At 45.7% G+C, this 72,089-nt stretch overlaps 1 protein-coding gene across 1 annotated transcript; it reads left to right on the top strand.

Annotated features, from left to right (window-relative positions):
• The first annotated feature begins 17,943 nt into the window (after positions 1–17,943).
• Positions 17,944–68,423, top strand: DIPK2B (divergent protein kinase domain 2B). Its single transcript, XM_029930351.1, has 5 exons — positions 17,944–18,270; positions 26,260–26,524; positions 62,294–62,467; positions 65,120–65,408; positions 66,780–68,423. Exons 1-5 carry the CDS (start codon positions 18,038–18,040, stop codon positions 67,118–67,120), a joined length of 1,302 nt encoding a protein of 433 aa, XP_029786211.1. The 5' UTR covers positions 17,944–18,037; the 3' UTR covers positions 67,121–68,423.
• The last annotated feature ends 3,666 nt before the right edge of the window (positions 68,424–72,089 follow it).

Genomic DNA, 72,089 nt, shown 5'->3' with positions numbered 1-72,089 from the left:
TATGGACAATGTGAGAAGGCTTCCCCAGCTTGATGGGCATATCCAGGTTTGGCCTCCTGCCTCACCTGTGGGAACGAGGTAGGTACAAACTGATCTCTTGGCTTCAGAAGAGGAGGCAAGGTTTGAGTAACATCTACTAGGAACTAACACACTAGAAAGAAAGTAGCGGTCTTTTGCAGGATGGAAGAAAAAAAATCCAGAAGAGAAGCCAGAATAAGAAAGCAGCAAGAATCGAAAACCAGCATCATGAGGGTGATGGTGACTGGAGAAAAATAACAGAGTTAGGAAGGATGAGAAATGGTACCAAGAAGCCAGGCAGTCTGTCCTAGGGTGAGTCTTGGACATCTGAAGTCACTGACACTTCATGACAACATACAGGTCTTCACCGGTATCAGTAGGTCACACACCAGCCCCTGCTGGGTAGAACGGACAGGGCACAAGCTAGTCCCACATGGCCAGTGCTGAAGTATACCATCTGCCATGTGCGTGTTTCCAAAACATATGGAAAACCTGAGACCCCCCCACACCATTTATGTGCTTTGGGGGATACAGGTTATACTCACTGAAACCATCGGTACAAACTCAAACCACATCTTAAGAGGTCATGTGGTAGAGTAGATGCTGCACTGTTTATGCTTCAAAAGAGCAGAGTTCAAGGTCTGGTAGTACCAAATGTGTAGCTGGCTGCCCATTAAACATTTCTAAACACCAGTTTCTTCCATCTTCAAAATTATTATTATTATTAATTTTGCAACCTACTTCACAAGTTTGTTACTCAAGAATGTAGTGGGATAATAAATGTGAAAGTGATTTACAAAACTACAGAAGTCTCCACAATCCAAAGTATTATTGGTGATCTTGAAGTCTTGGTCATGAAAATTAAAAAGTGGAGAACTTGGGATTATAAATATGCTCAGGGGCAATTTTTCAACCATGCACATCTAAAGAAGAGCTACAAGAGAACAGATCTAGCCCTTGGGGCAGACAATGCTGACAGAGAGAAAGCTGAACTCTGTTGGGTTGCCATCTTTTATATCAAGGGCAATAATTTCCAAATATTAAAGAGTAGGGCTAGCATTATTGAGAGAGAGCCAAAGACCAAGCCACCTAAAGGAATCAGGAGACCTTTTCCTTGGGACTTCATGCTAAGCAAATTGTTTCTGACCCCCTGCCTCCAAAACTTAGACGTTTGATCCCAGGACCAATGTCAGGAAAGCATAGAACAATCATGCTTGTGTCAGTGGGGTCCTCCAGGAGGCAGACTCAGAGGCTCAGTTACGGGTGCAAGAGATTTATTGTTAGGAGATGCTTGGGAAAGGTAAGGGGAGAGGAAGCAGTTTGTGACAGGGAGAGCTTCAAACCATGATGCAGATCTGACAAACCTTAGTCAACCCAACAGGGTGCGCTAGAGCCAAGATTCCCCATTAAAGGTATTCCTCGATGAGCAGAGATGACCAGACCTTTCTGCCTCTGCCGCTGGTTCCAGTTGTTGTCTGGGGCTGCCCCGAAAGAGCATGGCTTCAGCTCAAAAGCCAAGACGGATCCTGAGACACAAACGTTTGGAACCCATCGGCTAACTGCCATCCTCATAGTCGATCTGCACTTTCTTTCACAAAGGGAGATGGAGCAGCGTCTTGAACAAAGGAGCTGCCAGGAGACTGAAGATATTCAGACATACTCTGGATTTTTCAAGGTGGTCTCTGGAAAGCTTAGACCGGACTACTGATCGAGGCAATGAATATCATCACGGGCCCAGTAGGGGTTTGCCAAGAAAATGCCATGAGAGCTCACCTCACTTCTTATTTTTAGCATGACTAGTCTGGCATGCCAGGAGAATGTTGATGATATAGTATAATTGGATTTCAGTAAGATGTTTATCCAAAATTTAATAGCCTTACCTTTGAGATAGAAGCATGGGTAATAGTTTTAGTTGGGCAAGTTCTGATGTGCTACAGAGATCAATTAATAGGACCTATGTTTGCAGCTAATATTTTTTTCAATTTATTTAAATCTTTATTTATTTTTGAGAGTGAGACAGAGAGAGGCAGAGTGTGAGCAGGGGAGAGGTAGACACAGAATCTGAAACAGGCTCCAAGTTCCAAGCTGTCAGCACAGAGCCCCATGCAGGGCTGGAACCCATGAACTGTGAGATTATGACCTGAGCCGAAGTTGGATGTCTAACTGACTGAGCCACCTAGGTGCCCCATCAACAGCTAATATTTTAAATTCAAGGGTCCAAACTAGGATTTTTGTCTTCTTCCACACTAACACCTCTTCCTCATTTCCAGTTTCTGTCAATAGTATTCTATTTTCTTACACATCCAGATTTGAAAGCTCTGAATTAATATAGATACTTACTGCTCCCTTATTCTTTTCACTGACTCAGTTTCCAAGTCAGGCAGACTATGCTTCTTATTACCTCTTACATTCATCCCTTTGTTTTCATTCTTACTGCTGCATCCCTGGCCCTGGGCACAATGTCTTCCGACCTCATGTTGTGTCCTGCAATCCATTCCTCACCATCCACATTGACCTTCCCTGCTGCCCCAAGCCATTGGCTTGCTAGCCAAGGCCCCATCATCTATGCCCTTCCCTTCTATGCCCTTTCCCTCCATTTGCCCATGTGTCCCACCCTTAAAATCACACAAATCAAAGTGCTGCCCTGACTGTGCCTCTTCCTGGTTGTCAGCTGCCTTGCAGATTTCTTCAAAGCTGAGCTACACATTTTTAAAATCTTCCAATGTTTCTGAAATTAGGAAGCACCTTATATTCAAAGACAGAAGAAACTCTCAGCCTCAGAGCAGAAGAAGAGGTTAAGAAAGGCCGGCTGAGAGTTTTGCAAAGTGTAGAAGGGATTCGTTCATCTAATTGTCACTGCAGTTGTACATTAATGTAGTATCCCTAATTTTTGCTCAAAATGAGGCAGCATATGCTCGGAACTCCTCTGGGTGCTTGAGGCAAAACAGATAAAAATCTCTACCACTGGTGGAACATACATCAAGAAGAACTGCGGCCAGATTCTGAAAAATCTGTCTCTGAGTCTGGTTGACTTTTAAGAGAAGCTCTTTAACTTCTAGTGATGAATAATTCAACTAGGGTGGGGTTGGGGGGATGAAACTATGATTTCAACCAAATAGTACATGCAGACAAAACCTGTTATACTTCATGTGACAGAAAAAAAAAACTTGGAGACAGTGACCTGTGCTTTGTTACCCCTGTATTTTCCTTTTTCTGCCCTTTGCCTCCCAATTCAAGAAGAGAGTTAGACTCACTCTTATTTCCTCAGGGAGGGGATGTGGTAGGTTAGAAAATAAATATGGCCCATGGGGTGCCTGGGTGGCTCAGTCAGTTTAGCATCTAACTTCGGCTCAGGTCATGATCTCGTAGTTTGTGGGTTTGACCCTGCGTTGGGCTCTGTGTTGACAGCTCAGAGCCTGGAGCCTATTTTGGATTCTGTGTCTCCCTCTCTCTCTGACCCTCCCCCTGCTTGTGCTGTCTCTCTCTGTCTCAAAAATAAATAAACATTAAAAAAAATAAATATGGCCCATAAGGGATGAGTCACTAAATTCTACTCCTGAAACCATTTTTAAAAATTATGAAGATTAAAAAAAGAAAAGAAAAGAAGTATGGCCTTAGAGAGAGGGGAATCTAAACCCACCTCATTGGTAGCAGCAGGAACACAAGAGAAAGGAAGCAGCAAAACCCCCAAAAAGGAGAAGGCACTTGAGGTACCTCTAAAGATACATGATGAGCAAGTTTACAGGCTGATGCATGTGTCCCGAGGGGAGCTTGAAAGCATCAAGAAGCATCTGGAACAGGACATGACAGGCCACATGGAAAGGAAACAATGGCACCAAACATCCCCATCCAATGGCTGCATGTTAAGTAAATCTCCCAGAATGAGATTCCAGAAGAGAAAAAGAAGAACTCAAGAAATAACCATGCTAAGATTTCTGACCAATCCAGGATGGAAGGCTCAAAATAGAAATTAAGTCATAAAATGGAAAGTTACAGGTCTTCCACATTTAATGCACAGACTCGAAGCCTTACCTACTACACTTGCCATGCCATGAAATTAAAGGGCCCAAAGAGACCGAGAACCTTGAGAACATTATGAAAAGCCACACATCACTTGGAATGCTGGAGAAGAACACTCAGGAAAATCTTCAGACTCCGAATGTGAGAAACATTCAAACTGGGTAATGATTCTAAAAAGGAAAGTAGCATATATTATTACAGGGATAATTTAGATCACTCTTTAATGGAGGCTTGATGCAGTGTTTCTTCTAATTTTTTTTCCTTTAAAAGCTGCTATTTAAATTGATGGTGGCTCTTACAATTCCTGGCATTTTGGAAATGAGAAAAAAAAACTGTTTTTCATCACTTTTAGGATTTTCAGCTGTCAAAATCTTATCCATCAGCAACCAACGTGTCAAAAATAAGGGCTTCGTGAAATAACTTGTGCTACATTTATATAATGGAATGCAGTACTTATAAATGGTCTCATAGAAGAATATTTAATGACATGAGAAAAAGTTAAAGTTAAGTTTTATAAAAAGCCTCTGTGTGTGTGTGTGTGTGTGTGTGTGTGTGTGTTTGTGTGTGTGTGGTATAACTTGTAGGTCTGCCGTAAGGTGTCTCTCAAGCCCTCCAACCCCAAAGGTTGTACTCTATTTTTTACTTTTTTTTAATGTTTTATTTATTTTTGATACAGAGAGAGACAGAGCATGAGAGAAGGAGGGGCAGAGAGAGAAGGAGACACAGAACTGGAAGCAGGCTCCAGGCTCTGAGCTAGCTGTCAGCACAGAGCCTGACGTGGGGCTCGAACCCATGAATGTGAGATCTGACCTGAGCCGAAGCCAGAGGCTTAACTGACTGAGCCACCCAGGTGCCCCTCAAAGGTTGTACTCTAATCTCGTAGCTAAATGGCACACCTGTCCAAGTTTTCCCAATATTAAGGAGTTTCTTAAGACACCATGGCTAAACCTAGGACAGTCCTGGGCATACTGAGACAATAACCCTATTCAGAGCAATTTCCAATGTCTCAGGAGCTGAGTCAAGTCTTCCCTGCCACAACCCATTGATGTACTGGCCATGAACAATTTCCCTGGGCTCTTAACTCTCCCACTGTAGACCCAACCTGCAGGACCTAAAGTAGGGCTTTGAGGTCATAGTAAGCACCACAAATATTTTGCTAAATCACACTGAACCTGGAACACCATTCCCAACACTTTGCCCGGGGGTCTGTTGTTAGCCCTGTACCTCTTTCAGCATTTCTGTACTTTTTATCAACACAGTGGATAAAGACGTGTTTGCAACTGTTGCAGAAGACAGAAATTGGTATTAACAAACTCTCAAATCCAAAATATCTCTAAGACTGAAACTAAAGCAAGCCCAAGATACAGTGAGTGACATCAGCATCATGACTGAATAAGAAGTTTTTCGTTCATGTCCCCCTCCCCAATGAAAATTTGATATCCACTCAAAGACAAAAGTGCCTTTGTGGGAGTGATGGATTCTAGCACCGTATACAAACAGACTCAGGAAAAGTATTACCGACTCACAGAATCGGCAAGAGGCATATAGACCTTAATCCTGGCTGCAGATCCTGCAGTGACCTACAGAATGACTCCAGCCCATCCTGGTCATGTCCCAAGATCCCCTAGAAAACGCTGTCTTAGACAATCACCCACAGATGACAAAGCCTTTGTGGAACTCCATGTTTCGAGCTGACAAGTTCCAGCATATTGTAGGAGGGAAAAAAAGCTAGGATGCACTGAAGAGAGTAAGAGGAACAGTTTGACTTTACCTGCATCACCCCTTTTCCGAGGCAACACAACAAGGGCCAAGAAGGATCTCAGCCTGTGATGTTTCCCTCCTGGGAAAGAAAGAACATGTCAGCGAGCATCCAGATTGCCCAGTTGTGTGAGACACTGACAAAAAGGCAGAGTGCCAAATAGTGAGCTGCATTACTGAAGGGTGGGAAGATATTGGGAGAGCAAATCATACTACTCTTGGAAAGTATTAAGGGACGTAGATCGAGGGATGCATGATGGCCGCCATCAAGAAGCCTGCCTAGGAGCCTCCAGGAACACCACAACCTTGAATCTTTCCATCTGGTCATGACACTACCAGCACTCCTTGCACCTCAGCCACATGCACCTCCACCCTGTGGCTGGCTGCCTGTGCATGCACCTGCTGGGGGCAAGAGCAAGCTTTGGCAGGTGACTAGGGAGCACATGCAGAAAATGGACCCAAATCTGTGGGTCAGGAAGAAACCAAAACCTGAGCTTTAGTGTTACCTTTGGAGGGGGGGGAGGGAGGTGGTGGAAAGTAAGGCTGTGGGCACTCTCTCTGGGGCTTTGCAAGATGAAGAGAAGGCATACAAGCTTAAGAATTCTGCCACAAGAGGGAGTAAAGAGTGGGGAGAAGGTGTACCATACAAGCTTCAGAATCTCTAGCAGAGCTGACAGAGGATATTTCTCTCCCAGGAGCAGGTAGTCAAGACTGAAGTAGGTGACTGCTACTTCAAATGTGAAGGCAGGGGTGCAAAACTTAAAGAACATGAAAAGTCAAGGTAACACACACCAACAAAGGTCACAGAATCTTCCAGGAACTCATCCCAAAGGCATGGAGATCTGCAATGTTCCTGAGAGAGATTTCAAAATAGCTGTGTTAAGGAATCTCACTAAGGTACAAGAAAACACAGAATAACAATTCAAAGAAATAGGAGAAACAATACATGAACAAAATGAGAAGCTTAACAAAGTGATAGAAATCATTTTTTTAATGCTAGAGCTGAAAAATATAATGAATGGAATGGAGGGAGGGAAATGCACTAGAGAGCATCAACAACAGAATGAATCAAGCACAAGAAAAATATCTTTGAGTTAGAAGATAGGAACCTTGAAATTATCCAGTCAGAGAAGAACAAAGAAAAAACAATGAAAAAGAGGATCTATGGGATACCATCAAAAGAACCAGTGGCAAATGATTGCAGTTCCAGAGAAGAAAAGAGGGAAAGGGGGCAGAAAGATTATTTAAAGAAATAATGGCCAAGAACTTCCAGAATCTGGGGAAGTTAATGAAGCTCATGTATCACCAAACAAACTCAAAGAGATCCTCTCCAAGACATATTATAATAAAATTTTCAAAAATCAAAAGAAAATTCCTTAAACCAGAAAGAGAAAATAAGCTTGTAACTTAAAAGAAAACTCCCAAAAGGCTTTTGCAGCTAAGAAAAAAATACAAACACTGGTAAAGATAAGTGTACAAATTCCGAATACTCTAGTGCTATAATATGGTGGTGTATTAACCACTTAACGTTAGTATAAATATTGAAGGATAGAGTACTAAAAATAACTGTAACTAAGGCAAGGTGGGGGCCCTCCAGGACCTCAAGGCTATGAGGGGTGTCATGGCGACCATAACTGAGGCCTCCTGGCCAGTGGCAGTTTACAGAAAGTTGCTGGCCTCAAGATGATGGCCTGCTGGGTAAGCATGGGCCCTGTTCAGTAGGCTGGGAAGGCTTGATGCCTAAGGACAGGAGTGAGTTATGCACCTGAGTGTTACATGGGTTGACATCCAGGCTCCTCTGGATTAGTCCTGAGTCTGGGCCATGTAGCAATAGGCCAGTCCAAAATTTTAAATAAATAAATACTGGATATGCCACCTAAAAAGAGATAAGTTGCTCCATCAAAAACATAAAGGGAGGGAGTAAAAAGGCAGAGCTTTTTAATGTGATCAAAGTTAAATTGTTATTGGCATAAAATAGTCTGTTATATCAATAAGATGTTTTATGCGAACCTCATGTTAACCACTATGCAAAACCTGCAGTTGGTTCACAAATGATAAAGAGAAGGAATCAAGGCATAACACTATGGAAAATCACAAATTCACAAGGGCTGGCACCAAGAAAGGAACAAGAAAACTGCAAAATATCCAAAAAACCATGAATAAAATGGCATTAATAACTCATACTCTATAAATAATTACTCCAAATATAAAGGGATTCAATTCTCCAATCAAAAGAAATAGAATGGCTGGGTGGAGGGATGGGAGGGACAAGAATCATGTATATGATGCCAACAAGAGACTTCAGCTTTAGGGACACACATAGGTTAAAGTGAAGGGCTGGAAAAATAAATTCCATGCATGGGGAAAATAGACAGCAGGGTAGCTATACCTACATCAGACACAAAAAGACATTAAGTTAAAAATGGTAACAAGACTAAAGGTCACTATTTAATGATAGAGAGATCAATCCATCAAGAATATGTAACAATCATAAATATATATGCACTCAACATCAGAGCACCTAAATATATTAAGCAAATACTAACAGATTTGAAGGGAGAGATAGGCAACCATACAATAACTGTGGGGGGCTCCAGTGCCCCATTTTCAGCAATGGCTAGACTATACAGACAGAAAATCAACAGGAAAATGTTGGGCTTGAACCATACATCACACTAAATGGACCTAACAGACATTTATAGAATATTCCATTCAAAGGCAGCAGAATACACATTCTTTTCAATTGCACATGGAACATTCCCTGAGATAAATCACATAATAAGACACAAAACAAGTCTTGACAAATTTAAGAAGATTGAACTCCTACCAAGTCTCTTCTTTAACCACATGGTGTAAAACTAAAAAACAACAACAACAAGAAAGCTGTAGAAACTAAACACACTCCTGAAAAATTAGTGGGTCAAAGAAGAAACCAAAAGGGGAATAAAAGAAATGTTTCAAAAGGAATAATAATGGAAACAAAACACACCAAATCCTATGGGAGACTGCAAAAGCAGTTAGGAGGAGGAATTTTACAGCAAGAAAGGCATATATTAAGAAAACAGAAAGATCTCAAATTAGCAGCCAAACTTTGCCTCTCAAGGAACTAGAGGAATGAAGAACAAACTATGCCCAAATTTAGCAGAAGGAAGGAAACAACAAAGATCAGAGCCAAAATAAATGAAATTGACACTAGAAAAAATAATATACAAGATCAGTGAAACTAAGAGCTGTGTTTTTGAAAATATGAAATGTACAAACCTTTTGCTAGATTAAATTAAAAAGAGAGAAGACTCAAATACATAAAATCAGAAACAAAAAAGATATTTCACTGATACCACAGATATACAAGGTATCATTAGTTCCTACTTTGAACAATTATACACCAACCTTGAAGAATTTGGACAACCTAGAAGAAATGGATAAATTTCTAGAAACAAATAACCTACCAAGACTCAATCATGAAGAAACAGAAAATATGAACAGACCAATAACAAGTAAGGATATTGAATCAGTAATCAAAAACCTCCCAACACAGGAAAACTCAGGACCAGATGGCTTTGCTGATAAATTCTGCCAAACATTTCAAGAAGCATTAATACCAATCCTTATCAGACTCTTTCAAAAAAATTGAAGAGAAAGAAACACTCCCAAACTCATTTCATGAGCCCATCATTACCCTGATACTAAAGCCAGATAAGGACACTACAAGAAAACAGGCCAATATCCCTGGTGAATACAGATGGAAAAACTCTCAGCAAAATATATTAGCAAACCAAATTTAACAACACATTGAAAGGGTCATATACCATGATCAAGTGGGATGCAAACATGGTTCAACATGCTGCAACATTAATAGATGGAAGATAAAAATCATAATCATCTCCATAGATGCAGAAGAAACATATGACCAAATGTAGCACCTTTTCATGCTAAAAATGCTCAACAAATTGGATATAGAAGGAGCATACTTCAGTATAATAAAGACCATATATACTAGGCTAACCACTAACATCATACTCAACACATGGGAAGGGGAAAGGGGGGGGGAGTAGGGGAGAGGGAGGGAGGCAAATAATGAGAGACTCTTGAATACTGAGAACAAACTGAGGGCTGAAGAGGGAGGGGGAAAGGGGAAGGGGGATGATGGTCATGGAGAGAAGCACTTGGGAAGAGCACTGGGTGTTATATGGAAACCATCTTGGTAATAAACTATTTAAAAATAAATAAATAAAAATAAAAATAATACATAAATTTTTTTAAAAAGCTAAGATCAAGAATAACACATGTGGGGGTCACCTGGGTGGCTCAGCCAAAGTTAAGCATCCGACTCTTTGTTTTGGCTCAGGCCATGAGGAAGATGGAAATCCTGCCAGTAATGATGACATGGATGAACCTTGAGTGCATTACACTAAACATTTTTTTTTAAAAAAAGAATAACACAGTGATGTCCACTCTTGCCAGTCCTATTCAGCATAGTACAGGAAAGGCCGAGCAATCAGGCAAGAAAAACAAATAAAAGGAATCTTAAGTGGGAAAAAAATTAAAATTACCTTTGTTTGCAGATGATACAATCGTATATATAGAATATTCACTATCACCAAGATATGGAAACAAACTATGTGGCCATCAACAGATGAATGTTAAGGGCCCTGGGTGGCCCAAGTTGGTCAAGCATCCGACTCTTGATTTCGGCTCAGGTCATGATCTCACAGTTGCGTGAGTTAGAGCCTTGCGTCAGGCTCCATGCTGACAGCACAGAACCTGCTTGGGATTCTCTCTTCCCTCTCTCTCTGAACCTCCCCCACTCACACGCTCTTTGTCTCACTCAAAACAAGTAAACTTTAAAATAAATAAATTAATTAAATTAAATTAAATAAATAAATAAGCATACACAATGTTTGATGTCAATTATATCTCAATAAAGCTGGGGAGAAAAAACTCAAGATGCAACAAGCAAGGAAAAATATCAACAGCCCAAGTTACCGAGTTGAAGCTTTTCTTTTTTTGAGAGAGACAGGGCACAAGTGAACAAGCGTCAGAAGGAGAGAGGGAGAGGGGGAGAGAGAGGGAGAATCCCACAAGGGGCAGAAAGAGGGAGAGAAAGAAGTGGGGCTCACCCGAAGCGGGGCTCGTGCTCACCCATATGGGACTCGAACTCATGAACCTTGAGATCATGACCCGAGCCGAAGTCAGAGGCTTAACCGACTAAGCCACCCAGGCACCCAAAGCATTTTTTTTTTAATTGATATGCTAGCATTGACTAAGGGCACGTGATAAGGCAGTTCTTATGAAAAATAACTGAACTGAGTATTTTAGTTTGCCGAAAGTTTATATGAGACACGAGGCTTAAATACAGCTGCCAAAAAAAGAAAACAGAGTCATTGATGTGGCAATAGATGTATCATGCCCAGAATGAATGAAATCCAGACGACGTCTACCCCTTAGGGTGGAGATCACTTCAGTACATCATTGGTTCTCAGCATGCATCAGAATCACCCAGAAGACTTGTTAAAGCCCAGATTGCCGGGACCCACCACAGAGTTTCTGCTCAGGAGGCCTGGGAAGAGACCCAAGAATTTGCATTTCTAGCAAGTTCCCAGATAAAGTTTCTCTTATGGCCAAGCTTTAAGAACCTCTGAGTTAGAACGCTGTCAGAGGGTACACCATACAATGGCAAATTGCTCAGGAGGCAGTACAATACGAGAAAATGTTCAAAGAAGTGGATATATTCAGGCTGATGAGAATTACATGGTGACTCGTTACCCATATTTGAAGGCTTATGTGGCGGAACAAAAGGACTTGTCGGTTGCAGTTCTAGAAACAAACCTAAAGCAAAAACTAACAGGAAACTACAAAGAGGAGAGTTTGAGCTCAGCGCAAAGATGTATTTTCAAAAATAAAATTGGTTCTTTTTTTAAAAGTCGGGTTATAGATTTGTATGCATGGATGAATGTCTTTTTATGAATATATCTATCCTTTTTTAAAACCTGGATTATTCGTATACATCAAAAGTTTAGCGGTGCTCATGTTTTGGTGGGGGGTAAAACAGATATTTTTCCTTTTGGTTCTTTGTATGATCTAATTTTACCACAATGAATATGGATTATTTATGCAAGAAAATGCTAAAAGCTAAAAAAAAAAAAAAACCGTGAAATGTGTTGCCTTCCAGGATAGATAGGTGACTCTCTCTTACCTAAAGTGATCAAGCAGAAGCTAGCGAAAAATCTTAGTAAATTACTTAGAGAAACGGTTCTCAAATTTAAAATACATCACGGTCTCCTGGGGAGCTTGTTAAAATACAGTCTTAGGCCCCACTCTCAGAGTTTCTGATTCAGTGGGTCTGGGTTCGAGCCAGAGAATTTGCATTTCTAACAGGTTTTTAGTCCTGTTGTTGCTGCTGGTCTGGAGGCCACAATTTGAGTAGCTCGGGTGTGGTAGGCATCCTTCTAAACCGACTCCCAATGACTCCCATCTCCTGGAATCCATGCCCTTATATAATCCTCTCCTTTGACATTTTTTTTAATGTTTATATAATTTTGAGAGAAAGAGAGACAGAGCATGAGAGGAGAAGGGGCAGAGAGAGAGAAAGAGACGCAGAGTCTGAAGCAGGCTGCAGGCTCTGAGCTGCCAGCACAGAGCTCGATGCGGGGCTCGAACCCACGGACTGTGAGATCATGACCTGAGCCAAAGTCGGTCTCTGAGCCGACTGAGCCACTCAGGCGCCCCATATAATCCTCTCCTTTGAAGGTAAACCATAACATACTCTTAAAAACAGAGAATACACTGAGGGTTGCTAGAGGGAAGGTGGAGGGGGATAGATTAAATGAGTGATGGGCACTAAGGAGGGCACTTGTCGGGGTGAGCACTGGGTGTCATGTGTAAGAGGAGAATCACTGGGTTTGACTCCTGAAGCCAAGACTACATTGTATATGTAAACTTGAATATAAATTTTAAAAAATTCCTTTTATGAATGGGCTGGACCTAATGGCTTGCTTGTAACCGATACAAATGTAAGAGCAGTGATAGAACGTCACCACTGAGAGTAGGCTATGAAAGACTGTGAGGGACTTCTGCTTTCAGAAAGATGTATAGAAATACATTTCCCTATCACTCCTACTAAATACAACTAAAAACCCTGGACATCACATGTAAATCAAACGTAAGAAGACACTGAAAAGTGGGAAGAAGACTCATGAGCTAAGAAAGTTGAGACTTAAAGAATGACATGGTCGGGGCACCTGGGTGGCTCAGTTGGTTGAGTTTCCGGCTTCTGCTCAGGTCATGATCTCATGGTTCGTGGGTTTGAGCCCCATGTCAGGCTCTGTGCTGACAGCTCAGAGCCTGGAGACTGCTTCGGATTCTGTGTCTCCCTCTCTCTGTGCCCTGCCCCTGCTCACGCTGTCTCTCTCTGTCTCTCAAAACTAGATAAGAAACATTAAAAAATATTTTAATAAAAAAAAAGAATGACATAGTCGTGAGCTCCCTGTGTTTTCCTATGGCCTCGTGTATTCAGGACTGGAAAGGCCGACTGACAGAGATTTTTTTTTTAAAGCCCCAACCAAAACCACATTTCTCTAGCCAAAGGACTAGGGAAAGGCAGCCTTGAAAGACAGAAACAACTGTGGCCTAATCCCGACCAACTGGGGAACCCAGACTTCCACCCTCACCAGTCTATAATGAGGTACCGCAAACAGCCTCCCCCCTTCACGGGGGTGATGTCAGAGAAGGCCAAGTGGGAAGCCAAGACTTTTGTGCCCACCAGGCAGTAACAAGGCATACGCACTCTCTCCCAGCCATCAGTCCAGACCGTGTGGGGAATCCAGACGTCAGTCCCCACCCAGTGGTAATGAAGCACCCAGTTTGTCTCTCTCACAGGGCTGTATCACAGGGCCTCGAAGAGAGTGAGGACTTTTACCACTGTCCAGTGACAGCAAGGCCATCAGCCCCTTGCAGTATCAGTGGAGGCCACAATGGGAAGTAATAATGGGTCATCTGTGAGTTTCCAGTCAGGGTAAATAAAAATCAGCAGAGGCCTAGTGGGGATCAGGATCTCCTACAGCTCCTCAGTTGTCAATAATGACTGAATGGGATCCTGAACTTGGCTGAATGGAACCCTGAACTTCCCTCTGGAAGTAATGAGATGGCTGTCTCCCCGCTAGTCCCTTTCCTGTGCTGTGTCAGAAAATGAGCAGGGCGCCTAGGTGATTGGTTAAGCGTCCCACTTCAGCTCAGGTCATGATCTCATGGTTCATGGGTTCGAGCTCCATGTCTAGCTCTGTGCTGGCAGCTCAGCCTGCTTCTGATTCTGTGTCTCCCTCTCTCTCTGCCCCGCCCCTACTCACGCTGTGTTTCTCTCTGTCTCAATAATAAATAAACATTAAAAAAATAAAGAAAGTGAGCTAAAACAGGAGTTAAATAAGATCTTGGATCTCAGAGTATCAAAAATATCCAGATTTCAACTTAAAATCGCTCATCGGGGCGCCTGGATGGCTCAGTCGGTTAAGCATCCAACCTTGGCTCAGGTCATGATCTCATGGTTTGTGAGTTCAAGCCCCACGTCAGGCTCTGTGTTGACAGCTCAGAGCCTGGAGCCTGCTTCAGATTCTGTGTCTCCCTCTCTCTCTGACCCTCCTCCGCTCTTGCTCTGTCTCTCTCAAAAACAAATAAACATTTTTAAATGTTTTTAAAAAAAAGAAAATTGCTCATGATATGAAAAACTAGGAAAAATTCAACTTGAATGAAAAGACAATCAATAGATACTAACACCAATATGACAAAGATGTTGAAATTGTCTAACAAAGATTTCGTTTTTTTTCATCTTTTTTAATGTTTTATTATTTATTTTTTGAGAGAGAGAGACAGCGCAAGCAGGGGAGGGTCAGAGAGAGAGAGACACACAGAATCTGCAGTAGGCTCCAGGCTCTGAGCTGTCAGCACAGAGCCTGACGCGGGGCTCGAACCCACGAACCGTGAGATCATGACCTGAGCTGAAGCAGTATGCTCAACCTACTGAGCCACCCAGGCGCCCCTCTAACAAATATTTTAAAGCAGCCATCATAAAAATCTGTCAATGGTCAATTACTAAAACATCTGATACAAATTAAAAAAATAGGAAGCCTGGGGTGCCTGGGTGGCTCAGTCAGTTAAGTGTCTGACTCTTGGTTTCAGCTCAGGTCATGATCTCACAGTTTGTGAGTTCGAGCCCCACATCAGGTTCCATGCTGACAGCACAAAGCATGCTTGAGATTCTTTCTCTCCCCCTCTCTCTGCCTCTTTCTTGTTTTCATGCTCGCTCTCTCTCTCAAAATAGATAAACTTTAAAAAAAATAGGAAGACTGAATAAAGAAATAGAAAGTCCCAGAAAAGAAATAAGATACAAAGAACAAAACAGAAATTTTAGAAATGAAAAATACACTAGCTTAAGACTTAATGGAAAGACTTGATGGAACAGAGGGAACAAAGAAAATAATTGGTAAACTTGAAGATACGTCAATAAAAATTATCCAGTCTGACAACAGAGAAAATATACTGGGAAAAAATAACCATGGCTTTTGTGACCTATGGAAATACAATTAAAGATCTAGCAAACATGTCATCAGGGTGTTGATACAAAAAGAGAAAGAGGGAGGGGTTGAAAAAGTATTTGAATAAATAATGGCTGAAAAGTTTTCAAATTTCACAAAAGACATAAACCTACACATTCAGGAAGTTGTGTGAATTGCGAACAGAATAAACCCACAGAAATCCACTCTAATAGATGAAAGCTCTGAAAACCAAACTCAAGGAAACAATATTGAAAGTAGCCAGAGACTAATCAATAGGCAAAGAACAATTTGAGTGAAAGTGCATTCCTCACCTGAAACCATATGAGCCAAAAAAATGAAACATTTTTAAAATGCTAAGAGAAAAGAATTGTCAGCACAGAATTCTATATCCACAGAAAATATCCTTCAAGAACAAAGGGCAAAGAAAACATTTTCAGATGAAGGAAAACTAAGAAAATTTGTCACTAACAGACTTACCCTAAATTAATAACTAAAGGAAATTTTCTAAGCAGAAAGGATATGGCAAAAGAAGAAATCTTGTATCATCAAGAAGGAAGAAAAAACAATGAATTGGGGCACCTGGGTGGCTCAGTCAGTGTCTGACTTTGGCTCAGATTACGATCTCATGGTTCTTGGGTTTGAGCCCCGTATCGAGCTCTGTGCTGACAGCTCAGAGCCTGGAGCCTGCTTCGGGTTCTGTGTCTCCTTCTCTTTCTGCCCCTCCCCTGTACACTCTCTCTTTCTCTCAAAAATAAACTGACTGAGCCACCCAGGTGCCCCTTGTATTTGTTCTTGATTCTGGAGTCGTGAGAATTCTTTATATAGTCTAGATACTAGTTCGTGTCAGGGGCGCCTGGGTGGCTCAGTCAGTTGAGAGTCCAACTTTGGCTCAGTTTATGATCTCACAGTTCGTGGATTCAGGCCCCGCGTCGGTCTCTGTGCTGACAGCTCAGAGCCTGGAGCCTGCTTCGGGTTCTGTGTCTCCCTCTCTCTCTCCCCTTCCACCTCTCGTGTGTGCTTACTCTCTCTCTCTCTTTCAAAATAAATAAACATTTAAAATAAATACGTAAATTTTTTTAAAATGTTGACTCTGCAAAAGACCCCGTTAAGAAGATGAAAGACAAGTTGCCACTTGGGAGGAAATATTTGCAAGCCACATATCCAACACGAACTAGCATCTAGACTATATAAAGAATTCTCACGACTCCAGAATCAAGAACAAACACAAGGGGCACCTGGGTGGCTCAGTCAGTTAAGCGTCTGACTCCTGCTCTCGGCTCGGGTCAAGATCTCTCGGCTGGTGATTTCAAGCCCCACCTCCGTCTCCCAGAGCCTGCTTGGGATTCTTTCTCTTCCTCTCTCTGCCCCTCCTCTGCTCATGCTCTCTGAATAAATGCATGCATGAATGAATGAATAAACTTGAAGTTTGTACCTCTTAAAACACACACACACACACACACACACACACACACACACACACACACACATACACACAACCAGACATTTCACTGAGGAGGAGAGACAATTCGATAAGAAGTGCATGTTTAAGCATCAAAGAACTGCCGTTAGCCTGCTCTTCCCACCAAGCTTTAGCAAAATTCCCCAATTCTCCTGAGACCATCCTTGGCCCTCTCTTATCTGCCTTCCTTCCCCCCTCCTTTCCCAAGCCTGCCCTCCCTGATTTGGTCCTCATACGCTCTCTCTATCCCTAAATTAACAGTCCCTTCCACTCCATGTGGTGGACTTTTTCTTGCTGTCAATCACAGGGAGGGCAGGAAGTGGCCGGCCATGGAGAAGTGAGGCGGGATGGTGAAGGGAAGAGAGACCTGGCCAGCAGTGGGAGAGAGGGGCAGACACAGCAGCGTGCGGGCAGAAGATTCTATGGTGCTCCCGCGTCACATCGGAAGCCACCAGGTTCTTTCCCCTCCCTTCTTATAAGAGGCCCGGGAGAGAAGCTGAAACGTGGGCTCCCTTGAGTTTTTCTATTCCCTGAGCAGCCAAAAGTTCTTGCCATTTGAATCAGTGTCAAATGTGCCACAGAACGGCCAGAAAAACTGACCTCAAGTTATTTCATAGCCCAATAGAGTCAATGTGGGGCCGGCCTGGCTAGTCAAGGGGCAGGTTAATGTATCCGCCGCACAGGGGGGAAATTGGGTTGGGTTGTGTGCGTGTGTGTGTGTGTGTGTGTGATCCATAAGGACAGATGTAATTTGTGCGTGTGTCTCTGTGTGTGATCCGTAGGGACAGATGTACTCAGAACTGAAACAGTGGAGGGCGGAGGCCTTCAGGATCCTTTGAAAACTCCCAGGTGGAACCCAGGTCGGACATACATCCTGCATGGACCTTTCCTGCCCAGGCAGGATATCCTGTGTTTGTCGAAAGGACTGCACAGGGAAGCCCTGACCATTGTCCTTCCCAAAATCTGCCAGTCAGCCCTTCCCCAGCCCGCAGCAGCCGCCCCAGACAAAGGAAGAGTAACTCTGGAAACGGTGTTATCAGCATCCTCCATGGATTTCCTCACCTCCTCCCCAGCACCGTTAGCCCCAAGCTTTTTAGCATTCTCCAACAGAGAAACCGAGGAGGTCGGGATGGGGTCAGAGCCCTGAAGCCAGCCCCCTGTCTTTTGCCAAGACCTACCCCTAGGCAGCCCCAAGTGGGCAGCTGAAGGCTGTGGCTGGAATCCCAAGACTGAGATGGGGCCCCGGCTGGGGCCTAAGGCTGCCAGCGTCTGCCAGGGCCCGTGGCTCCTGCTCCTGTGGGTCTCAGCCCTGAGCTGTTGCGTTTCCTCGCTGGCTTCTCCCTCTCCTTCTCTGGTGCCCAGAATCAGAACCAGCTACAATATTGGAAGGACTTTCCTCGGTCTTGATAAATGCAATGCCTGCATCGGGACATCGATTTGCAAGAAGTTCTTTAAAGAAGAAATAAGGTCAGAATCTCCATTGGCTAACTTGGAGGGGCAGAATTCTGTTCCCTTCATGTGATAGTGTCCAGGAATTTGTTGGAAAAGAGTCAGGGTGTAATTCATGGGTGGGAGCTGAAGCACAGGCATTGAATCACAGTGGTGATCGGTTGAAGTTGGGGTGCAGAGGGGGAGAAGGTATGAAGCTGAATTCTAACCCTAAATGCTAAATCCCAAGTTTTCTTTTGAAGTGGGAGCTTAAAGTGTTCCTTCCTATGAATGGAGTAGCCTGGGATTATTAAGTTTATCAAGTTCATTTGTCATAAAAAGAGGGAAATAAAATTGCTAGAAGGCCTACTATGTGACAGACATTTTTTTGTTTGTTTATTTATTTTGAGAGAGAGCTGGGACATGTGTGAATGGGGAAGGGAAAGAAAGAATGGGAGAGAAAGAATCCCAAGCACTGTCAGTACAGAGCCCGACTCGAAGCTCAATCCCAGGAACCCTGATATCCCGACCTGAGCTGAAATCAAGAGTAGGACACTTAACCGACCAAGCCACCTAGGTGCCACCAAGTTATTTTTATTTACTCCTCATCACCATCCTGGAAGTTAATGTTTTGCACTCATTATTCAGAGTGAACTAAGACACAGCAAGATTAAGTGACTTGCCCAAGGTCACCACCTAGTAAGTGGCAGATCTGGGATTCAGATCAGGGCAGTTTGCCCTAAAGTTTCTGAACCAATTTTCTGATCCAGAGGAAAACCCGAGTTTAATAAATGGTGACGCACACGGGTCTCACCAAAGGACGGTATCACACTCTGGAATTCAAGCAGAGGGAGGTATGTTTACACATAGCGGTAATAGGACCTGGTCTGATGCAAGCCAGAAATGAAATATAGAGGACCTCCCAGAGCTCCAAGGAGGGGATATTAATTCCAAATGGGCCCTGGGGAAGGGCTTCTCCAGGGGAAGGTATTCTGAGCAAGGCCTTTAAAGGATGAACTGAAATTCAGGAGAGGGGTTTGAGGTAGAAGGACCAGCTGAGGCAGTGGCCCAGAGTGCGGGAAGAGGTGAGAAGCACTTAGTGGCTGGAACATGGGGCGTATGTGGTGAGCTGTGGCAGAAGGAGATTGGAAGAGTCGGATGGGGCAGGGACCTTGAATGCCATGCCAAGGAATTGGGACCTTCGCCTGTGGGCCAGTGTATCCCTGCCTCTTTGATACTAAAGACCCTTCAGAGAGGCCCTTTCTTCTCAGCCCTCCCTCAGGGACCTATCTTAGGCATGTAAGATTTGGTGACCAAGCAAAAGGCATTCATTCACAATAATTTGATTTGCAAGCTGTATTCACCAAAGACATATTAGATTATTCAACTAAGTTACTGAACAGATGTAACCAATAGAAAATATCAAACAAAAATGAGGTTCTTTTGTGAGATGACAGATACTTTACTGATGTGGACTTTTCCCATTAAGCCCTTTTTTAAGGCATTTCAATTGGTGCAAAGTTGAAAGACCTTCCCAACTGGAGGATCTCTTGCAGACAATGGTGAAGGAGTTTGGCGGGGAGGGACAAGATGCATCTTGTGTTAGGGAAGAATCTTATGGAAAGCAGTGTGCAGGGTGGACTGGTTGATGCTGGCCAGAACAGCCAGACCGAGTTTTCCTAGTCTAAGAGAAAGGTCAATGGGAACAAAGCAGGGCAGGAAGGATGCCAGTCAGTTCAGCTGGAGAGTCATTTTGTTGACCAACTCAACGCGACAGAAAGTAAAGCTGGAAATGTTGAAAGTGAACTCAAGATTTCACGCCTAAGAGGGGCCCATGGGTAGCTCAGTAAGTTGAGTACCCAACTTCAGCTGAAGTCACGATCTCATGGTTTGTGGGTTCGTGCTCCGCGTCAGGCTCACTGCTGTCAGTGCAGAACCCATTTGGGATCCTCTGTCACCCTCTGTTTCTACCCTTCCCCCACTCATGCTCTCTCTCACTCTCTCAAAAATAAATTAAACATTAAAAAAACAGATTTCCCCCCTAAGAGATGGTATGGAGAGGACCAAGAGCAAAGGTGAAGTGCGGCCGATTCCCTGGGGAAAGGAGGTAGGGAGAATATGGACGTATTTTCCGAGAGAAGGGAGGGAAATTACGGGATTCAACTGAAAAAGACTCCCAGGTCCACATCCTCCCCTAGCTAGGTACGTAAACAAGAGTATATGAATCTTACAGTTGACTCTTCACCAAGTGGCAGTAAATGAAGTTTTTCTCACTGGGCAGGTATTAGCCAAATTCAGGAAGCATTTCCCCAAATAGGTTTGTGTTCCATTCAAGTTCAGGATATTACTTCAGCTCCCTCGGAATTTATTTTCCACACGCACCTGAATGGGATATACACAGATACACACAGGAAAGCATGGGGGGGCAGGCAGGTTGGGGTTGAGGTCTCTCTGCGTTGAGAAGGCACATTTCTCAAGCACAAAGGAGCAGAGAAAGGCAGTGAGTGGGTCTTGTTTATATTCTTTACAATTTAAGCAACTATTTCCTTATTTTAAAAGTCATGCTTGTTTATTTTAGAATTTTCAGGAAATACCGGTAGAAGAAAGCACAAAATAAAAATCACGTATCCTTCCTCCATCAAGAGATCAGCCCTTAGTTAGCATCCTGGTGTATATCCTTGCCGCCTTTTTTTTTTAAGTATGGATTTAACATTCTTTCAACAACATTGTGACCATACTGTGTATACTCTTCTGCAAACTTTTATTTAATAATGTGTCCAGAACACCTTTGCACATTATTAACTCTTCATCTTTGAAATGACCATAGAAACATTTTTCTAGGTAGGTCTCCTTTGGCAAGGAAAACAGAAGTAAAATTAAACTATTGGGATGGCACCAAAATAAAAAGCCTTTGCACAGCCAAGGAAACCAACAACAAAACAAAACAATTCACTAAATGGGAGATGATATTTGCAAATAATGTACCCACAATTAGATTTTTAATGGCTTTGCGGTATTCCATTGCATCGATCAACCATAATTTATTTAACCAATCCACTACTGTGAGACAACTATATTTTTTTTCTTTTCAGTCTTATAAAATGTTATGTTGAACATCCCTGTTGCTAGATTTTTGTACATATCAGGGCTAAATTCCCATGACACATTCCCAAGAGTGGAATTTCTGGGTCAAAAAATATAGCACATTTTTAAGAGATTTTATATATATACATAAATGGAGACTTCTGACCCTAGAGATTATTTATTGCACACTCACAAATATTTAATATTACTGCTACATTTAATTTGTATTTCTTCTGAGTCAAGCTTTTTTTGGGAAGCTTACTGGCCATTTCTATTTCTCATTTGGTAAATTGTCTATAAGTTCACAACTTTGTCTCTCTGTCTAAAGGGTGTGTTTGTTCATCTTGTTCATCTTCAAATATTTTCCCAGTTTTAAAAATTATTATGATGATGAGGCACCTGGGTGGCTCATTCAATAAAGCATCTGACTTTGGCTCAGGTCATGATCTTGTAGTTAGTGAGTTTGAGCCCCATGTCAGACTCTGTGCTGACAGCTCCGAGCCTGGAGCCTGCTTCACATTCTGTGTCTCCCTCTTTCTCTGCCTTTCCCCTGCTCATGCTTTATCTCTCTCAAAAATAAATAAAAATTAAATTTAATTAATTAAATAAAAATAAAATTTTTAATAATAAAAATAATAAAAATTATTATGATGAAACCTTAGGAAAAAGCCCATCCCCAAACAAGCAGATGTTTGGCTGAAATGCTATAACCAGGCAAGAATTAATAATCCAGGCCGGGTCCTCAGTAAGAATTGGATAATGCTTGTTTGTTCAGCAGCAGAGAGTGAGCCTGGGAAGCTGAAGACACATAACTCGTAGATGATGGTCAAGTTCCCTTATCTTCTCTTTGGCAAGAATGATAACAATAAATAAATCGGATGCTTCCCATACTCAGCCATTAACCTTTGAACATCGCAGTGTTTTCAGTACCAGTTTTCCCATGCATTCCATGTGGATTTTCAAATCCTCAATGAAAAAGTTAAGGGAAGCCAGGAAAAAGAAAAAAAGAGTAAACTTGATTGACCTATTCTTTCTCCTGAACACATACCTATCTGTGAAATCTAAGTGATCACACTTAGGCAAGATGTACCAGGACCTGACTGATCAGTACTCGTGTAAGTGCAGGTAATGGGTTGGGGGCAGGGAGGGGGAGAGAAGTAGAGGTGGGGTACTTAGGAGCAGTATTTCTGTTCAGAATAGTTCCTATGGATTCCTGGGCTCCTACCAAGACAGATGATTTACCTCGCCTTCCTTACTGTACTCACTTGGCCTTCCATCCCTACCCCCCGACTCTCAAAGTCTTAAGGGATGTTTAAATACTTCTGAATAGTGATGGGCTCACAGTAAAACAAGTAAATCATTAGGCTTACCTTTGCCTTCTCTTCTCCCTTGCCCTCATCTGTCTCTTTCACCTCGGAAGATGATCATAATTACTGTTTAAACTCCTTTCCTCGAATCAATTCAGAGGTCTTGGGAGCTGCAGGGCCCCAGAGATTATGACAAAAGCATCCGTCGGCACATTCAATAATCCAAACATGCACCCATCCATCCATTTACACATTCATTCAGGCATCCTTACATGCATTCTCCCTCCCAACTGCCGCTCTGCAACTGACCAGCCAGCCCTCCATGTATCCCTCCACTCACTTATTCATCTATACCTCCAAATACCCATCCATCCATCCCTCCATCCAACTAAAATGCACTGAGCACTAACTTGACACCAAGCACTTGGCTAGGCACTGAGCAACCAAGCTGAAGGAAGCCCAATTCTAGTCCTGAAGGGGTTTACTTTCTATTGCATAGACAGTAATTATTCTGGGAAAGTGGAAGAACGTATCTCAGGCAAAGGGATCAGCACATGACAAGGTGAGTGGAGGCTCAGAGGCCCAAAATGATGTGGCTTAGCCAATGATGATCAGTGGTTTGGTGAGAATGAAAAACGGTTGTAAAGAGGGCAACAGGAGATGGACCCAGAAAAAACACCATGAACTGCACTAAGGAGGGTGAGCTGCGTCCTTTGAGATTTGGGAAGACGCCGGATGCTTTGAGTGCTCTGTGCTGACAAATGGAGAAGAGGAAAGAGAGGGAAGAAATATTTAGGAAGGCAGGTCTACAGACTTAGTGTTTGACTAGATGTAGGCATGAGGGTCATGCACCAGACTGTCCTGCCCCCCATACCTCCACCCTGTTCTCCATGTGGATGGGCTTGCGCAGATTGGACCACACGACTTTTCTGCTTGTTTCCAGCTCTGGAAACTATGATGCATCTTGTTTATCTTCCAAACTAATGAGGCGCTTGGCCAGCCTCTTTTCAAGCATGCCCATGAGCTCAGTTCAAAAGGAAGATTATAAAGCTGCCTTGGGGGGCGCCTGGGTGGCTCAGTCAGTTGAGCACCTGACTCTTGATTTTGGCTCAAGTCATGATGCCAGGGTTGTGGGATTGAACGCTGTGTTGGGCTCCATGCTGAGCATAGAGCTTGCTTAGGATTCTCTCCCCCCACCCCTCCCCCACTCACACATGCACTCTCTCTCTCTCTTAAAAAAAAAAAAAAAGAAGCATGCTGCCTCTGTTTTGCAGTTTTCCAAAATCCAGGATTTTAATATTTTAGTGAATCAAAGAGCCTATTTTCTCACTGACACTCTTCTGCTCTGTAAAGTAGGTATTCAAAGTTGTAAGAATATACATGTTTTCCCTTCAATGCCTCAAATTTACTAGCACTTTGAATGGAGGAGAAGTGGCCTGTAAACCTGTTTATTTGTTATCAGTTGGTTCTCATGAGATGCCTTGAGGGCCACCGCTGAATGTGCACCTCGCCTCCATTACAGGTCACCTGTCCTTAACGACCCTACTAGCTACAACCCCTAATAATGTCACCAATCTGTTCCCAAAAGCTACTTCGTAAAAACAATGGCAGAGGACTAAGCAATGGCAAAGCAGTTGAGATCACAAGCTCTGGAAGCTTGAACGCCGCTCCCTCCGATCTCCAGTTGTAGGGCTTCGGGCAAATCTCTTAAGGTCTCTGTGCCTCAGTTTCCTCCTCTGTGTGCCTAATAATAGTACCCAGCTCATAGGTTTGCTGTTCGGTTTAACTGAATTAACACACACAAAGCGTTTAGCCCAGCAACTGGCATGCTTGTTTCGTGCATGTGTGTTGTTATCATCACGCTCTCAGAGAGCCACCTACTGTAAATCCTTAGTCACAGGCTTTTCAGGGGGTCGAACCCTCATGAGCAAGGGCAGCTCCAGGAAACAAGTGGATGGGCCTGCCTGGGTGCCCTCTGCCCTTCCTTATCCGCTCACAGGGGAGAATCATTTCCAGTGGCTTCCCTGAAAATGCCAGTGAAATTGACTCATTGCTAGTTTACAAGGTTTCATCTTTTTTTCTTAATATGCTTTTGTTTCTTTTAAGTTTATTTATTTTTTTCAAGAAACAGAGACAGCACAAGTTTATTTATTTTTTTCAAGAAACAGAGACAGCACAAGCGGGAAAGGGGCAGAGAGAGAAGGGGAGAGAGAGAGAGAATGAGAAAGAAAGAGATAGAGAGTCCCAGGCAGGCTCTGTGCTGTCAGCACAGAGCCCAACGTGCAGCTCAAACCCATGAAACTGTGAGATCATGACCCAAGCAGAAACCAAGAGTCAGACACTTAACCGACTGAGCCACCCAGGTCCTCCTCATCCTTTAAAATAGATTTGTGGCGATGTTCTTGAACAGAATTCTTTGGGGCCACTTGGGCTGCAGTTTGAATGGGACTAGTGTGTTGCCAAAGGTGCTAATTGACAGTTTCTGCTAGAGTACCTTCTTTGAGAAGCTTGCAGTCCCTTACGGGGAAGCTGTGTCACCTTAGTGAGAAAACAGAAGAGTATAGTCTTTGGGGCCAATCGGAATGTGAATTCTTCCAAAAGACAGGACCATGAGGTTGTGCAATAATGCCTGACAGTAAGAAGTTAAAAATTCTTTCTTAAAGTAAATATAGAGCATATCTTATAAGCCGAATTTTATTAATCATGAAAGTAAATGTTACCTTGGTAATTTTTCATACATAAATCGGAAGAATATTTAACATTCCTCCCTAATGGAAATGTTGGCACACAGCTAGAAGAATGACTGGAGAAAAGGGTCAAGGTCGTAGGCCAGGGCCTCTCCCCTGGGGAGGATTAAGGACCGGCCAGGTCACTGTGCGGAATTTTACAGTTCCTGGATCCCAGATGGCTTTGGGCTTGGTGACCAGTTAGCAGTCACTGCTCCCTGTGACCTGGTTGGTACGGATGACTTAAATCTTTGGACTGAGAGCAAAACTAATGGGCCCCCTTGGGAAGGGATATGGAGAGGCAGTGCTCTTCCAGGTGAAAGCCCAAAAGCCTCTTTACAAACGATAGTACCAAGACCTAGCCATTGGTAGGAGGGTGGGCTGTTTCTAGAACCAGCGTAAGGAAGGGAAAAGATCGTGAAGTTTACTGCCAGAAGGCCTTGGGTTCGCACCTCTGCTTGGCAATGTATTGCCTGACCTTGGGCAAGGTACTTAAGCTCTATAAGCCTCAGTTTTCCCCATCTGTAAAGTGGGGGTGGGGTATCAGGAGAATCCCATGGTACCAGCATGCGTAAGGCCGCTGTCGACCTGGAGAAGAAGTTCAGAAAGCCATGGCTAGTCCTTCTGGGGCAGCTGCACGCAGAGGAGAAAGTTTGTGTCTGGCATGCCTCTCCCTCACCTCTTCTGACATCACATATTTACTTCCTGAGTTTGAAGAAAGAAAAGCAGTCTTCTCACAGAAGGAGTTTGGAGCGCCCCAGGCAAAGGAGGAGCAATGGAGCAGACTGGGTGTCTGTCTCCCCATCTCCCTGTCCCCAGGCTCTGCTGGCTCTGGCAGTACGGCTAGTCCCTCCCCACCCCTGCATCAGCCCTCGGGCTCCCGACAGATCCTAAAAGGGCTCTTCTTCCAGGTTTGACAGCTGGCTGGCCTCCCACCTCGGACCGCCTCCAGACCACCTACCTTCTTACCCTGCAAATTACTCAGATGATTCCAAAACCTGGCGCCCTGTGGAGGTGTCGAGGCTGGTCAGCAAACAGCAAAGTGACATCTCGGACAGGAGAATCTGTGCCTCTGCAGCAGCCCCAAAGACCTGCAGCATCGAGCGCATCCTGCGGAAAACAGGGAGGTTCCAGAAATGGCTGCAGGCCAAGCGCCTCACGCCGGACCTGGTGCAGGTGAGTGTGCTGGTCATGGGCCAGGAGACAAGGGGGTGAGATGGAGGGAGGTGCCTATTTATTCCGACCTCACATCTCAGGGTAAGGGAAAGGAGTCATGACCTATCGGAAGGGGGACCAAACAACGCCACAAGCAGCGGCCTGTGAGAAGACAGTGACCAAACAGGTTCGGTGATAGGGACCTTTGTCATTGTCATCCTCCATTCTCGCTGATGCGACCCTCAGCAACTATTTGGCAAACAGTTTCTGGCTGCTACCTCAGGTCTGAAGATCTTACGGGATGACCCTCACCAACCCCCCCTACAACCTTCTCCGGGGACCTTTGCCAACCCCCAGACAGTGCCCTCTCTCGGAAATTCTCATATACAACCTGTTTCACCATCCAGAGAGCCCACTTTGGAAATCAGTCTCCTTGGTTCCTCAAAAAACTAAAAATAGAACTACCCTACGACCCAGAAATTGCACTACTAGGTATTTGTCCAAAGGATACAAAGATGCTGATGTGAAGCGGCACATGCATCCCAATGTTTATAGCAGTGTTATCAATAAAAGCCAAATTAGGGAAAGACCCCAAATGCCCATCAACTGATGAATGGGAAAAGAAGATGTGGTGTATATATACAGTGGAATATTACTCAGCCATTAAAAAAAACAATGAAATCTTGCCATTTGCAACAATGTGGTTGGAACTGGAGGGTATTATGCTAAGCAAAATAAATCAGTCAGAAAAAGACAAATATATGATTTCACTCATATGTGGGATTTAAGATACAAAACAGATGGACATAGGGGAAGGGAAGCAAAAGTAAGATAAAAACAGAGAGGGAGTCAAACCATAAGAGACTCTTTTTTTCTTAAGTTTATTTATTTCAGGCTCCTGAGTGGCTCAGTTGGTTAAGCGTCCAACCTCAGCTCAGGGTGTGATCTCTTGCAGTTGCTGAGTTTGAGCTCCACTTGAGGCTCAGTGCTCACAGCTCAGAGCCTGGAGTCTGCTTCGGATTCTGTGTCTCCCTCTCTCTCTACCCCTCCACTGTTCACACTCTGTCTCTCTCTGTCAAAAATAAATAAACATTAGGGGCGCCTGGGTGCCTCAGTCAGTTAAGCATCCAACTTTGACTCAGGTCACGATCTCATGGTTCATGAGGTTTAGCCCCATGTCGGGCTCCATGCTGACAGCTAGCTCAGAGCCTGGAGCCTGTCATCAGATTCTGTATCTCCCTCTCTCTCTGACTCTCTCCTGCTTGTGCTGTCTCTCTCTGTCTCTCAAAAATAAATAAGAAACATTAAAAAATGTTTTTTAAAAATAAGTAAATAAATAAACATTAAAAATTGTGTTTATTTATTTTAAGAGAAAGCCAGAGACAATGCAACTTTGGGAGGGGCAGAGAGAGAGAGGGAGAGAGAGAATCCCAAGCAGACTCCACACTGTAAGTGCAGAGCCTGATGTGGGGCTTGAACTCACAAAACCATGAGACCATGACCTGAGCCAAAACCAAGAGTAAGACGCTTAACTGAGCCACCAGGCGCCCCACCTGCAGAGACTCTTACGTAGAGAGAACAAACTGAGGCTTGCTGGGGGGGGGGAGGGGGAAGGGCTAAATGGGCGATGAGCATGAAGGAGGGCACTTGTTGGAATGAGCACTGGGTGTCATACAGAAGCGGTAAATCACTAAATTCTACTCCTGAAATCATTATTACACTATATGTTAACTAACTTGGATTACAATAAAATTTAAAAATTAAAAAAATAAAGAAAATCAGATTCCTCATCAATTTCCCACCATAAAGAAGAACCAAATCTGAGTCAGGACAGAAGCGGGCTCTGGTAATCCAGCTCCCTCTTCCCATATGAGAGCTCCTGCTTACTCGCATGTGTAGGCTGCCTTGGGAATGTCAGCACGTTCCCTGTGCCGTCATATCTAACATTGCTCCCCTTCTGCAGTATCTTCCCCCTATTATGCTTCTTCATCCAGAGCAGCACAACCATGTCCCTCCATACACACCCCACTGGGACTCTTAGGGCCAAAGACCACACCTCAGATGATTGAGGAGGGACTCCCCTTCAGCGAGGATGGGGAAGAAGAGGTTTGCCCCAATCTCCCTGTTGTGATAAGGCTGGAGGACTTGAACTGGCCCCTTCGGGGGGAATCCCAAGGCTGCTTCTTGGACTCCCCAGGCTACCAAACCCCATCATGTTGGCACCTGAGGTGACCAGAGGCACTTCTGAGCATTCAGATCTTCCCTTGGCCTCTTCAAGATGAAGGACACCGAGCTAAGAAGAACCAAAGGTCCCTGGACATCTCACCCATGTGACAAGACCATCTGGCTTTGCTTTTAAGTTGTGTGGAAACTGCTTCAGAATCAGGAGGAATCGAGCTGATAACATGGCTGTCATTTGATGCAGAGCTTTCCAATGTGTGCGCTGCACTCTATGAATGTCACGGGCTTGGAGTGAGGAGAGAGTGAGCCAGAGGAAGTCAAGCTGTTCCCAGGCCAGGGAGGGGGTAGCAGGATCCAACATATGGGTCTTGGAGTTGGTGCGGAGACAGGAAGTGGAGGCTGAGGTAGGAAGAACCCCACAGGAGCTGCTCACCACGAAGCAGAACCTGATGACAAGAGACAGATAACAAAGCCCACAAGAGAACCAATATAAGACCTTTCCTGCTTTGCCTCAAATATGTGCAAAGGAGCAAGTAGAAGTCCCCAGGAAGAACAAAACAAGAGATGCAAGGAATTGTCTTAGAGCCCCTTGAAAATCCCATCACCTCTTCCTGCCCTCCTCACTGTCAGATCCCATGCTGAAAGACCCAGTTCCCCCAAGACCCTGGTTCCAGAATCCCTCCACTTGGGACCTGGACCACACACCCGAGGGCATCCCAGTGTTCAGGATACACTTGAGATCCCAACAGGAAGGAGCCAGAGTGACCTTAGGCTTTGAACTAAGGAAAGCTTCCTCTTTTTCTCAGCCTCTAGAGATTTCCATAATAACAACACAGTGTGGATTATCCCAGGGGGCCTGGCAAAAGATCTCTGGGGCCTGGACACTAGGCTTGAGGCCTGGCTTTGCCACTAAAAGCTAGGACAAATGAGAAGGAACAGAGAGCCACAGACAGCAAAAAGCTTTCACTTCTGGTGCCTTTGTTTCAACACTGCGCTGTATCCTGGGGACACAGGGATGAATATGACACCCCAGGAGCATGTGGCCCACTAGTGAGGCCAGATAAGAATACAAACAACCACCGCAAAGCAATGTATGTTGTGTTCTGATGACACTGTAAGAGAACAAAGGACAAACTATTGACTTGGGTGCTTCACTCACTAACCAGTTGAACTCTCATTTAAGCCATGGATTTCCCCTCCTCTACCCCAATACCCCTCCTCCAAAAATGGGTCATGTTGGGGGGTCCTTCTGGATGATCTCTAAGACCCTCCCAGCTCTGACATTCTTTGACTCGATATGACTCTCCTTCACTTACATAACAAATCCTGATTGAATGACTACTTATCACCAGGCACTGTGCTGGGTGCCTTGATTTCCTATTTCTCAAAGGACAGCAAATAGTGCCTGCTCTGCCTGATTCATTCATCCTGATGAGCTCATGGATATGAAGATGCTTTAGAAAAAGTTCCATCAGCATAGTCATGAGTGGAATCTCAGTCAGTTGAGCATCTGACTCTTGATTTTTTTCTCAGGTCATGATCCCAGGGCTGTAGGATTGATCCCTGCATTGGGCTCTGTGCTGAGCATGTAGCCTGCTTAAGATTTTCTCTCTCTCTCTCTCTCTCTCTCTCTCTCTCTCTCTCTCTCTCTCTCTCTCTCTCTCTCTCTCTCTCTCTCTCTCTCTCTCTCTCTCTATCTCTCTATCTCTCTCTCTCTCTCCCCCCGCCCCCACCTCCGTCCCTCTTCCCTGATCAGGCACACTCTCTCAAATTAAAAAAAATTTAATTAAAAAAAGAGGATCGCTCTCTTCGGTTTGTTGTGCTGAATCTGGCTACACCAAATTTGCCTCTTGCATTAACACACAGCCAAACAAGCTTCTCTCCTTTCTGCCCAAAACACATTCGTGACAACACCCTGTTAGGATACAGCCGAAGCCAAAACCATTTTTACTTCCCTGCTAACCCACCTTTTCATCCCCACCAGAGATCTTTCCTTTTGTTGTAAAAACAAGCAAACAAAACACAAAAAACAAAAACACAGAAAAATATCAGCAGCCATTTTATAAATTCTGTACAAACCCCCTTTTGCTTCCATCCACCAAAGCGCAGGGTTAATGGCAACCCATCTGACACCATCTCCTTCCTCTCCTGTTCTCCTTTCCAGAGATGCTTTGCCCTCAGGATTCTGCAGAATGCCCAGGGTGCTCTGCACCCTTTCCTTCCCAGACCTCCCTGATCTGGGCGGCACCGAAATTCCTGCGTGTTTCTTCTTAACAAAACTCACCTACCAGACAGTTTCAGATGGATCCATCATCACCAAAGATGGGGGGAGAAACTCATCTCTCATCCCGAGAGTTGAAAATGAGTGTTCAAACAAAAACTTGTATGTGAACCTTCATAGCATCATTCTCAGCAGTAGCCAAGAGGTGGAAGCAATCCACACATCTATCAAGTGTGGGGTGAATAAACAAAATACATTAGATCCATACAATGCAATATCATTTGACCATAAAAAAGGAGGAAGTACAGACACCTGCTACAATACAGATGACCCTTAAAAACATTACACTAAGTGAAAGAAACCAGATGCAAAAGGACAAATATTGGAGGATCCCATTTATAGGAAAGGTCGGGATAGGCAAATCCATGGAGATGGGAAGCAGATTAGCGATGGCCAGGAGCAGAGGATGAGAATTAGGAGTGAATGCTTATGGGGTACACGGTTTCTTTTGGGGATGATGGAAAAATTCTGGAGTCAGAGAGTGACAATATGCATACGGCCTTGTGAGTATACTAAAAGCCACTGAATTATACACCTTGAAATGGTTAGAATGAGAATTGTACATTGCATGTAATGTGAATTGCATCTCAACTAAAAACAAAGCAAAACAACAACAAAAACAACAAAAAAAGGAAGATGCAGCCCCAAAGAAACTTCACCAATCCTGTGACTTCATTCCCTTGGAGCCTTGAGAGGTGATGGGCAGCTAATCCAATAATTTAATTCAAGCCATGATGTTGAGAGCTAATAGCATCTCACTGTTAGCCCTCCAAGAAACTGTTTTTGTGTTAAACCAATAGGCTAATATTCCCTCTCGTCCACCCATCACATCTTCCTGATGTATCCGTGAATTCTTCCCCCTGCAAAATCCAGACGTGCCCCAGAGTCCTTCTCAACGATGTTCTGAGCAAGCAGCCAGTTTTCTTTTTTTTTTAATTTTTTTAATTAAAAAAATTTTTTTTGAGAAACAGAGCGCAAGTGGGGGAGGGGCAGAGAGAGAGGGAGACACAAAATCCAAAGCAGCACAGAGCCTGATGTGGGGCTTGAACTCACAAAGCATGAGATAATGACCTGAGCTGAAGTCAGACGCCCAACCAACTGAGCCACCCAGACGCTCCCTGTTTCTCTTTTTATAGTGTTTTCTTTATTGATTATGAGAGAGAGAGTGTGTATGTGTGTGAGCAGGGAGGGAGGCGAGCAGAGAGAGAAAAATGGAGAGAATCCCAAGTAGGTTCAATGCTGTCAACACAGAGTCCAACTCAGGGCTTGAACTCACAAACCGTGAGATCATGACCTGAGCCAAAATCATGAGTCGGATGCTTAATTGACTAAGCCACCCAGGCGCCCCCAAGCAGCCTGTTTCCGAGTGATCATTCATCCCAGATTTGGCTGAACAGCTCTGCTGGCTCCAGGGATTCTCTTGACCGTGACATGAGTAGATTTCCCCTGATTTTCTCAAAAGCCACTTTCCAACAAGGATCTAGGCCAGGGCCCTCCAGACTGTGTATGAGTGTGTGTGTGTGTGTGTGTGTGTGTGTGTGTGTGCGCGCACGCTGGTGTGTGTTTGGGGAAAGAAAAACAGGCCACGAGGAACTCACAGGTTGGCTCAAAGAACCAGCGAGGGAGAGAAGGCAAACAATCAAAGAACTAAAAGAAAACTGAAGGCAAGGGGGATGTGACGGGGGCGGGGCCTGCAGACCCTGGATTGTAGTTCTGCTTATGAATAAATAAAGTCAACTGGGATGAAAAGCCCCACTAGTCACCATCAGAGGCTGAGCCAGGGACCCCATGACTCCCCTGTGCAGGGCCAAATGCTGCTTTGGATTAAGGACACTCTCTTGAGCCTCAGGCACTAGGCTGCAGCAAAAGGGGCTTGCCAAGGAGACAGCGCAGGACCAGAAATCAGCCAGAGGGTGAAACAATGCAGTGTGTGTGTGTGTGTGTGTGTGTGTGTGTGTGTGTGTGTGTGACTAATGCTAATAAAACCATGACTTTTCTCCTCTAAAAACTGCATTGTTCTGATGGGAACGTCCCACAGCCTAAATTACTAGCCCACAGATAGAAGCACAGCCAAGAACACCACCCAGTTTATCGTGATGTGCTTGTTCGAGAAACAACAAAGAAGGCTTCCTCCTGTATTAAGCCAAAGTGCAAAGAGGCAGCCACCCTCAGCGGTGCGTGGCTCATCGGAGGAAAACACATATCCCCCATCGTGTCCCCCTCCCTTCCCCTGAACTCTGGCACTTCTGACAGGGTTCTAAACACAGACCCTGTTTTTCCGTCTTGTGGAGCCCAATTCATGGCCGTGGAAGCTTTTCTCCCGCTAGATGGCAGTAACGAGCGTTCAGGCAGCTTTGTTTAAACCCAGATGGCCTGCAATTTTACTTCCACGGTCTCAGGTTTTTTTTAATAGCTAGAATAAGGGAAATAAGGAAAGTAAGCAGAAACGCATGTTAACCATCTAATCAGAACATGGTCTTAGAGGTAAAGATTAAAATAAAATTCATTTCTGCTTAAACTTAATTCAGAAACACTTAAGGGGCCATTGTAAGACCTCGCCTATGCCCTGAGAGAGGATACAAAGGTGTCTGGACAAGGTTCCTGCACTCTGGGGAGGGACAGGTCCCATCTGACTCATTGTGATACAAAACAGGTTATGGTAAAGTGTTTGAATGAAGATGAAAATTTTATACTGAATGCACAGCTAGTTCCCAGACTATAAATATTTTAATCTGTCACAGGCCACCAGGTTAAGGACCTTTCCAAAAAGTTACCTTTATTTTTTAAGTTTGTTTATTTTGAGAGAGAGAGAGAGAGCAGAGGAAGGGCAGAGAGGGAAGGAAAGACCAAGTTCCTCAATGATAGTGTGGAGCCCAATGCAGGGCTTGAACTCTCCAACCATGAGATCATGACCTGAAGCAAAATCAAGAGTCAGACGTTTGACTGACTGAGCCACCCCAGTGCCCCAACCTTTGTTGTTGTTGTTTTTAAAATGACTTAATTGATGCTGGAGAAACACAGCTGATTGATGGCCACACCCTTTCATACTGATCTAGCATGGGCGTCAAAGATGAAGTGAGTATTAATGGAAAAGGAAATTTAAGCTACTAAAAGTGACTTGCCAGTCCCACGTAGGTCAATATTCCCAGAACATCAGCACGTACCCTCTGGCTGAACCGCCTCTGGGAAGCAAGGCCCCTTCAGAGGCACATGAGAGCCTGCTCGCCAGGATCCTTGGGAAATCATCCCAACACGCTTTGTTAGTTGCCCATGGGAGTATTGGGAAGCAACTGGGGAGAGATGATGGCATGGGGATGAGCCCCACCCGGCCCACTTTCTCCTTCCAGTCACAGAATTGTTGACAGCTGAAACAACTAAGACATTGAATCATGGGAGTCGTTGAGGGTCACAACCACTGAGACTTCATCACCTTGGCATCTGTGGCAAATGGGTTGTCTGGAATGGGTTAGAGACTAACTACTGACTTCCAGGCCTACATTGTATGGAACGCTCGCAGAAAAGGGGCTAACAGACCACTCCACCTGTCCGCTAAAGTGACTCCTAAATTAATCCTGATGGACCCTGTGAGTGAAAAGAAGACAGTGAAAGGTGTTCCCCACTTTGACACAAACAAGTTGGGAAATTAAAAAGAGGTGAGGGAAGACTCGGGGAAGGGAGCCGTGAGATGAGTCAGCAGGGGCTCCTTCCCGATGGGCTCAAATGCAGACTAGAGGGAGCCCCCAGCCAAAGCCCAACGAAGTGGGGCCAGTCGTCAAGATGCACCGGCCAAAGTAAGCTGTGCTTTCCAAGCGGGCTCTCAGCTTTCTCTGAACTTGGATGTTAGGCCAAACAAACCCGTCCTTAACTAAATCAAGCCATCTTTTGTTTTTGCTATGCTTTCTTCCTTTGCTATCTCAATATCTCTATTTATTTATTTTAAAATGTTTATTGATTTTGAGAGAGAGAGAAAGAGAGAGCATGATCAAGGAGAGGCAAAGAGAGAGAGAAAGAATCCCAATCAGGCTCCACGGTCAGCGCTGAGCCCAGTTCAGGGCTTGAATTCACAACACTGGGATCATGACCAAGAGTCGGACGCTCAACTGACTGACCCACCCAGGCGCCCCTCCGTAGCCCTATTTTTATATGTGCTGCAACAAATGCTTTTGCTTGGCTTAGAGGCCTGAGAATTGGCTTGTCTCTACATATGTCCACATAATATGAAGTAAACAGAGGTTAAACTATATACTATATAATAGATACCTATAAAGATACTTGAAAAAAATCAATGCTGAAACAAATTGATATATTGATGGTGGTCTAAAAACTGTTTATTGGGGCACCTGGGTGGCTCAGCCAGATAAGCATCCGGCTTTGGCTCAAGTCATGATCTCACAGTTCGTGGGTCTGAGCCCTGCATCAGGCTCTGTGCTGACAGCTCGGAGCCTGGAGCCTGTCTTTGGATTCTGAATCTCCCTATCTCTCTGACCCTCCCCTACACGCTGTCTCTCTCTCTCAAAAATAAATAAAACATTACAAAATATATAAAAAACAAGAGAAAATGTTTTTTTAAAAAAAATAAAAAATAAAACCTGTTTATTATTAGGCCACAAAACCTCTCAATAAATTTCAGAAACTAGAAATGTTACAGACCATTTTGTCTGATTAAAAGCCAATAACAGCACATTAACAATAACAAAAAAAAAAAAAAGGAGAAAAAAGAACCCTGCCAAACTTGGAATTTCAAAACATTACCTTTTGAGCCACAAATAACTGAAATTGTCATTATATCAAGAAAATAACAATGATAAAAACTTTATATACCCCCAATCTGTGATTTAACCTTTCCCAAATCCCTGCTCAGAGGAAAATTGGAAACCAATCAATTGTTGTGTTAGGCAACTGTCGATACAAGTTTGGTCATTAATGCAGAGGAGTAACGATACAAAAAGATATAACAATGAGGAGTTACATGTCAATTTTTGTCCTGACTCAGAGCCACTTAAAACAATAAAAAATTTTCCAGTTTTTTTAGCCCTTCTCTCTCAGGATTACTGAGAATTCTATGGAAGACTTGATTTGTAAGCCTTTTTGGTGGATTAAGTACGAAATTAAGTATAGATCTTTACCCATTGACCCATACATTTGTCATAGACTCGTGGTGTTGAAAGAAACTTGAAATCTTACCAAGTGAAACTCTCGAAACCTTTGCATCTTTGATGTTGCCAAACAAAACGAGAAACTCACTATTTCAGAAACAGCCTATTCCTTAGGGGCGCCTGGGTAGCTTAATCGGTTAGGCATCTCACTCCTGACCTCAGCTCAAGTCATGAACTCGTGGTTCATGGGGTCAAGCCCTGAGTTGGGCTTTGCCCTGACATCACAGAGCCTGCTTGGGATTCTCTTTCTCCTCTCTTTCTGCCCCTCCCCCACCTTACATGCATTCTCTCTCTCTCTCTCCCTCTCTCTCTCTCTCTCAAAATAAATAAATAAATAAATAAATAAATAAAAAGAAACAGTCTATTCTTTCTTTGAACAGAACAAATAATTAGAAAGTTCATCTCAAATCTGTCTTCTTGTGACTTTCACTCATTTAAATTATTAATTTATTTTTATTCCCCTAAATTCTGGCTTCCCAGTCTAGATAATCCCCAATTCCTTTTCCTATGTAGGTCATTTCCCTCAAATGGATGCATATTAAACATTGCTACAGCTAGATTTTAGTTTTGAAGAACAGCACCTTTTAGTTATCCTGTTATACATGATCTTCCTAGATTAAATCCATTATTCTAAGAGCCTGTCAACTTGATTCTGTTACTTATCATAGTCACTATCACCCCAACTACATATCATCATCTTATGTTGATGAATATAGTTTGTATCTAGATCCTAGTCATAAATAAAAATGTTAAACAGCAGGGAGAAAGAGAAAGTCTTCTTTTTTGATGGGGACTAATCCGTTAATTCTCATTACTGCTGAATGCCTCACTAAAGTCAATATATTCTAAGTCTATTGCATTTCTCGGATTAAAAATCAAATAATCAGGTCAAGGAAAAAAATTGAAGTTGCTCTAGAATGATTTGATTAAATGAATCTTATATTATAAGATATAGCTATTTTCAGAGTTTTGAAATCAAAGGAGAAATTATATACTTAAATGCAAAAATCTTAAGCATACACCTAGATAAAGTTTTGCATGTATTCACTCATGTAACCACATCCCACATCAGGCTGAACATTTCCAACCTCTCAGAAGGCTTTTTCATGTTTCCTCCCTAAAAAGACCCTCCCCTCCCCCCCCGGGTGACCGACGGTATGGTTTTCTTGAGGCTATCCTGGATTTAGCACTGAAAGACCCACATCCCAGGAGACTTCTCAATCCCAAGCAAACCAGAACCAGTGATCACCCTACCCCCTCCAACAGTAACTACTATTCTGACCTAACTCACGATGAATTAGTTTTGCCTGGTTTTGAACTTCATTGAAATGAAATCACACAGTACGTACTTGGCATGGTGTCATGCTATTTATCCATGCTGTTGCACAAATCAGTAGGGGGGGGCATTGCAGTATAATATTCCGCTGCGTGATGATGTCACTATTTATTCCTTCTACTGTTGGCGAACACTAGGGTTGTATTTCGCTTGGGCGATTGTGAATTATAGCTGCTGCAGACGTCCTTGCATGTATCAATTGGTGAAGATAAGTATGCTTATGGAAGTAAAACTGCTGGATGGTAGCATGTACGCATGGACTCATTTAGTAGATTTTCCAAAGTGGTTGTACTGATTTCTTCCTATAAGCAGTGGAAGAGAGAGTTCCATTGTTCCACATCTCCATCAACACTTCATATTGTTAGTTTTCCATTCTCGTCATCTTCGTGGGTATCTGGCAGTATCTCGTTGTGTGGTTTGAATTTGTATTTTCCTCTTAATTAATAATAGAGAGACCCTTTTTGTATATTTATTGGCTGCCTTGATTTCATCTTTTGTAAAATGCTGGGTTAAGTTGCCCATTTTTTATTGGGCCATCTGCCTTTCATACTGATTCGTAAAAGTGACATTTATATTCTAAGACACGAATTCTTTGTTGGGTATCTGTATTACAAATATCTTCTCCTAGTCCATGGCTTGCCTTTTTTTTTCACTCTCTCCATGGTATCTTTTGATGAATTGAAATTCTTAATTTCAATGTAGTCCAATGTATTCACTGTTTATTTTAAAGTTAATGGTTTTATCACCCTGATTACCCAACGGTCATAAAAGTATTCTCCTATGTACTTCTTGAAACTTCTGTGAGTTATCTCTCATATACAGCTCACTAATCATCTGTCCTGCTGTGCCCAGTTTGGCATTAAATCCACTCAATAAGTTCTTAATTTCACATATTGCACTTTGTATCTCTAAATGTCATTTTTTTACAAATCCCAGTTATCTGTTGAAATTTTCTCCTTTCTATTATTTTTATCTGTCTTTTCCTCCATTTTCCTAAAATCTTAATCACAGTTACTTCGAATTCCATACTTGCCAACTCTGGATTATCTCTGATACTACTTCCATTTCTGTTGGTGGTTTTCTTTTTTCTTGTCAGTTTTTCTTGCTTCTTCACATTTTGTTTGGTAATTTTTTATTATATGCTGGATTTTAAGGACAATACTTTGGAGAGGTTCTGGATTACATCACCTTCCACTAAAGATTGTTGACTTTCATTCTAGGAGCCAAATACATTGCTAGCACATTATCCAAATAAATCCATGTTTTCTCAATCCCTGAACTATTGACATATTGGGCCAGATTATTCTTTTTTTAATTTTTTAATGTTTATTTTTGAGAGAGAGAGGGAGAGACAGAGCATGAGTGGGGGAGGGGCAGAGAGAGAGGAAGACACAGGGTCCAAAGCAGGCTCCAGCTCTGAGCTGTCTGCACAGAGCCTGACATGGGTCTCGAACTCATGAGCGCTGAGATCATGACCTGAGCCGAAGTCGGACGCTCATCCAACTGAGCCACCCAGGTGCCCCTGGGCCAGATTATTCTTCGTTGGAAAGATGAAGGGGGAGCTGTCCCTGTGCACTGTAAGGTGTTTAGCAGCATCCTTGGGCCCCCCGACTAGATGGCAGTAGCATCACAATCCCCAGTTGTGCTAACTCAAAGTGTTTCTAGATGTTGCAAACATCTCGTAGGGACCAAAGTTGCCCCCTAGTTGAGAACCACTGTCTTAATCCTGTTAAGGTTGGGCATTAGACTTGATCCATGCAGCTCTTCTTCAGTTTTGCTCTTGCTCGGACCATGGACATGGTAGGACATGATCCTTACTGCTGGACTGTGGACTTCCTGAGGTCTAATTCAAAGCCCAGGGCACCAAGATGTCTAGCCCAAAGTCCAGCCTGCATTTTACTGGCAGTATGCAGCCTCTGAAATCTCCGTTTAGTGATAACAGACTTCTACTGTGGCTCTCCGCTAAGCCTGGAGTCCCACCCAGTCCTACGCAACGTGAGAGTTGGTCAAAGACCTGACAGGCACTTTTACATATATGGGGGGGGGGAACTCCTTTGTGGCTTTCTCCTTTATAGGACCCTGTTCCCCCAAATCCCAGCTACTCTGGCAGCCCCAAACTCTTCCCTTTACCCAGCAAGACCCTGCGCTGCAGCTTGGAAAATGCCCTCAGGGAAAGAACATGGTGTGAATATGGGACTTGGCTCATATTCTTTTTCTCAAGAACCGTTGCCCTATGTTGGTCGTGGTCCAATGCCCACAGACTGTTGTGCTACATATTTCGTCCAGGTTTTAGAGCTATTTGCAGCTGAAGGGTAAGTCTGATACCAGTTAGTCTGCCACGGCCGGAACTCGGAATCTCAGCATGATCTACTTTCCAGGAGAGGGGGAAAAAAAACTGGTGCTATTGCATTCAGATTATCCAAATCCTAAATATAGCTATTAAAGCTGTCTTGCTTTTGAAAATCTCACCTTATTCTAAAATGCTTTGGCATTTAGGATCCTATTTCAAGGCTGAAGGCAGTGCAGGGGGTTACCTGTGGCTTTCTGCCCAGCAAAAATAAAATGAAACAAGCCTAGCATGGGAGCCAGAGTAGAATCTGACTTAATAACACACTTACAGACCAGAAAGGCACTTTCTGTAGAGTACATGGCATTGATTTTCTGTCTTTCAGGTTTTGCCTCTCCAACCAGACAGGGTGCTGCTTGTGGCCAGGGACTGCATATTTTTGTTGTTGCTGCTTAATATTTTTTAATGTTTATTTATTTTTGAGAGAGAGAAAGACAGGGACAGAGCGCAAGCAGGGAAAGGGCAGAGAGAGAGGAAGGCACAGAACCCAAAGCAGGCTCCAGGCTTTGAGCTGTCAGCACAGAGCCCAATGTGGGACTGGAACTTGCGAACCATGAGATCATGACCTGAGCTGACGTTGGATGCTTAACCGACTGAGCCACCCAGGCGCCCCCAGGGACGGCATCTTATTCGTGAATGTCTTTCTTTACACATGACTGACATGCAGCACACACTTCAGGAGCGTCTGGGAGAGGAAGGAGTGATAGAGCGAAGGAATGAATGGGACCTCGCTCACCATTCACTATTCGTGGCCTCAGGGCGACTCTCAGTCCAAACCGGTGCCTACTGCCTGGTCAGCTCTAGAGGCCTTTGGATTTCAGAGTCTCTGAAAATCCCAGCGTGCCCCAAGAGAACATCTATACTGGCTTGACCCAGGTGTTAACACGTCCAAAATTATCATGGTCCCTACTCTTTGGAATGTGCCTTCAATGTACCAGAAATGTCCACCAGATTCAAGTGAGAAGGGATGGTGACCTAGTTCTCCATTAACATTCTCCAGGGCTTGATCTCTCCACTGTTGTCTTGGAGAAGAGACAATGAAGGCATTTTGACCCAGGGCAGGGGAGGAAGAAGTAGAGGGGGAGCCTCTTGGTTGGGAGAACACGGGGTGGTTCCTCCAGGGGGTCGCCTGATAAGGTGGATGTGGCACTTCTGAGGACTGTAATTCAAAGGGAAGGTGAGACACCAGAAGGAAAGGTGAAGTGGAAAGACTAATCAACCTTCCATCACTATTTATCCTAGGGTCAGCACTGCCCCTGTTCCAAGAGCTTCTACAGCTCTTGGGGGCCGGAGTGACCATGCACCTACAGCCCCCAAAATGGCACTGGGTGTGGTGGAGACTTTCTGCACACCATCATTTATTCAAATTCAGCAGGTGGCCATTCACATGTGGCATTTTCCAATTCTGGAGACAAGACAGTGGACCGCAAATAGGTTTTTCATAGGGTGGGCAGTTTCTAAGACATAGATGACTTTTTTAAAACTACAATTTATTGTCAAATTGGTTTCCATACAACACCCAGTGCCCATCCCAACAACTGCCCTCCATGTCCATCACCCCCCTTCCTGTCTCCCCCTCCCTCATCAGCCCTCAGTTTGTTCTCAGTATTCAAGAGTCTTTCATGGTTTGCCTCCCTCCCTCTCCCTAACTATTTTTTTTCCACTTCCCCTCCCCCATGGCCCTCTGTTAAGTTTCTCCTGTTCCAGTTATGAGTGAAAATATATGGTATCTGTCTTTTTCCGCCTGACTTATTTTGCTTACCACGATACCCTCGAGGTCCATCCACATTGCACAAATGGCCACATTTCATTTGTTCTCATTGCCATGTAGTATTTCATTATATAGATAACCCACATCTTCTTGATCCATTCATCAGGTGATGGACATTTAGGCTCTTTCCATTATTTGGCTATTGTTGTTAGTGCTGCTGTGAACATTGGGGTACATGTGCCCCTATGCATCAGTACTTCTGTATCCCTTGGGTAGATCCCCAGCAGTGCTATTGCTGGGTCATAGGGGAGTTCTACTGATAGTTTTTTGAGGAACCTCCACACTGTTTTCCGGAGCGGCTGCACCAGTTTACACTCCCACCAACAGTGTAGGAGGGTGCCCGTTTCTCCACATCCTCAACAGCATCTATAGTCTCTTGATTTGTTCATTTTAGCCACTGTGACCAGCATGAGGTGGTATCTCAGTGTGGTTTTGATTTGTATTTCCCTGAGGATGAGTGATGCTGAGCATCATTTCATGTTTCTTTTGGCCACATAAATGACTTTTTTGTATTAACCAACAACGCTAACTACCTACTAGCAATTTGAGGTTGGCATCTTCTTTTAGTCCTAAAATTATAGTCCTCTCCCAGGGTTCTGGTCTAAGAAACTCTATCTGTGAAGCTACCTGATTTTTATATGACCAGATGGGTGCAGTGATGCATGAAAAGTCACTGTTCCTGGGTCCATCTGATGCCTCGGTCCTCCCGGAATTCCTCCCGTGGCCCAGTAGCAAACCCTCCATGACCTCCCTTTTCAGTTGTCTGTTTAAACTTAATTCCTCAAGGACTCGCAGGTCTGGAGGCCATTTGATTGCCTGAGCATATTTTCCCGCTTGTGGTCCTCATGGCACATCGCCTCCCCTCTGCTCAGACCTCTTGGCTGTGCACAGAGAACCCTTCCAACCCAGTCCTTCCCCTTCACAGCATGCCGAGCACTTCCCCACCCACTGTGAGGTGGCCAAGCACCACTTCCGGCCTGCTTCAGAGAGCCTTGTGACCGGTCCCCTTCTTCCCCACCCCTCCTTTCCTAGACACATCCTCACCCTGGCCACCTGCCACCCTTCACCCCCAAAACCAGATCTTTCCTTTCAGGTTCAATTTTTAAATTTCATTTCTAATCATCAAAGTAACATACATTCATTATAAAAATGTCTAAAGTATATAGATTTTAAACCCCATAAGGACGTACGGGAGAAAATCCCTTATAAATCACCCCCTTAGGGGCAACCACTGTTAACCCACGGGAGCTCTTCCTTCTTGTCTTTTTTCTAGTCACATTAACTTAATTAAAAAAATAAGTCAAGGGGGGCCTGGGTGGTTTAGTCAGTTAAGCATCCATCTTTGGCTCAGGTAATGATCTCACAGTTCTTGAGTTCAAGTCCCGCATCAGGCTCTATGCTACTGGCTCAGAGCCCAGAACCTGCTTCCGATTCTGTGTCTCCCTCTCTCTCTCTGCCCCTCCCAACTTGTGCTCTCTCGCTCTCTCGAAAATAAATAAAACACATTTTAAAAATAAATAAAAATAAGTCAAATACTTATTAAGTTGAAAACATATAAGAATAATCTTTAATCATTCAATATGTGGAATGCAGCACATTCCTCTGTAACCTAATATCGCATCTCATACTCTCTCCTATACCATTAATGAAGAGAAAAGTCACCGTGAGAGACACAAAGAAAGGTCAAGGTGATGTGGTGGCTTTGTAACGTGTCACCTGAGCCAGGCTGAACCGCATTTCCCAAAATTCCCTTCCTCATCAGTTTCTGTTGTGAACGGGCTACAGAAAGATTTAATTGGGAGTTTTGGACGGCAGAAAGGAAGGAGTGACCGTTTTGTCACTCACACACAGGGTCACCTCTGCTGGCTCCCCTTGCGAGGGCGGGGCAGCAGCCCGACCTGTGGCTGCCCTGTCTTCTCTTTGGCTCCTCCTTCGGCTTCTCTGACTCCCATGCTGGGTTTAGCTCCATTCTGAAGGACTCCAGCTTCCGCGGATCCCCTCAGCATCAAGCTCAAGGGCAGTAACATCGGACACAGGTTGCAGTCCAGCATCTTGAGCTCCAGTCTGTGATTGTGGGTTCAGTCTTGTCCTTGATCTTCCCCCACCTTGCCTTCCCTTCCCGACTGACTGTGGACTTCAGCTGCAGCAGCAAATAGGAGGACAGTGGCCTTACAGAGACTGCTTAATTGTGCTGCTCCTATAATTGTGCAAGGCCAAGTCTCTGTTTTTAAAAACAAACAACGTAGGGATTCTGCTTCTCTGATTGAACCCTGAGGGGGTGCAACCTCAACAGAGAGGGGCAGGGAAGAAGAAGCCTGGCAGCCTCTCCCCCAGGCGAGCACAAGGCTAGTTTGAAAGTTTCCCTGGCAATCAGGATTCTGTCTGAGCTTCCTGAACCACAGGACCCTTGCATGGCAGAAGCCCCTGAGCTCCTATGGAAATTTCAGCAAGCTTGCCCGCTCACATGAGTTGTCAGAAGCACTTGGTGTCCTGTCTTCAAAAAGAAAGGTGGGGGAAGAGGAACCCAGCAGCCCATAAAATGAAATGGCCCCGTGGAGAATTAGGACCATCCTTGGCCTACCTGAATTAGAATGACAGACCATGAAATAATGTGTTTTACTCTGCATCAGCTGCCCTGTCTGTCCCAACTATCAGCTGAATTGCCTGCCGCAAAGATGAGGTGGGAAGAAGGAAAGAGAGAGACTCCAACAGGATGAAGCTAGTCACCAGCCCCATAGGCAGGGTCACCCAGGATGTTGGCTACCCCACGGAAGAGGGTACCATGAGTGCCACCAAATAAGTCCCTGGCTGCCGAAGGTTTGGCAGCAAGTAGCCCAGGTAGGCAAGGAAAGGAGGAGCCCTGACCACAGCTTCTGCTACACAGATGTCATGAGTGACACCGTGGGGAATTCAGCTAAAATGGTCTCCTACGGAACCAGAATGATGCATGTCTTCCAAACAGAAGCATTTGCTTGTAACCTGAGCGGCAATCAGAAACCTCCCCAGAGGGGCGCCTGGGTGGCTCAGTCGGTTGAATATCTGACTTCAGCTCAGGTCATGATCTCACGGTTCGTGAGTTTGAGCCCCGCATAGGGCTCTTTGCTGACAGCTAGCTCAGAGCCTGGAGCCTGCTTCAGATTCTGTGTGTGTCTCTCTCTCTGTCCCTCCACTGCTAATGCTGTCTCTCTCTGTCTCTCAAAAATAAATAAAACGTTAAAAAAATTTTTTTAAATAAAGTAAAAAAAGGGGGGGCTTATTGTGCTGGAAGTACATCAGTCTGGACCTCATGGAATCTAGAAAGTTCTAAGGCAACTGGAGGAACTGTGAGTTGGAGCAGACACCTCAAAGAAGTGCCATCTGACACATCAATCAGTCCGTGACCCAGTATTTGCTTGTTAAGGACCCCCTGGGTGCCCATCCCTGGCCAGGCAGCTTGTTATTCAACGTTCCTGTCCACAAGGCACTGGAGAGTGAAGGAAAGAACCGACACACACAGCGGGAGGCCAGAGTAACAGACTCCAGGGGAAGCAAGAAAATGAGGGCTTGCTTTGACAGGTCAGAAACTCGGCTTGGAGGCCCTATGATCTGACCTGGGACGGGAAGGATGGGCTAGGGGGAAATGACCCTGGCCCATCTCCCAGACAATAAAGGCAAAGCAGGTTGGGCAAAGATGTGGAAGTGAGAATAGGGTGAGAACGCGGGACGTGGTAAGTGTCAAGCCCCGTGATCACAGTCTGTGTTACCAGCAGCGGGTAACACTGCAGCGGCAGGACTGAGACGCAGGGAGGTGTTGAAGTTCATGCTACAAGACAGTGGTTCTCAAACTTGAATCTGCGGCAGAATCTTCTGGAGGGCTTGTTAACGGAAGCATCGGTGGGTCCCAGCTCCAGAGGTTCTGATTTAGCAGGTCTGGGGCAGAGACTGAAAAATTGTATTCTTTTTTCTCCCCCTCCTCTTCCTCCTCCTCCCCACCTCCTTTTCCTCCTCTTCCTCTTTCTTTGAGAGAAAGAGAAAGCACAAGTGAGCATGGGTGGAGAGAGAGGGAGAGAGAGAGAAGAAGGGCTCAACCGAAGCAGTGCTTGTGTTTTGTTGTTGTTTTGTTTTTTACCTGAAGTGGGGCTCATGCTCACCCAACTTGGGACCCAAACTCACTAGCCGTGAGACCATGACCTGAGGCAAAGTCAAATGCTTAACCAACTGAGCCATCCAGGCGCCCCAGAATTTGCATTTCTAAATTAAAGTGGCTTAAGGATGGTGGATCTTTCCAGCAATGGGCCTAAAAGTAGTAGGCAGGGTGGATGGACAGGAGTCCAGAGTGGGGTCAGGGAGTCTATGCAGTAAAAATAAGAGAGGGCCACACACACACAACAGCTGCTAGTGAAGAAAGTTGGGGGAGGGGAGGGCACAACCAGGATGCTCGGCTTCTGCTGCACACGGGACAAGGGCACCTGGGATCCAGGTCCCACACTTGAGGCCCAGACCCCCTAGCAGTTCCTGGGAGAGAAAGCCTACTAAGGAGGCCGCAGGGGGCAATGCAAGAGGACAGTATGGTCCGGCCTGGGACTCAGGCCTGAGTTTGAATCCTAGCTCCACCACTTAGTAGGAAACCCTGAGTATCCCTAACATCCTGGCACACAGAGTCCTCACTGTGGGCGATCCTGGTGCTTTCCCCCATGGAAGTGTGAGAGTTAACCAAAGCAGCCCAGGTGAGGCACAGAGTGCCATGCCCCAAACAGAGCAAGCCTCAAAGAGTTTCTATCATCATCAGTGTCAAAGGACGTAAAACACAGCAACGCACGGGTGTGTCACCAGAAGGGCCATCCTTTCTGCTAGCTCCTAAAGAACGTCACAGGTGGGCATTTACGCTGGTAAATTCACCAACGCCCTGAGTTGGGCCTTCAATAATTCCTCCACTGACTTGTGTAACAACTATGTTTGGAGTATGAACCCTCTACCGAGGGCTAGGAACACAGTGGTGGACAAGACTAAGTCCCTGCTCTTTCGGAGTCTGGTGGTCTTGCCAGCAAACCCACAGAGCCACCACAAACGGCCACCAAAACACCAAGAGGAGAATGTACCTCCCTGTGCATGAGGACAATCGTGGTAGAAGACAGCTCATGATCAGAGGGGCTTCGCGAAGGGATTCCCGGTGGGCCAGCCACCTGCCCATGGGACACAGTGCTGGAGGCTGTGGACCAGGGTACCCTTTTCCCCAGACCCCAAGGCTGACTTCTGGCCCTTGGATTCTCCTGTCTGCGTGCCCAACCTGACCAACCCTTCATGTCCACTTGGCCTCTCCAAATGGGGCACAAGACAATAACACTCACTTCCCATCTGTTCTCCCTGAAATTCCTTCCAGAACTCTCTGCCTCGGGTTTCCTGGGGCTCCCAACTATTTTTCCCATATTTAAGGCCAATCCTGGGTCAATCATACTCACAGCGCAGAGGTCATTTGTTTGCCTTCCAAAAGCAACCTCATTTCCTATCCCAGAGATCCGAAATTTCACGGAATTGATGAAGGGGGCGTATGACTCCCTGAACTGACAACAGTCTCTTGTGTTTATGAGGCACTTCACAGTCTGTAAAGCAGAGTAACTGTTTATCATGCACTCGAGAAAGCCCTATCAGGTGCCTACAATGTCCAGACTCCCAGTGAGAAGCAAGCAATGGTGCGATGTCCTTTCTATACAGTGAGCCACCATCATCGTGCCCACATGAGAGATGAGGAAACAGGCTCATAAAGGGAGAGGATCTGCCTAAAGGGGTACACGTGGGCCAACTAAGCCCAGAGAGGGGCACAAGCTGGGGGAGAGGTGACTAATGGCTAATGGACACAATAGAATGTATGTCATAGGTCCTGAGAGTCTGACCTTGGAGGACAGGGAGAATCACGGGAAATGGGAAATGGGAAAAAACTGAGAAAGCTCCTACCTTGGAGGTAAACAACAGCAAACACTTATAGAGCCTTTGCCACGTACCAGACACTTTTGCACAGATCTAAAACCTCCCAACACCCGGACGAGGTGAGCGCCCTAATTCTTAGGGTACCGTACCTTCAGGTTTGCCTGAAATGGTCCCAGCATCTGCCTGTTGTACCGATTTAATTATCAGTATCATCCCCTTTCCCTCTCAAAACTATCCTGGTTTAGAAGATGGGTCATGTGGTCTCCTTAATTGTTTTCCCTCAGATACACAGGAGGAAACTGAGGCACAGTTGAATGCAAGAGCTCGCCCCAGGTTGCTAAGGGACACAGCTGAGGTGTGAACCCAGGCAGCCTGTCTCTAAAGGACGCACTCACAACTACTCCATCGTAGGGCCAGTTTTTCACCTTCACCGTTTGGGGTGCAGGCTGTCCGCCCATCCAGGCAGAGAGCATTCCCCGGGGTGGAATCCAAAATAGAATGGAGGGAAGCAGGCAGTGGCTGGGAGTGGCCAGATATAGAGAAGACCCACCAGGAGACGCCATAGTAGAGGCATGAGAAAGGAGAAGGCCACCTACTCTGCCCTCTAGGGTAGAGGTTTGGGGACTCCTCATTGTCCTTCTCCTTTGAACCCAGCCCATCGATTTAAATAGAACTTCTCGAACATTCTACCAGGGCTCAACCCAGAAACTGCAGAATACCATGAATCTAAGCAAACAGAAGCCTTGCCCAAGGAAAGGCTTTCCTTCCATTTTCCGTGGAAACTAGAACTCTGACAGAGACGGGCCTTTCTTGTGCAAGGGAAACATTTTCTTTTTTTTTTTTTTTAACATTTATTTATTTTTGAGAGACAGAGAGAGACAGAGCATGAGCAGGGGAGGGGAAGAGACAGAAGGACACACAAAATCTGAATCAGACTCCAAGCTCTGAACTGTCAGCACAGAGCCTGATGCAGGGCTTGAACCCACGAATTGTGAGATCATCACCTGAGCCGAAGTCAGACGCTCAACCGACTAAGCCACCCAGGCGCCCCAAGGGAAACATTTTCCAGCCTTCATCCTTCCCTGCCCCGCCAATCCTGTTTAGTTTTTAAACTAATGTTGTTTTCACATCTACATAACCTTCCTGGGTGTGTTGTCCACTCTGAGATGATCCACAGCAAACTCCAAGTTCTGAACCTGCTCCTGGCTCGTTGCCTGTGTCTGCTTCTATTCGTTCAGCCCGACTTTCCATCAGTGACTGACTTGTACGGACCCTGAATCGATAAGCCCAGGCAAACAGTAGCAGAGAGAAACACGTGGGGGAAGGAGCCTGTGATAAATCTACCCTATCATGGATTCCAAAAGCAAATTGAAAGAGGGGACCATCTACCGTACAAAGTTCCCTCCCTTCTCTGGTGCCAGTAACAGTGGCTGTGCCCTCAAAGGCAACACGACTGAGAATTACGAGGGCATTTTTATTTTTACTTTTTTCAATGTTTATTTATTTATTTTTGAGAGACAACACACACGTGCGAGCAGGGGAGGGGCAGAGAGAGACACACACAGATTATCCCAAGCAGGCGCCACGCTGTCAGCACAGAACCTGACACGAGACTTGAACTCGTGAACCTTGATCTGAGCTGAAATCAAGAGTCAGACATTTAACCACCCAAGGCCCCAGGCATCCCTGAGGACATTTTTAGACATCTAAACTTTTTAAATTATCCAAATGGTTTCTCCCAAATAATTGCTGTGCTGGCCAGCCCTTGTAGAATGAGAAGTTAACAAATCGAGAAGCCTCACGTGGTGTCTGGGTTTCAGATGGAAAAAAAAAAAAAAACCAAAGCAAAACAAACACAAAAACTATGATCAGAAAGCACTTCAGTAAAAGGGGGTCGGAGATCTGTCTACTGGAGTAGGAGAAAACTATAAGCTGTTTCTTGTGATTACAAAAGCCAAGTGAGTTTTCCTGGATTTGAACAAATACAATGCAGCTCGAAGAAACGTTCAGTAACTTCCAACTTAATTATCCGGAACAACATGTCCAGCCAGTGAATCATCACTGTTCTAATTATGACACATTGATTAACTCTGATACATAATTAACCTAAACCCTGCTTCGCAAGCATGTTTAACAACTAAATCATGTACAAGGTGTTTGGGTGTGTAACCAGAAAACCAATTCAGGGGTTTATTAGCACCCGAACTCTCTCGTCTTCTCCCTGGGTGCTAGGGGAGCTCAGTAATAGCGAACTCACCAAGAGCAAAAATGTGTTTGAGATTTCCCACAGCTCTCCAAATTGAGCCAAATCAGAGCAAGGCAACCTTCTTACTGGAAGAGCTGACTTCTGATCTTTTCTTTTTTACTCCTGGTATCACTACACGAGTGTGTTCACACACACACACACACACACACACACATACACACACACCTCGTGTGTAATGATGGAAGCCTGTGGGGATGGTAACAGGGGCTTTCATTCACTTTCACACTGTGCAATTCCAAATTGTTTGAATGTCTCACGATGAACGTGCACAGGATGGCCAACTTTCCTCCCAGTGCATGGAAAAAACCGGCACTGGTTAACTGTTCTGTACGCACAGTGTGGGCACCATCCGTGCCTGAGCCATTGATGGGGAAGGAGGTGGGGACCCTTGGAAAGGTTAAAAGGGAGGGTAAAGTGACTTGAGTTAGCACATCTGCTGTCTTTAGCATGTTGCCATAATTTGTGCACATAAAACAATATTTATTGGGGGGCACCTGGGTGGCTCCATTGGTTAAGCATCTGACTTGAGCTCAAGTCGTGATCTTGCAGTTTGTGAGTTCGAGTCCTGTGTCGGGCTCTCTGCTGTCAGTGCAGAGCCAGCTTTTGATCCTCTGTCTCCCTTTCTCTCTGTCCTTCCCGGGCTCATGCTCTCTCTCAAAAATAAATATGCATACAAAAAAGAAATTATTTTTAAAGATAAGAAGAAAATAATATTTATTTGCCTTATTTTTATGTTCTGTAAACGCTTAGAAGAACAGGTTCTATCTGACAAGTGAAGACTAGTTCTCATTTCAACATGAAGCTCTCCGTTGGTCCATTGACTATGCCCTTGGAGAAAGGTCAGAGTTGTGAATCAAAGTGCACCTTCAGCCATCTTTATTGACCTCAGATTTCAGACCTCCAATCTTTAAAAGGAAAGCCACCCTTCTTGTCATAGATTTTCTTTCCAAGAGCAGTTAGCACTGTTTCTTTGACACATTTATTTTCATTGGAGCAAGTGTTCAAAAATGTTCAGTGGTAGTAAATCTTTTGTCTTCTGAGTAACAATTACATCTGAGAAACAACCAAAAGTCATCCAGAACCAAGTGGGACAATTAATCTGGGAAATGAGTTTGGGGTTAATATGGCTATAAGGGGCCCAGGGTGTTGAGTACTTTTTTTTTTTTTTAGTTTTTAAATTTTATTCAAATCCAAGTTAGTTAACATATAGTGTAATAATGATATCAGGGGTAGAATTGGGTGATTTATCACTTACATACAACACCCAGTGCTCTTCCCAACAAGTGCCCTCCTTAATGCCCATCACTGATTTCAGGCCTCCCACCCCCCTCCCCTCCAACAACCGTCGGTTTGTCCTATATATTTAAGAGTTTCTTATGGCTTGCCTCCCTCTCTCTTTTTATCTTATTGTTCCTCCCCTTACCCTATGTTCATCTGTTTTGTTTTTTATTTTTTATTTTTCATTTTTTAATTTTGTTAACATTTTTTAAAATTTATTATTGAGAGGGGTGCCTGGGTGGCTCAGCTGGTTAAGCGTCTGGCTTCAGCTCAGGTCATGATCTCATGGTTCGCGGGTTCAAGCCCTGAGCCTGGAGCCTGTTTCAGATCCTGTGTGTCTCTCTCTCTGACCCTCCCCTGTTCGTGCTGTCTCTGTCTCTCAAAAATAAATAAAAAACAAAAAAAAAATTATTATTGAGAAACAGAGAGAACCAGAGCATGAACATAGAAGGGGCAGAGAGAGGGGGAGACACAGAAGCCAAAGGAGGCTCCAGGGTCTGAGCTGTCAGCACAGAACCCGACGTGGGGCTTGAACCCATAAGCAGTGAGATCATGACCTGAGCTGAAGTCAGACTCTCAACCAACAGAGCCACTCAGGCACCCCTTTTTCTTAAATTCTATATATGAGTGAAATCATATAATATTTATCTTTCCCTGACTGACTTATTTCGCTTAGCATAGTACCTTCTGGCTCCATCCACATTGTTGCAAATGGCAGCATTTCATTCTTTTTCATTGCCAAGTCGTATTCCATTGTGTATATATACCACATTTTCTGTATCCGTTCATCAGTCAATGAACATTGGGCTCTTCCCATACTTTGGATATTGTTGCCAACGCTGCTATAAACATTGGGGTGGGTGTGTCCCTTCAGAACAGCACACCTGTATCCTTTGGATAAATACCTGGTAGTGAAATTGCTGGATCATAGGGTAGTTCTATTTTTAATTTTTAGAGGAACTTCCATACTGTTTTCCAGAGCGGCTTCACCAGTTTGCACTCCTCCCAGAAGTGTAAAAAGGTTCTCCTTTCGTGCTGAAAACTTTAAAGAGATTCACATTCACATGCATTACCCTCCTGAGTCCTCCAGCCATTCCTGTGGAATACAAGAGGCACCATCATCTCCTTTTCCAGAGGAGGAAACTGAGTCTCAGTTGGGCCAACATTCTGACCTAGACCCACTGACTTTCCCTCGTACTTCAATGAGGCCAGCTTCTCTTGGTTAATCAGGCTGCTTAGCCTTCCTGGGGATGAGGGGCCAAGAGCTCGTGAACCCACTCTTGGGAAAAGGAGTTTGTGGTCTAGCTCATCCTGGCCTAAAACTGGGCCTGGAAGCTTCCGGGACTTGAGGCAACTCTGACATCCAGCAACCATGAGTCTCGCACTTCAGCCAGTCTTTCGTGGACCACCAATCACCCTGGCTCAGGGCACCCCTGCTTCTTTCCACAGCTCTCCCCTATTCCCTCTTTCTCAGATGGGATCCAAATCTAAATTCCCAGAGAGAGTCTTTCACTCGCACTCCATTCACACCAGGCACCCCAATCCCATCAAAGATGGCCGCACCCTGGCATGTGGCCAGGGGAAGGGAAGCCTCAGCTAAACGGGAACATAGGGCATGGAGGGTTCCATGACTGGATAGAAGGTGCATGTATAATGTGGCAGTGATGACGCTGATGCTGATGACGAGGAGGGCGACGGTGATCTGTTGCATTTACGTTCGCCTCCCGCCACACCAGATCTCTGTGAGAACTGGTTCAGTTCTCAAAGAGATAGCAGGACAGGCAGTAGTGCAGAATGGGAACCGCTTCTCCAGTCTTTCTACCATGTGAGCATGGACAACTCGGCAGTGTGACTTCTGGAACCTTCTCCTGGCCAAAATAACCAAAGGGGCAATCCTAGCATCTTCACCTATCCCTGACCCTACACAGGAAGCATAAAAATGGAGTCATCAAGGAGTCTGGCCCTCATTCTGGTCCTGTCCTCCTGGGTTGCGTCTTGAGACTATTGGGCAGTCTTCACCAGTACGTGGCCCTTGGACACTCGATGCCTTTGCAGCTGTGACTCGGCACCCTCAAATCCCCCTCCAGCTCAAGCTCTCCTGTTGTCTGGAAGACAGGTTCCTTCATCTCGAGGAAGCAAAGCAGGTCTGAGGTGGGACTGCAGGGACAGGAACTCATCCCTCCTCCAGGCATCTGACTCCCCCCTGAGAGATTCATTCAGTTGGGGGTTGAAGGTTGTCCGAGCTCCCAGAGCAGCCTTATTGTGGCATGCACAGCCCCCCTACGGAAGGTAGCTCTTCTGGACAGAGGTCTCAATGGTCTGAGGAGAGTCTGGGAAGTGCTTCTCCACTACGAGTCCGCACTCTGCCGTCAAGAGTACACAATAGTTTGTATTTGTATCCAAAATAAAGTTCTCTCTCTCCCCATCTCCCACACTCCCACCTGCCTGATAACAAGAATGACCCAGGAGACCCGTCAAAAATGCAGAGCCCTAAGCCCCCACCAGACCTACCCATTCAGATGAGGCCTAGGATTCTGTGTTTTTTAGTGTTTATTTTATTTTTGAGAGAGAGAGAGAGTGAGCAGGGGAGGGGAAGAGAGAGAGGGAGACAGAGGATTCGAAGCAGGCTCTGCACTGAAAACAGAAAGCCCAGCGCGAGGTTTGAACTCACAAACCATGAGATCATGACCTGAGCCGAAGTCAGATGCTTAACCAACTGAACCACCCCAGGAATCTGTATTTTTATGGTCCTTTGAAGGCTTCAATTGTCAGTCAAGTTTGGGACATGCTACCCCACTCTGAAATCACCAACTTCTCCCGGTGTCTATCTGTCTGTCTCTCCATTAAGTCATTTTTAATTCTCCTACTGAGATCTGGGTATGACAACATACTTGGGTACCAATACGCAGCATGATCTTTAACAAGTCACTTCTTCTACCCGGTTCTTACCTTAGTATACTTATCTGGAAAACGGGCGTATTTTACTAGACACCTTGACTATACAGTCTACCATTTGCATTCACCAGCATGGGTTATGAAAATTAACGTCGCTGAATTTTCCACAACTTTTTGAAGCCCTTTTTGAAGCAATCATGAAATGTCCAGGATTGTGACCAGGGCAAGAGAGACCTAACGGTTTAAAGTCCCTGCGTCTGCTGAGATATGTCCGTGAAAAGGCTTGCCACAGAGCCTGACTCTACTGTCCTTTCCCCGACGGTGTCACGCCATCCATGTTGTCAAACAGTGATCACCGCAGAGGCTTCCGCATCAGCCTCGCACAAGCAGCTCCCGTGATAATCATCCAGAACTTACCGGGAATGGGCAGCGTGTACACAGCATTCTCTGAGGGTTGGAGGTCAAACCTCAACCGAGATGTGGCCATTCTGCCGCCATCTCTCCCTTTCAGTGGGTACCCTCGGTTGGGCAGATCTCACCCGTGGGATGGAACTTGAGAAGGAGCAGGGGCCATTCTCGCACAACTACCCAGGACCCACATAGCTTTCAGGGCCGATCTGCTCCGAGGGAAAGTTCCATCATGCTTTACCTATGGGGGAACTCCCTTATCTCTCTAGCTTCTAGAAAAGAACAACACACATAGATCTTTTTCTTTTTTAATGTTTATTTATTTTGAGAGAGAGAGAGATAAGGGGAGGAACAGAGGGAGAGAGAAAGAGAGAGAGAATCCCAGGCAGGCTGCATGAGTTCCATGCTGTCAGCGAAGTGCCTGACCCAGGGCTCGATCCCACAAACTGTGAGATCATGACCTGAGCTGAAATCAAGAGTCAGATCCTTAATCAACCAAGCCACCCAGTCGCCCCCATGCATAGCTCTTTTATAGTTTTTTTTTTTAATTTAAATTCAAGTTAGTTAACATACAGTGTGGTCTTGGCTTCCGGAGTAGAACGCAGTGATTCATCTCTTACATATGACACCCAGTGCTCATCCCAACAAGTGCCCTCCTTAATGCCTGTCACCCATTTAGCTCATCCCTCCCCACCTCTCCTCCAGCAACTCTCAGTTGATACTCTCTAAGAGTCTCTTATGGTTTGCCTCCCTCTCTTTTTTTATCTTATTTTTCCCTCCTGAACCCTATGTTCATCTGTTGACTTTTTTAAATTCCACATATGAATGAAATCATATGATATTTGTCTTCCTCTGATTGAGTTATTTCGCTTAGGATAATATCCTCTAATTCCACCCATGTTGTTGCAAATAGCAAGATTTTGTTCTTTTTCATCACTGAACAATATTCCAGTGTGTGTGTACCACAGATATATATATATACATACATATATGTACATACATATATAGATACCACATCTTCTTGATCCATTCATCACTTGATGAACATTTGGGCTGTTTCCATACTTAGCTATTGTTGATAGTGCTGCTATAAACACTGGGGTGTGTGTGCCCATTCAAATCACCATTCTTGTATCCTTTGGATAAATACCTACTAGTGTATTTGCTGGGTCATAGGGTAGTTCTATTTTTATGGTTTTGAGGAGCCTCCACACTGATGGGTGTGAGGCAGTATCCTACTGAGGTTCTGATATTCATTTCCCTGATGATGAGTGATGTTGAGTGCCTTTTCATATGTCTGTTGGCCATCTGGATGTCTTCTTTGAAAAAGTGTCTGTTCATGTCTTCTTCTTATTTTTTCACTGGATTGATTTTGGGTGTTGAGTTTGGTAAGTTCTTTGTAGATTTTGGATACTAATCCTTTACTCTTTAAGTACCTCCAACAGAGTCATGAAATTATTTGTCTAGACAATGAACCCTGATGCTTCTGTTGTGATAAGAACCCTTTAAATGAGGACAGTGTTAAAAAAATTTTTTTAAAGAAAAAGGGGGGGGGCCCTGAGTGGCTCAGTAGGTTAAGCGTCTAGCTTTGGCTCAGGTCGTGATCTCACGGTTCGTGGGTTCAAGCCCCGCGTCGGGCTCTGTGCTGACAGCTAGTTCAGAGCCTGGAGCCTGTTTCTGAATCTGCGTCTCCCTCTCTCTCTGACCCTCCCCTGCTCACACTGTCTCTCTCTCTCAAAAATAAATAAAACACACACACACACACACACACACAAATTTTTTTAAAAAATGAGGACAGTGTTGTGACTGGTGATGATTGTTGAGCAAAGACATGCGAGAATGTGGATAAAAGCCAACCGGACATCAAAGAACTCATTGGGGAAGTTACGTTGTGTGTACTCAGATTTCCCTAGAAGCTTCAAAAGTGAAAGGAAATCTAGATTTTGGTCTCAGCTGCTGTCATTTCCACACTGAACAAGTGTTTAGTACCAGTGTATAATCTGAGTGTAATGTATTTTATATATGTTGTTAATATAATATATTATCATGAGAAGAGCCTACATGTCCATCACCTGATGAATGGATCAAGAAGATGTGGTTTATCTATACAATGGAGTACTACATGGCCATGAAGAAGAATGAAATCCTGCCATTTGTAGCAACGTGGATGGACCTGGAGGGTGTCACACTAAGTGAAATAAGTCAGGAAGAGAAGGACAGATACCATACATTTTCACTCATACGTGGAACAGGAGAAACTTAACAGAGGACCATGGGGAGGGGAAGAGGAAAAAGTGGTTGGGGAGAGGGAGGGAGGCAAACCATGAGAGACTCTTAAATACTGAGAACAAACTGAGGGCTGAAGGGGGAGGGGGAAAGGGGAAGGTGGGTGATGGGCATGAAGGAGGGCATGTGTGGGGATGAGCACTGGGTGTTGTGTGGAAACCAACCTGACAACAAATTATAAAAGAAAAAAAAGAAAATATATATTATATTACATACAATATTAATGATTTAGTAATTAATATTAGTTAACATGGTACAAATTATTAATATAATATAAATATTTTGTGTGATACAGAATTTTATATAGTATATAATATTTTATATACATGTACATATACAAATACGTGTGTGTATACATATATACATACATATGAGATTTATGTCAAGGAATTGGCTTATACAGTTATGGGGCTGGCAAGTTTCAGATCCACTCGGCAGGCAGGCTGGAGACCCTTGGGGGGAACTGACGCTACAGTCCACAGGCAGAATTTCTTCCTCCTCAGGGAAATCTTAATTTTGCTCTTAAGCCTTTCAACTAGTTAGATCGGGCCCACCCACTTTATGGAGGATAATCTCCCTTCCTTTAAGTCAACTGGCTGTAGATGGTAATCACATCTCCCAAGTATCTTCACAGCAATGCCTAGACTAGTGTTTGATTGAAAACTGGGCGCCATAGCCTGGCCAGGCTGACAGGCAAAGCGCCATGACCGTGACATGCTCATTACATTGTATTGGCGGATACACAGACTGTTAGGGATTGTGGTACCACCCGGCACAGATGGCGCCTGTTAAATGGCCGTGTGGCAGCCCGGAAGCCCAGTCACGAGCAGCACAGCGTGGAGACTTTGACCGGCTGGCTGGTTCCCCAAGAGATAGTACCAGACAGGAAACACAAAGATAAGGAATCCAGGCGGGCTTGGGAGGGGAGGGGCAACAGAGGACCAGGGTTTGGTTTTCCTTCAGCCTCTCACTGGAAGGTGCTGAGTTAGCCTTGTTGAGAAGGGAGTAGTGATTTAGAAATTCCAAAGCAGTGGGCGATCCCCAAAGAGGGTGCATTTGGCTTTGGAATGATGGTGGTTTTATTGAAAAAGCTGAATTTCCCAATTCTGTTCCCCATCAGCCAATATAACTGTGGGACTGGCGCTGGGCCAGCACGCACCACAAACAGAACTGTTTTGGAGCCCCACTCTGTGAGTGGGACCTTGAGAAGCAGCTGTCTCCGCCATAAAGGGAGCTGGGGTACGAGTCGGTTTCAGAGCCTTTGTCGGCCATCGTTCTAGAAGGGGCTCAGAACTTCCTTGGCAAATATGTTATTTATTGCTGTGTGACAAACAATAGTGGCTTAAAACAACAACAGTCTCCACATGGCATCCACTGGGGTGGCTCAAGACAGCCCTGGAGGGGCATTTCCAAGGTGGCTCGGTCACGTGGCTGGCAAGTTGGGGCTGGCTGTCGGCTAGGCACTCTGCTGAGGTTTGCTTTCTCTCCACGTGGCCAGGATTTTCTGACAGCGTGGTAGCTGGGTGCAAGAGGGAGCCGAGGAGAAGCTGAATCACCTGTCATGGCCAAGGCTCAGAAGTCACGTGTCATCAATCCCATAAGCATGCCAGTCACTAGAAGCGAGTCACCAAGGCCAGTCGATATTCCAGCAGAGGGGAATTAGACTCCACCCCTTGATGGGAGGAGAGTCCAAGAGGTTGCAAACATGCTTTAAAACTACCACAGGGAGGGTGCCTGGGTGGCTCAGTCCCTTAAGTGCCCGACTTAATTTCAGCTCGCGTCCAGGGTCCCAGGGTTAAGCTGGGTGTGGGGCTCTGTGCTAAACATGGAGCCTGCTTGAGATTCTCTCTCTCCGTCCTTCTGCCCCTCTCCTCCATTTGTCTTCCCCCTCTCTCTCTTTCTAAAACAAAAAACAAAAAACAAACAATAAAAACCTCAGCAAATGGTACCTCTGACGTCCACCCTCATGGTGGGCAGTATCTCCGACACCTCCCTTTTTCTTGCCCTTCCCCCCCCCCCCATCCAGCCAATTACCCACACTTAAAGATTCTACTACCAACAAATATCTTCAAATCTTTTGTCTCCCACCTGGACCACTGCATCTTCCTGATTTCCCTGCATCCACTTTTTCTTCCTGTGACATTTAGGATTAGGGTCAGTTGCATATGACAAAAAGTTCCAATAACAGTGGCTTACACAAGATCAAAATATACTTCTCTTTTACATAAAAGAAACAGATACACAGCTGTCCAGGGATGACATAGTGACTCTGTGATTCTCAAGGATCTAGGCTATTTTCATTTTGCTGCTCTACAACACTCAGCCTGTTCTGGTCCAAAATGGCTGCCTAATCACCAGCCATTGCTTCCACATTCCAGCCAGGGCAGAAAAAAAAAATAATGAAGAAGGGTACACCCTGCCCCTTTAAGGATGCTTCCTAGAACGTTCTCCTCATATTCCCTTGACCAGTACCCAGTCACATCATCACACGTAGTTGCAAAATGAGCTGAGAATGTAATCTTTATTCTAGGCAGCCATATGCCTCACTAACATCCTGGAGTCCATAACTAGAAGACACACTTCTCCAAATCCATCCACACTTCACCCAGAATCATTTCTCTCAGATGCGTATGTGAGTGTAACACTTCTGTGCTCAAGGCCTTCAGTGGTTTCCCAGCTCTTTGGGACAAAATTAAAATTCCCTAAAATGACTCCAATGCTCCTGCCCTCTGGCCTCTTCTCTTCCCACTATTCCTAGCATATTCTTGCTCATCTCAAGGTTTATTCAAGGTGTTCCCTCTGCATACAATCCTCTCCCACCCTCTCTACAGGTTCACTCTATCCATGCTTCAGACCTCAGCATAGACGTCACTGTCCTCCAAGGTTTGAAGAGCCGATGCATGTGTTTTCGATTCTTTTAGAATCAGGAAGAAAAACAAAACTTTTGGATTCAGGAAAATGTTTGAGTCTCTCAATATTAATAGTACGTGCCTCATTAGGGTCTTGGAAGGAGTAAATGAAATTAGACACTACCTGTGAGGGGCTTAGAACAGCTCCTGTTTTTTGGAAGCGCTCAATAATTATCACCTATTATTATTATGGCCAATTTATGCCCTCCCCCTTCTAGAGGTATTTTTCACTTGAGAGCTGGTCTCGCAGAAGAAAAGGAATTACTTACCTCCCCCTGGCCCCAAAGATTGTCTGCAATGTGGACTTTCAGGCCATCTGGGAAAGACTATCAGAAGCAAAGAGATCTTCTTATAGCTTCAAATCATCTTCTCTGACCTCCACCTGGGTAGCTTAAGGGGCCAGAATAGGGGCAGGACCTATTACAGGAGAAATGGCGGGGACATTCGGGTCTAATGGATGCAGTCTAATGGATCGGGTCCTGTCTTAGCTCGGGCTACGATAACAGAGTAGCATAGACTAGGTGGGTGAAACAACAGAAGATTACTCCTCACACTTCTGGAGGCTGGGAAGTTATGGAGGGTGGGAAGTTCAAGATCAAGTGCAAGATCAAGTTCAAGATTGCTTCCTAGGGAAAGCTCTCTCCTGGTTTGCAGACAGCTACCTTTTCACTATATCTTCACGTGGTGCTCCCGTGTCTCTTGTTTTTTGAGAGTGAGAGCGAGAGTGAGAGTGAGAGAAAGAGAGAGAGAGAGAGAGAGAGAGAGAAGCAGAGGGAGAGAGAGAGAATCTTAGGCAGGCTCCATGCCTAGTGTAAAGCCCGAATCAGGGTTTGATCTCACGAACCATGAGATCATGACCTGAGCCGAAATTAAGAGTCACATGTTTAACTGACTGAGCCACCCAGATGCCCCAAACACATCTCTTCTTATAAGGGTCCTAAACCCTTTATGAGGGTTCCACCTGTTATTTCCTAGTTACTAGTTCTGCCTAGTTACTTCCCAAAGGCCCCACCACCTGATACCATCCCACTGGGCATCGGGGTTTCAACATATGAATGGGGCAGTGGGCAGGGGGACTAACATGCAGTCCATACCAGGTACAAATCCTGAATACAACCCTTACCTACAGTGAAGACTTCCAATCCCTTGGTTGCAAGATGAGGCGCATAATGGCACCTACCTTGTACATGCCTGGGGGAATTAAATGAGCTACTGCATGGGAGTTACCCAGCCCACTTCCTGGTGTGTGGTGGATGAGCCCCCCTCCCCCCATCTAGGAACATTCCCGAAGGATGGAGCACACACGAATTGGACACTCACATACTCAGAGGTGCAAAAATGGAATGTTCTTTAATCTTCTCTCTCTGAGCTCAACTCCCGCGCTCTCACCCCTCTGGCTTGTGGGCAGTAGCATCTGAACACTGTCGGGCAAACCCAGTCACATTTCATCATGCCTCGTCACTTCAGAATTTGGACCAGCCCTCTCCCTCCCTAGGGAGTCCAAGGGCTCACTGGGTACCCGGGTGATGGTAGATCAACAACCATCCACACTGGCTTCTGCCAGTCAGTTCTGGTCGTTGTCTGGGGGCTGAAGCGTACTGTGCCCTCAGCCATGGTCTAGCCATGTGGGAATGTGACCAACTGTCTCGGGTTCCCAGTTTTAGCTCTGAAAGCTCCATGTCCCAGGAAATTTTTAGTCCCAAGCAAACTGGGTTGGTTGAGCCTATCCATGCCCCCTTGAATCTCCAACACGCTCAAGGCATCTCAAGGCTCTTAGTGATCCTTCCATCCTCCCGGGTTCTGGTTGGGAACATGGAGGGCTCCAAGCTGCTGGTCCCTGCCTCATGCTAGGGTGTCCAGGGGCTCTGGGGACTGCCCCTCACCACCTACTCCAACAGCTCACTCAACCAGAGTGTCCACTAGGCAGGTAACCGGGAAACACCGTCCACGGACACCTGTGGAACCCTTTCTGCCCTGGACCTTTCAGGCTTTGTCTGTAATCTTCAAAGCCAGGCTCTTAGAGCTTGAAAATCCTGTTCTCACCCACAAAGCCTGACTCTTGCTACCACTGCTATCATTGGCTATCACCACTAGCCTCTGTGCCGGGAGTATAACGTTTTTAATTTAATAAGAGCCGATAGCATCCCCCTCCTGGCCAGACCCCGTTCTAGTATTTTACATCAATTGGTTTATGTGATCCTCATGAACTCTTAGTGTGCTATTACTGGTCCCCTCACTTTAGACTTGCAACCCAAAATACAGAGAGACTAAGTAACTTGTCCAAGGTCACACATCAGCTGGTAGGTATGGGGTTGGGGCTGAATTGTGGAAGGAATCAAAAAAGTCAACGAGGGTTGATCTGATTATTTCAGCGTGAGATTGGCTCTCTACGGAGGGGCAGAGGAAGGGTGTGATGGTGGCCAAGGTGCAGGAGCTCCAACACTTTCACTGCGTGCTGGGGTACGCCACCTCCCCAGTGCCCGCCTACCCTGCCCCTAGGATGGCTCAGTCCTTTCTCCCTGGCCCTCGGGGTCTCCCCTCACACACCCCTTCCAGCCCGTGGCCATGCAGCCCCTTACACTCCACCCTCCAATAGTGTTCAGACCGCTCCCTCCCGGCCTGGGGTCTCTCCCCTGCAAGGCCCATCTTGTCCACACCAGCTCTGGTGTCTCCTTCCACCATCAGGCCCTGCCTGGGTCCCATCCTAACGGCCCCGCACAAAAGCTCAGCAGTCTTCCCCCTCCCGGGCTCTCTCCCACCCACCTCCTGCAGGGCCTGCCCACGCCCTTCCTGCGCTGCCCATCACAGAGACTCCTGGACCGTGTGGTCCGGCGCTATGCTGAGGTGGCCGACGCTGGCAGCATCTTCATGGACCACTTCACAGACCGAGACAAGCTCCGTCTGCTCTACACGCTGGCTGTCAATGCACATCCCATCCTCCTGCAGGTATGCAGGGACACCCCAGGGAGGGGGTTCACGACGGATTCCATGGGGGTCAGCCCTGGGTTTAGCTCTCTTCCCCTTTAAAGCAATCCTTGGGGCCACCTCGTGGAGATGAGCCCCGCAGCGATGCTTGGAATGGAGAAAACAATGGAAGTTTCCTAGAGGTCCATCAATAAGGGAATGGGCAAATAAATAAGGGTGCACTAGAACTTGAGGAGACATTAATCAACGAGGCCATCATGGTGGCCCTCCGTCTTCTTGCAGCTGCCCATCCAGTGGTGGAAGCAGACACTGAGCAGGCCAAGGAGCATCCACAGACCATGTGGAGCCCAATCGCTCTCGTTTTCCCCAAATCCCAAGAATCAGGACACACACTGTGGGTGCAAAGGAAACTAGGAAGCGAGAGGAAGGAGTGGAAAAAGGAAGAGGGCTATAGAGAAGAGGAAGGAGAAAGAGGAGGGAGAGCAGGAGCAGGAGGAGGAAGAGGAATAAGGGAAGGAGGAGAGGAAGGAAGGGGTGGAGAAAAGACACGGGAGAGCACCTGGGTGGCTCAGTCAGTTAAGCGTCTGTCTTTTGACTCTTGATTTCAGCTCAGATCATGATCTCCTGCGTTGTGAATTCGAGCCCCACATCAGGCTCTGCACTGACAGTGTGGAGCTTGCTTGGGATTCTCTGTCTCTTTCCCTCTCTCTCTTCCCCTTCCCTGCTCATGCTCTGACACTTTCAAAATATATAAATAAACATGAAAAAAACAATTAAAAAAAACAAAAGAAAGAAAAGAGAAGGAAAGGAAGAAGGTACAAGTGGAGGAGGGGGTAGAGGAGGAAGACGCCGCAACAAAGACACTATTTTTGGTCACAATTCTATATTCTTAATTTCATCATTTTAATTTAATTTTAAATATAATCGCATCCTGTTATCAATTATGCATAACTAATAATTATGGTTATACTAAATTTAGTATATATTCTATCACATAGTATTAGCTAATTGAAATATTAATATATTTATTATATAATTATTTAATATATAATCATTTATTCTGCATTGTATATTAATATACATTAATCATTATGTATAATATGTAAAATATTATAATATAATATAATATATAAATATAATATATATACTATATGAGTTATAATAATGGTATAACACATATTACATTATGATATATTAATAATCATAATGATTTACTGTATAATTATTAATATATCAATGTGTATTTTACTGTATAATTAATGTATATTTATTCATATATATGATTAATATATTGAAATATAATGAACTGCTCTCACTTATTGAGTGCCTGCCAGATACTGGATATTGTGTTGAATGTTTTACATCACGACCACTAGACAACTCCACAGAAATATTATTATTGTCCCCTTTTCCAGACCAGGTAGGTGGAGCTCAGAGATACAAGGTGACTTGACCAGTCACCCAGCTCAGGTCAGCAATGGGCCCCACACCCAGAGCTGTCTGACTGCCAGGTCCGGACTCTTTCTGCTAAAACCTGCCTGGTAATGTTGGCATTTTAAATCCTAGAGAAGAAGGAATTGCCGGTTGTCCTACACCCTCGAGGGTCTTCTTTCTCATCCTAAACTTGGTGGTGGCAGCAGACTCCGGAGAGGCCTGGGCTGAGACCCTGCATCCACCCTGGGCCCCGACCGGGCCGGAATGACTCCCTAGCTCTGTGGCTGGGGGAGGGGGGGCAGAAAGAAAGAAGATAGAAAGACCATTCTAGAAACAGCTGCTTCAATAAATAGTCAAGAAAAGACCCATGAGGGTCCCTAGCTCAGCGGCAGGCTGTCGAAAGGTTCCAGTCAGTTGGGGGGTGGGGCATTCGTGAGTAGGTAGTTACCCAAGCCAGGCAGATTCACCCAGAACTGGTGCCTTGGTTCGCAAAACGTGTGCCACCACGGGCCACTTTCATGATTTTTGCTCTATCCCAGAACCTGGTGCCTGTGCTGTTATTTTAAAAAAATATTTTTCTCTGGGGCACCTGGGTGGCTCAGTTGGGTAAGCATCCCACTCTTGCTTTCGGCTCAGGTCATGATCTCCTGATTCGTGAGTTCGAGCCCCCGTCAAGCTCTGCATTGGCAGCGAGCAGCCTTATTTGGATTCTCTCTCTCTCTCTCTCTCTTTCTCCTTTTCTGCCTGCCCCACTCCACTCTCTCTCTCAATAAATTAACATTTAAAAAATATTTTTCTCTTTAAATCAGCCTCTCTTTCTTTGTGTGTTTGTTTTGACCCCCTCGCCTCTTCCTAGCCAGTGGTGTCTGTGAAACCCCAAATACTGGTCCTCTTTTTTCGACTCAATTCCTAAATAGTCCTGAATCGCACCTAAAATCGCAGCAAGTGCGCCGGCCTTCCTGTCCTTCACGTGGGGAAGCTGCTGAAATGCACCCCCCGCAGGGGAATAGCGATTCCTTTTCCGAATCCCTTCAGCACCGGAATAAAAGGGACATGGGGTCTCGGCAGGGTCCGGGAGGTAAAAACATGGGTTGAGGGACCCGTCGCTGATGCGTTTGGAGACGGAGGGTGCCCGGCAATGCTGATCCCTCTGGGTGCTACTGGCGAGAGGGAGGGGAATGGGTGTCCCAGAGAGTTTTTCTCTCTCAACCTCTAAGGCCTCCTCCTTCCCTCTTCCAGATCTTTCCCGGTGCCGAGGGCTGGCCGCTGCCCAAGTACCTGGGCTCCTGCGGCAGATTCCTCGTGAGCACCAGCACCAGCCCTTTGAAGGAATTCTACGGCGCGGCCCCGGACCAGGCGGCCGACCTGGCCTACCAGCTCCTCGGGGTCCTCGAGTCCCTGAGGAACAACGATCTGAACTACTTCTTCTACTTCACCCACGTCGATGCGGGCATGTTTGGCATCTTTAACAATGGGCATCTGTTCATCCGGGATGCCAGCGCCTTGGGCGTCATCGACAGGCAGGAAGGTACCCAACGAGGGCCGTCACAGGGGAAGTCGGGGTGACAAGGGGGCAGGGAGGGGGGACTGGGCGGGGGGGACGCACCCCTGGGTCTTTCCAGTCTCTGGGTGTCACAGAGAGAGCAGCCCAAGGTTGCTGGGGGAGGGGTGTCAGCTGTTTCGTAAAATGGCCTTCTCCCCCTTTTGAGTCTGTGCTCTGGCTGCGTCTCTAAAGGGGAACTGGACCTGACCTTGTGCATGGAGGTAGTTTGCATCGTGGTCCAGCCCCGACTGCACCCTCAGGGCGCTGCTGTTGACCCGATTCGGTCTGTGCACACTGGGACCTGCCCTGCCCCCTCTTTGCACACACACCGCCTCCGGATCCATCTTCTCGGAGCCTTGCTCGGCAGATGCTTCTAACCCTTACATCTGAAACTGACATATCTGGTTGATTTGCTGGTACACACTGCCATCCGTGTCGGCACTTTTGCTTCCTAAAAAATATTCAGACTAACATACATCAAATGAGGTATATGAGTGAATCACATGTCTCCCCATGGGCCCAGGGTTCTAGAACTCTTTGAACATCTCAGTCTCTAGCAGTGACCGAATTTTCCAAGCCCAATCAGAGGACAGAGGATTTTCCTTTCTCATCTCTGACTTGGCTTACATGAGAAGGCCTGGAAAGCTAGGCCAATTAAACCACACTTATTTCCTGATTGGCCTTTATTAAGAAGAATCAAGTTACGGGGTGCCTGGGTGGCTCAGTCAGTTGAGTGTCTGACTTCCACTCAGGTTATGATCTCACAGTTTGTGGGTTTGAGTCCTGCATTGGGCTCTGTGCTGACAGCTCAGAGCCTGGAGCCTGCTTTGGATTCTGTCTCCCTCTCTCTCTGTCCCTTCCCCACTTGGGCACTCTCTCTCTCTCTCTTTCTCTCTCTCTCAAGAATAATAAATAATCATTAAAAAATCAAGTTGGAAGAAATTAAGCTAGTTACATAACTACTGCACTTGTCGGGCACATTGAATGCATATTTTGAACCACCTGTTGTTTCTCCCAACTTTTTACTCAAAAAAGGCCAATGGATCCGGTTCTAGAGATTTCTGAGGTTCCCCTACTGAGTAATTGTAATGGGAGAATCACAATGTGGTTGCGAACCCTGTAATTCGAACCCAACTTGTGGCAAGGATAAGGGCGCTTTCCTTGCCCAGGCTTCGCCCTACCTATAGCACAGAGAGCCCTTCCCGTGTTGTTCTCGGCCGGGACCATTTTGTCCCCATGCTCTACATCTCCTGGTGATGGCACATGCCTGGACGCTCCACCGCTCACCCAGCAATTCTAACCCGTGGCACCCCCCATGGGCCGAAGGGCATCTAACATCTCCCATCTCTCTCCCAGGCAGCCAGGCAGCCGTCGGGCCAGAAGAGAGTCAAGACATCTTCAGCTGCCTAGTTTCCGGCTGCCAGGCCCAGCTGCCCTCCTGCAACGCCATCCCCGAGACGCAGAGCCTGGCACTGGTGTGTCGGCAGGTGCTGCCTCACCTTCTCCAGGGCAAGTTCCCCTCCCCCGTGCAGGACGAGATAGACACCGCCCTTGCTCAATGTGGGGAGGAGGCCAGCCCAGACCCCCAAGTTCTCGGGGCCGCCAGCCGCCTGAAGGACATCTTGAGGCCCCTGAGAACCTGTGACCCCAGATTCGCCTATCGCTACCCGGACTGCAAGTATAATGATAAGTTCTGAGGGGCCTTTGCTGGCCCCCGGGGACCACAGCCTTGACCCTTCCCCTTGCCCAGTCGTGTTGCTGCAAGGTACAAAGAGGCAGCTGTTTATTGGCCTTTATTAAGAAGCGCCTGGCTGGCTCAGCTGGTTGAGTGTCAGATCATGATCTCTCAGTTTGTGAGTTGGAGCCCCTCATTGGGACATTAGGAGAGATGCACGTTCATTTCCCAGGACCCAAGGAACATGCCGACAGCCAGAGGGGCTGGGCAGTGGAAGACTCTGGTGGGGACACTCACTGGACCTCTCGTAGTCTTGGTGTCCCCTGTTGTCTGCCAAACTCACGGGTGAGTGAAAGAAGACAGGGATGTGAAGGGCCAAGGACATATGTCGGTGGTTACAAAGAGTGTTCCAGAAGTGTGCCCAGGTGGGGCAAAGGAGGCAGAGTCCTGGAAGTGGAGGCTGGCAGGCAGGGGGAAGGTGAGGTCCTCTGGCCAGGCCCGCGTTAGACTCAAACACGAGGGGCCTCCTTCCTGCTGTCTAGCCCTCCTGCTGTGCTCCCCTACTGTCCTGGGGGGAGGGGACGCATGGACAGGGCCACACTCTGGGTACCTGGGGTCCCATGTGCTCGGGTGAGGCACCTCATGGTGTGGGGAAGAGCCAAGGGTGAGAGGCGATGACAGGTGGGCTGGCGGGGGAGGGGCGTCATGTTCGTCCAGGAGCTCTAAGAAGCAGGTGTCAGGACAGAGTGAGGTGGGCGAGAGTCGTGTCCAAGAAGATGCCCATGTGGAGGACAAGAAGGATGTACTGCAAGTCTGAGCCCAAGCGAGGGAGGGAAGGTCAGTGCAAGCATTGGGACGCTGGCATCAGCACAAGCTAAAAGAAGGTTCGGCAAGGCCGCCAGGGGTGTCCTGGAGGGAAAAGCCAGCCATCAGAGGAGCCCCGAGTCTCCTCAGGCTGGACAGCCCTGACATCCCTGCTGCACTCGGTCGTTGGCAGTAAATGACCTGTGGCGAGCATGGCCTTGACCTAACCACAGAGATGGACTTCCAAGTGCAGTGCAGGGCCTGCCTCGAGCTCAGCTCCCTGGAGTGGGAGGTCTGTGAGGACACTGCAGCCACAGCCGGGGCTCCAGGCCAGCTCTGTCCTCACAAATAGCCTCCCGTACAGGAGGCTAAGGAATCTGAGAATGTTCACTCCAACTTGGCCTTATAGGTCATTATAAAAATTGTGGGGGAGGACGCCTGCATGGCTCTGTTAAGTGTCTGACTCTTGACGTCAGCTCAGGTCATGATCTCATGGTCCGTGAGGTGGAGCCCCGAGTCGGGATCTGCGCTGACAGCACAGAGCCTGCTTGGGATTCTCTGTTTCCCTCTCGCTCTGGGCCCCTCCCCCCTGCTTCCTCTCTCTCTCTCTCTCTCTCTCTCTCTCTCTCTCTCTCTCTCTCTCTCAAAAATAAATAAACATTTAAAACAATATTTTTCAAGGTCAGGAATGGAATATACTCCATCTGACAGTTTGTTAGTTTGCTTTATACCTTTGAAATATTTAGCTATGTGCTATGTGGGCCCCTGTGTGTAGCCTTGCCCTGGTGCCTCAAACCTTAGTGGGGGGCTCTTTGGACCCTTCTCCTTGTCAGCCCTCTCCCCTTAGGGACCTTGCGGTTGGCCTCTTTCTTCCCTCTGAATCACCACCTTTAGGTCAGAATGCCTGACTAAAGAGGCCTCAAACTGCAGACAGGGAAACTGAGGCCCAAGGTGGAAGACAGACTTGCTGAGGAGTTCCAGTCCCTCCTACCTTCCCCTTCAGCTGCTGATTTTCACCTTGTCCTAACCACTTTGGGACCCTTCACTAACATTTAAAAATGGGCCAAGAAAAGTCCTATTTTGGGGTCCACTAGACTGGTTGTCTTTGTAGTTTGCCCTTTGACTGTTCGAGGCACTACCCCCACCCCCACTCCCAGGGCAATCACAATTAGTGAGGATGACGGGCCAAGCTTCTGGAAGGGGAGGGTTGGGCTGCCGGAGAATCTTTGAGACCGTTGCCTTCTGGCTTGGTCTGGAAGGACAAGGATTAACCACCTTTCCCAACAGTTTGCTTTCAGCCCAATGCAACTGATTTTAGACTTTTGATGTTCCGCACCATGAAATGATACATTTCTATCAGCTTAAGTCACACTTTTGGTAGTGATTTGTTCTGGCGGCCACAGGAAACCAACACACACCCCAAACTCTGTCTTAGCATCTGCCCTTCAAGAACCGGACCTGTAATATTCCCCAACACCGGTCTGTAGTGATGGGTTCAAAAGCCAGACCCGACCACGAGGAAGTGTGCTATGCATCTGTACCCAGGACTGAGGCCCGAATGTTTCCATTCCTCCACTTACAAGGTCAACGTATCTTTTAAGACCCTGTCTTGAGTCTTGTCTTGACCCAAAGCTTTGCCTCAGAGCCCGACGCCCAGTGAGCCCTTTCTGAATCCAATCTCTGTACCCCTGACCCATAGCTCTGTGCCCCATTTGAAGCTAATCCTAATGATATTCCAGAGAGATCTGTGTCTCATCCCACCATTTGGCCAAGAGCTCCCTCAGGATAGAGGTGGTGCGGGGTCCTTTGTGCTCCCCACAGCATCCGGGCTGGGCACAGAGCGGTGCTTGGAAAATGTTCTTGTTGATGATAATGACTGCATTCTTCAGCCCTTGTAGCTTGGTGTTTGTCACATCCCATGTGCTCTAGATGAAATGTTGGTATCTCCCTAAAATTTCTATGTTGAAATCCTACCTGCCCACCAAGGGTGATGGTATTAGGTACGGGGACCTTTGAGGAGGTGGTTAGCTCATGAGGGTGGAGCCCTCATCGATGGGACTAATCCCGTCTAAAGAGACCCCAGAGAGCCCCTTTGTCCCTTGTGACACATGAGGACGCAGTGAGAAGATGGCCGTCTATGAACCAGAGAGTGCGCCCTCATCAAACACCAGATCAGCCCGGGTCTTGATCTCAGAGTTCCCAGCCCCCAGAACTGTGAGAAAGAACGCTATCGCTCATCAGCCCCTAGTCTGTGGTATTTTGTTACAGCACCACAAACAGACTGTGACATTATGCTGGCCATCTACAGGACACGGGAGCTTCCTTGAGAACAGCTCTTTCCCCTCAATGGCCAGGAGACAGGTTGAGTCAGTGCTCAGGAGACTTTGGCCAGAAAGATGGCATGTGGTACATTCTCAGTCATCGGGAATCTTACCGGAGGCATCAGAGTGTATCGCCGAGATTTGCTAGCCACTGGCCACCTTCTTGCCTGCAGGACCAGCTACGTAATTTGGGGGGCCTAGTAGAAAATTAAACAGTGGGGCCTCCCGTTACTAAGATTTGCAAGACCACAGAGCATTAAATTAAGTGCAGGCCCTGTGAGACTGCATAGCTTGCATGTCCGTGAGGCTGGCCCTTGGTGCTTGACAATAGTACTCATTCACCTTGGCCTAGAGTGCGCCTGTTGTGGGAGCAGAGGTGATCTACAAAACACTTCCCCACTGCCAAGGCCAAGGAACTGATCTACAAGAACCGACTGCACTGGCTGCGGTTACGAGGTGGGGAGTCCTACGTTTCAAATGAGAAAACTGGTTCAGGTGACTGGCTCAGAGTGACAGTGCTTAGGTCCCTCGCCTTCCAGCCCTCTCTTACAACATCTGACTTCCTCCCGTGAGTGATTCCATGAGCCTGAGCATTCCCTCTAGGGTTAAAAAGAAATCCTTTGTTGGATTTGTGTTCTTTCCAGAAAGATCTATGGTCCTGGAGTCAGACAAGACCTGGTTTCAAACAGTGATTCTGCTGGTTACTTTGTACCCTTGGGCAAGTTGCTTAACCTCTCTCTCTGAGTCTTCATGAAATGGCAAGGGCGGTGGGGGGGGGGGCGCAGATCTATCTTCACCGGGTTACTGTCCTATTTCAAGAATAGAATGTGTCTCAAGAGCCTGGCACATACGGGCATTCGGTAGTTGAAGGCAAATGTAGGGCAAGAATAGAGAGTCTCTCGGCTGCAAAATAAATAATGTTAGCAACAGACTATAACCCATAAATAAAATCAATTCTTAGGAGACCATAATGATATAAAGAAATACTCGAATAAGTAAATAAATGGTGAAGGCAAGAGCTCTTCCTTACAGTAGAATTCCAACTCATAAGCATATGAGAAATGGCGGGAGTGGAAAATCACCACTTGGCAAACACCACACCAATAATCATTACAGGCAGCAAGTAGCTCCTTTGGTTGAGAGTCAGACTTTTGACTTTGGTTTAGGTCATGATCTCACGGTGGTGAGATCAAGCCCAGCACAGGGCTCTGCGCTGACACTGTGGAGCCTGCTTGGGACTCTCACTATCTCTCTGCCCCTCCCCTGCTTGCTCACTCTCTCTCTGTCAAAATAAATAAATAGACTTTCTAAAAATAATAATTGTTGCAGACAAGAATCCTCAGTGGGGGCTAAAACTAGTAGATGAAAATATGAGAAACGGGTTTTGCCTCATCTCAAATTTATCTTGCCATCAACATACTCATTAATAATGAAGGATAAAATAGTAACTTGATAGTGAAAATAACTGGCAGACATGACCTTAACCAAGTGATCAGGGTCAACATTAGCAGTGATGAGTCACATAGACGCCATGTGCTCCCCACCATGACGCCCTGTGAAGGGCACAGCCTCACGTCCGTGGTATTCTTGCCCCAAATGCAAAACCTCAATCGAATCATGAGATAACATCTAACAAATTGAGGGACACCTTGCAATTGGTCATGAAAGGCAAGAAAGGACTAGAGAATTATCACAGGCTGGGGGAGTGGGGGTGGGGGAATCTAACGGGACATGAGAACTACGTGCCACATGGGATCCTTGTCTGGATCCTGACCCAGAAGTTGAACAAGTAGAGTTTATTGCTCCTCGGAACAAGGAGGAAATGCACCACAAGGAGCAACATAAGGCGTCTCAAAAAGAGAGGAT

The sequence above is a fragment of the Suricata suricatta genome, chromosome X (assembly GCF_006229205.1).
Source record: "Suricata suricatta isolate VVHF042 chromosome X, meerkat_22Aug2017_6uvM2_HiC, whole genome shotgun sequence".
NCBI lineage: Eukaryota > Metazoa > Chordata > Mammalia > Carnivora > Herpestidae > Suricata > Suricata suricatta.
Note: the sequence above shows the minus strand (reverse complement) of the source record. Positions and strands in the feature narration are given on the sequence as shown.

Bases quoted from the DNA above. Each gene is read 5' to 3' on its own strand.
- DIPK2B (XM_029930351.1), top strand. From the start codon at position 18,038: ATGGGGCCCCGGCTGGGGCCTAAGGCTGCCAGCGTCTGCCAGGGCCCG. The intron at 18,271-26,259 runs GTCAGAATCTCC...CTCTTCTTCCAG, and splicing joins TTCTTTAAAGAAGAAATAAG to GTTTGACAGCTGGCTGGCCT. The intron at 26,525-62,293 runs GTGAGTGTGCTG...CACCTCCTGCAG, and splicing joins TCACGCCGGACCTGGTGCAG to GGCCTGCCCACGCCCTTCCT.